Source organism: Vigna unguiculata, chromosome 9 (genome assembly GCF_037176805.1).
Source record: "Vigna unguiculata cultivar grain cowpea cultivar isolate G323 ecotype 2 chromosome 9, ASM3717680v1, whole genome shotgun sequence".
Classification (NCBI taxonomy): Eukaryota; Viridiplantae; Streptophyta; class Magnoliopsida; order Fabales; family Fabaceae; genus Vigna; species Vigna unguiculata.
The window spans coordinates 5,279,120-5,349,530 of NC_140800.1; the positions used below are offsets into that span (position 1 = coordinate 5,279,120).

Genomic DNA, 70,411 nt, shown 5'->3' on the forward strand with positions numbered 1-70,411 from the left:
ATGAGTTTATGGATCTTCATTCTTATATGGTGTTCAAATTTCTCATTTTCAACGAAAAAAATCAAAGAAACATGTTCCTTCTTTCATCATTCAAGAAAATGATGTTTGTGCATACATAGGTAGCAAGAGAACACCAGAATATGAAGGAGATACTTATTGAGAGATGAAGAAATAGAGAAATGAAAGTAAGAGTTGGTTAGACATAGAGAGATACCTCTAGGGATAAATTCTTGGTATGTTGCACAGAAATATGCCAAGTTCCCTTGGAGGCAAAGGGTGTGCCATTACCACCCCACAGTTCCCATGACTTCATTTGTTCAGCAGATTCTCCACCAACATAATCTATATGAATGACTTTGGAGTTGAATCTGATGTGAGGAATGAGGGAAAAATGTTGAGCATAGGAGTTAAGATAATCTACCATTTGGTTGTGATTTGGATTATCTTCTTTTACCGAAGAAGGCCATGGAAAATCCATGAACTGGTATGCTTGCTTATTGCTCTGGAGCTTGGTGGAGTCCATAGTGTGCCTCCATAGCCCTCCGACGCCATCGTCAGCTTCGAACACAGTTGGGTGAAATCCAAACTCTAGAAGGTATTTGCACGCCACAAGGCCACTGGTTCCTGCCCCAATAATTGCAACTCTTCTTTCCATTTTTGCAATGCTCAAAGATTCAGGGAAATGCTTTACAACTATATTAATCACTTGCTGGGTGAATATATAGATGAACTCAAGCGTTGACTCAATTATACAATTATTTAGACAAATTAAATTGCATTATAATTTCAGTGAAAATAACTTTGATTTAATCGATATTTTACGAATTTACATATTGTTTTTAAGCATATTTTTTAATTTCATGAATTGTAGTTGAATTTAGTGATGATTTTAAAAAGTTCTTCTAAGTTGATCACAATAATAATCATTAATTCTAATTAGCGTAAACAGATGCGCTATCGCGCCTGTGTGTACGCATTTTTTGAATTATATTAATAGTTATTGATATTGTAATGTTATTAAGTTACTGAACAAAATAAAAGTATATTTATAAAAATTAAAGTGAAATGTATGGAGAAAATATGAAAAAAATAATTATCGATGAATAGTAAGAGAAAAAAGAAGAAGGAGATAAGTAAATAGTTTTATAAAAACTTGTAAAAGTAACAGTTAATTTTTTAAAATTTAATAAATAATTAAATTGTAAAAGGTAAAGTTGAAATTATGAAATGTGGACACGGGAATTCCCTTTATGTATAGTAAAAAATATATATAATATTAATATGATATGAGTCAATTCATACATAAAAATTATTTCACATTTGATTAAAAAATTTAAAATAATAAATTTATATTAGAATCAAAATTATATTTAAATCATTTATTTAAAATAATAATAATTTATTTCGGTCTTTTTCTTTAAATTCTTAAGTGATTCATTTTATTACAAATTTAGATCACTTCAATTGTTTTTTACAGCCTTAAACATACTAAAATAGTTTTAAAAAGATAAAAAATACTTGGTAATAATGTTCTTTGCAGAGATGCTTTTGTTATTTTGCTCTTACACTTGTTTATCTAAATAATGCACGAGAAATTATTAGGTGTTCTTACAAAACTATTTCTATCGCCAATCATTACGCAATATTAATTAAATATCCATAGTTTTCTTATCTTCAATTTCAAAACTTAAAAATGAGTCAGATTGGTCCCTTAAAAGTTATGGTGACTAGGGCCCACCAAATAATTTTTCTGTATACTATTTTCAAAAATATTACACCCTATGATTTGAAAATATAAGTATAATAAATTAGAAATAAAGTACAAAAATAATAAAGTCTTACTCGTCTCCTTGACGTAACCGTTACTCTCGAGAGATTAATTTAAAAATATATTAAATGGAAAGAGGGGATTAATTTTAAAAAAAATGTATATATTAAAGATAATTTGGAATAGTAATAAAAATTATGGACAAATTTATCATCATCCACAAAGCTAATTAATTTTCTTAAAATTGCGAATTAATTATAAAGGATAGAGATATGATTATGTTTTTAATATGAAGAGAAATAAATAATGTAGAATATTATTAGAAAATGTAGGGCTATGTAGTTTTTTGATTTTTTTTTGTCTGCTAATTCAATTGCTGAATTATTTTTTATTGCGTGTAGCAAATCTAGCAAATCAAATGAAAAATCTTGTCTCTGGTGTTATTAGTAAAAAAAGTACAACCGGACAAACGAACACAATAATGTAATACAAATAATGCTTCAAGCCCAAAGCATAGTACTATTTCTTACGTGTGTGTTGTATTTTAAATAAGAGTAGGTTACACTTTGGTTCCACGAGGTTTTGATGTATACATTGTTTAAGGTAATATAAACAAATAATGCTTCAAGCCGATGCAAAAAAGCAACAACTTTTCTAGGACATATATATATAGTGGCACTAGATTTTGGCTGGTAAAATATTACTATCAACTACCCATTAAAATTAATGAACATTATGTTTAATATTAAATGCAAACACTCAGAATTTATTTTAATACTAATGCTTCTCTCGATGATTGTCATTCCCCATGTTTTGATGATTTCCTTCTTCCGAGGTCTTATATTGTCGAATTCTTTTCTTTGAAGTGTGAAGCAACTCTTTTCTCTGGTATTTTTTTTTTTTTCTCTATATGCATGATCATAAATTTATGAAGGTGTGCACTTATCCATATTCATCCTCGTATATACGTAGGTCCGTTACTGATACTTATATCGTTTTCGAAGTTTTCACAAATGATAAAAATAATCATAATAAAAGAGGACACCAATAACTTTAATTTGGAAAATTCTCTTAATAAAAATAGAAAATCTCAAGTAGAAATCGTTCAATCAAACTTCCACAAAATCAAGTATGGTTACAGAAAAATCAAATGAAAAGCACAATCATCTAAACTCATTTGGTACCTCAATTCTTTGGTTAAGTTTAATTGGGTCATCATATTTTTTATTTGTTCAATTTAGTATCTCAATTTTTTGGTTAAGTTTAATTGGGTCCCTATATTTTTGATTATTTATGTTAAGTTGGAGTTAACACTATGTCTCTACATGACACGTATCAAATTGTAAAATTTTTTATTTTTTTAATTTTTTTGTAAAAAATTATAAATTATTACGTGTCAGTTTACCATTTTGTCACGTGACAGCTTACAATCACGACATGTGACAGTTGTAATAGTTATTTTTAATTTAGTCCTTTATTTAAATTTTTTGTTCAATTCAGTACTCCAATTCTTTAAAACAATCCAATTTTATCATCTCCAATTTGATATCAGATTAGTACATAAGCTTAATTACAACTTATATATACATGTTACAATAACTTTTTTTCAATATATACATCAAATCATTTCACCTAAATACTTAAATTATTTTACTTTTTATATTTTTTACCTTTGTAATTTTTTACACCTGAAATTTTTTACACTTGTAAAAAATAAAATAATTTCAATATTTAGGTGTAGTGATTTGATGTATAAATTCAAAACAATTATTTTAACTTGTATATATAAATTATAATTAAACTTAGTTACTAATTTGGTCTTAAATTGGAAAGGACAGAGTTTGATCGTTTTAAAGAATTTGGATACTAAACTGAACCAAAATTTTAAATAGAGAACTAAATTGAAAACAACTATTACCAATATCACGTGTCATGATTGTAAGCTGCCACGTGACAACAATAAATTGACATGTGACAGTTTATAAATTTTTACAAAAAAAAAAAAAAAAATTTCACATACGATGTTAATTCCTTAACCGAGATGAATAAATTGAATTTTTAAAAAAAATTGAGATATTAAATTGAACAAACTAAAATATATGGAATCAAATTAAACTTAACAAAAAATTTAGGATACCAAATCAGTAATTATATCTCAAAATAATAATGTTCCCAAATTTAAAAAATAAATAAAATAAATAAAAGTTGAGCAACAATATAAACCGATTTCTTAGTCGGCAGATCTCTTGCATGACCCTAACTATAAAAGTAAAACCATGCGTCCAAAACTTACTATCAAAATTTGATTTGGACTAATCAAACAAAACACAAATTACAATTTTACTACGATGATTTGGTAAATATTAATAAATTTTCTTTTTTTTCTCTTTCAAATGCAACTTTTACCCACTCTTTTGACCTTGACTTAAAACTCTTTTTTTTCTAAGTAAAACAAAACAAAATAAAAGTTAAATTTTAGACACGACTACGTGGAGGTAATCTCCAATCTAGCAAAAAACCATTTTTGGAAAAATAACTTTCAGTTTTGTCATTAATTATTAACCAACTATTATTTTTATATATTTTTTAAAATTTAGATAATCCTTCTTACTGTCCAGGGCGAATTGCTCTTGGTGAGACCCTAGATTCTTCTGCAAAAATATCTTTCCTATTGTTATCATTTTATTATCAAAATAAAGTTAATAATTGATACAAAATTCTACGTAGTATTAATTGAGAAAATAAAGATTGGATAAATGTGGTGCAACACATGACCGCTCATCTTATCTGTTGCAGGCCAAGGTCTTGTCTCATAAAGACAATCATATCACATTTTTTTTTTATCTTATACAGAAATAACTTTATCTCTTAAATTTTGGAGCTTTGGGAAAAAGTTACATGATAGCATTAAACTACTAATAAATGATTTTCAGTGTTTTATTTATGGTTAACGCTTTTGGTGTTTATGTTTATAAAGAGCTTAATTTCTAATTTGATTTTATCTTTTTAAAAGATTGTTAGTTATTGATTTTTTAATTTAGTTTTTTAGTCTTTTAAAATGATCAAATTTAATTCTTTAATTTTTTAAATACATAAAATTAGTTATTAATTTTTTTTTATTTTTATTGTTTACTGGTCCTTTAATTTTCGATCAATCATATGTTATTTCTCTTCTCCATCTATTAGGATGTCAGGTTTATTTTTCTTAGACTACATCATTCATGGTCTTCTCCATCTATTAGTACGTGACTTGCGCACGTTAAGGCATACATTAAAATAATTAATAGCATTTTAATATTTTTTTAAGAGTTTAAAAGTATTTTAGTAATATGATACACTATAACACAACAAATAAAATACCTTTTTTAAAAAGTAATTTAAATTAAATAAAATATTATATATGTAACAGAATTTTAATTCATTAACATATGAGATAAATATTTGAAAAATACGTGCAATGTACAATTTAATAATATATTAAAGATTAGGAAAGGATTATACAAAAGAAATTCTTTCATTCTATCTTTACTATATTCAGTAGTATGATCTTATTGACAAGTACAATGTTATTTTTATTGTTATCAAGATAAAATAAATATGAAAATATTTAAACATTAGTTCATTCTATTTTTACTGTATTTATGTTTTTATGGGCAAAATTATTACAGTTAATGAATGGGGAGCAATGATTTGAGAGAGACAATGATATTCCTTTTCAATGAAAACAAATGCATAAAAGTAATGATTTGTGAGATTATGTTGCATTTTGAATTTTACTGTTTTGAAATGATTTACGATAGAACTTTGTTATGCTATCACTCTATCCCTCCTTATTATATTAGAACATATAAGATCTCTGTTGCTCAAACTGCACTCATGAAATCTTCGATTATGAAAAAGCAATGGAACGGATACATTATACTTGTATCCGATTCTAACTTCTACCTTTTTCTCCACTATCCGGTTCTATTTGTGATATATCTGGTTCTAATGTGCTTGAATTTTTTATTTGGATCCATATTGGGTGTATCAGATTCCTGTGGTTTCTTCATTTTTTATTCTTCTTAGCTTGTGTCAGGAAGTTGATTACAGATTATTCATTTATATTTTACTTTAATGAACAAAATTTAAATATTTTATTTTTGACTTCAAATATATTATAATATTATTTTTTCAATTAATAAATATCATTAATATTTTTATTTACGTAGAACAAAATTTAAAATTAATTATAATTTATCTAACTATCATTTTATATTACATTTAACACCAAAAATAATTTAATAATCTAACTTTTTCATAAATTAAATATTATTTTTTATTAATCATATCATTCAAATCTTACACAAACTTTTACAAAATTTACTTTTAAATTCACTTTATTATCATCTCCAAATCCCTTAAAAACAATAACACAAACTTTATTCTAAAATCCAATCAAATCATTCATTTTACTCTACCGAATCTTTCCACTTATAAGAAGACAACATTTCTTATTGTTTTTGGTATGAAACTTTGTTGAAGGCCAAAACAAATTGAATAAACATTACTACAACGTAGGGATCATGCGTACTAAAATACATAAGTTGATTGTGTTGTGTAGAGATCAACTTCTGCCTAATAAATCATATTATCTTAACTTCAAATTGTTCTATTTATGAGTAAGACCTACATAGTCAGCGTGACCATAAGGTTCAAACAATTCTGCAAAAAAACCATTTTTCCTTCTGGGATTCTGCTTCATGTCTTTGCAGAGTTGATCGTGATACCAAATTCCACAAGTTGCAATGCACGATTTCCAAAAATATGTTCCTCCATATTGCTTCATGTTTTCTTCCCACAGTTTCACATCCTTCTCCATTTCTCTTATATTAGGAAGTTCAATGTTTCCATCCAAGAAATGTGCCACCCACAAGCTTTTGATTTCTGACGAAAAAATGTTTGACAGACTCTCTGCATATCCTATTATTGCCAACTGAGGAATCCGAGGGTGGATTATTTGTCTGAATTCATTGGCAAACATAGGTAAAGGTTAAAATTTTGGTGAAGATAATACTTTTTTACTCCAAATGTAGCATATACTACCACCACACAATATAAATTTAGAACATTGCCTATAAATTGACTGACAGAATGCAGAAGAGAAATAGGGAAAATCAAGAAAAGACTGACCTGTAGAGAGGAACTGTTGAGGAGGTTGGTGGCAGAGCTATCTGATTTTGGAAGAGTGTGGATTTGAACATGTTTCTTATTTTCTGGTCACCTTTGTATCCGGTGGCAAAAATGACTATATCTGTCTCTAGAGGCTTAGCTTCTCCTTCAATGATTACACCTTCACTGCAGAAGCTAAAGCTTTGTGATTTCTTTATGGTGATGGATCCTTCTTTGAGTCTGTCAAAGAAGTTATCAGGAAACACTGCAATCAGACATGTGGAGAGGTCTTGAAAAAAGCTGTGGTTTGGTATCAACCCATACTTCTTCAATGGCAACTTCCATTTTAGAGTAGTTTCAACAACTTTACAGATTCCCCATCTCTGAAAATTAACAGTGGAACTTTGTATCAAAACACTGTGCTATAAAAATTGAAAATGATTTTCAATGGAGTATTCACCAAAGTTGAAAATGGTTTTAACGGAGTATTCACAAAAGTTCCGCATCTAATATTATAGCAATAAAGAGTTATTTTTGAAGTTATCACCGGATAGATCTATACTCGATCTATGGGAACTTAGGGAAACTTAATTAGTTGTAGGCTTGGTCTTGTTAATCTATGAAATTTCTACCGTCTATTTTTTTTTTTTTGTTGCAGTAGAGATATTGTGAAGAACTGTATAAAGAGAATGTCATTGAATGTTACCAATGGTGAGAGTAAAGTGGCCAGAAGGCCAAGAAAAAATGGCTCTCCTGGCTTGTGAACTGAAAGCTCTGCAAAACGATTTAAGAATAAGAATCCAGCAATAACTCCCCAGATGTTAAAATCTGGAAGAAACCAGTGCGCGTTCCTCTGGATAATTGTGCAGGGGTATTTGACTCCTATCAAAGTTATTAGAGAAGAGAAATATCAGAAGGGAAAATTTCAGAAGGAAATTCAACTAAGTATTAGCTGGTGATGTAGGATAAAGTCAAATAAATCATACTACTACAGGTTGAGTAGAAAACTTTGCAACCAAAACAATTTCTCACCATTTACTTTTGCACATTCAGCTGCAAGATCCATAGCAGATTTTTGAGAGCCTATTATTGCGACTCTTTTTCCTTTGATCAATTCAGCAGCAGTGTCATTGTCCATATCGGAGTAGTCCATGGAGTGCAATACTTTGCCATTAAAAACTTCAGGTCCTTGTCCCGGTGGGAATTCTGGAATATTTGGAAGACCACTGTATTTTCCAATGCAGAGAACAACAAACTCAGCCTCGTGTACCTGTTCATACAAATGTTCAATTTAGTATTTAACAAACTATAAAAACAAAATCACACGTGATTAAAAAAATCAACTTTATGCAAAAGCAGACAATGATGCCAGTCACTAAATTTTTGTAATTCAAAAACAGAATACTAAGAAACCAGGAGATATTTTTCGACAGAACAATGAATAAATAAAGGAAAGTGAAACTTCCTCAGACTAAACAAACCAGAAACACAAACCTCTGCAGATAAAGTCTTAGTATTTTGCACAGTGACATGCCAAGTTCCCTTGTGGCCAAAGGGTGTGCCATTACCACCCCACTGTTCCCATGACTTAATTTCTTCACTAGACTCTCCTCCAACATAATCTACATGAATGACTTTGGAGTTGAATCTGATGTGAGGAATGAGGGAAAAATGTTGAGCATAGGAGTTAAGATAATCTAGCACTTGGTTGTGATTTGGATTATCTTCTTTTACTGAAGAAGGCCATGGAAAATCCATGAACTGGTACATTTGTTTATTGTTTTGGAGCTTGGTGGAGTTCATAGTATGCCTCCATACCCCTCCAACGCCATCATCAGCTTCAAACACAGTTGGGTGAAATCCAAACTCTAGAAGGTATTTGCAGGCAGCAAGGCCACTGGTTCCTGCACCGATCACTATAACCCTTCTTTCCATTTCAACTGGGAAGAAGCAATTTCAGGGCTTTAATGTTTTGAAGCGAATGCTTGGAACTATATTAATAGTAAAATCTTACGAATGTTATGCAGAGACGTGTGGTCTTCTTTCTATGTAGTATTGACTTGTTTATTATCTAAATATTTGTAAGGCAGGGAAAATTGTGTATTATTTTTCTTCACTGCTATAACAGTAACTTTGATTCCTTTTTCTAAAATTTGCAATGATGATATCTGAAATATTTGTTTGTTTCTGAAATTTTAGTTCCTCACACTTGAATTATCTGTAAGAAAAAAAAATTGACAAATTTTCTCTTAATAGAATTAAAATAGATTATTTTTTTATTTTTTAACTAAAATAATAATTTTTTATCCAAATTGGTAATTTATCAAAATTTATTAAAAAAAAACTATTAATTTATCATTTTTCTTATCTATAACTTCGTACAAATCTATTATGGTTCACGTGTTTGTTGTCTTCTTTTCATATGGCTCTGACGGTTGATCTACAATGACATAGGGAGATGAAGAGAACGTGCATATTACAAAAACTGGTTTTTTTTTTCCAAATTGGTGCAATTTAATTATGTATTTCTCGAAATGGTGTAAATTTTTTTTAAATTTCAGTGAAGGATAAGTCGTGTCAAGGTGATGCGACTTTAGTATGAAGAAGTCGTGCCAAAATGAGGTGATGTTAATTAAATTGAATTGAAGTCGTGCCAACATGGAGAGATTTCTATGTTATGAAGAAGTCGTGCCATATTCAGAGGACTTTAATTAACATTTTAAGCAAAGTCGTGCCAATATGGAAAGACTTCAGTGTTGTATTGATAATGAAGAAGTCGTACCATATTGGGACGACTTTAGTTCGAATAAAAATTAAATATTTTGTAGTCATATTAATTAGTTAAAGATAATGATGATGTTGTTGTCTTTGGTTTATATTTCGTTATATCATCCAAAGATAATGATGATGACGATCCAGTTCAGAGCCCTCAATTAAGACCTAGACCTCCTTGTGACACAGGCTCTCATAGATAACTTTCATGCCCTATTATAACAAACCAAAACATCATGAAATTTTTAATTACTTATATGCATTATAAACCAAAGACAACAACAAAAACTTCATGTTGTTGTCTTTGGTTTATATTTCGTTATATCAACCAAAGATAATGTTGATGACGATCCAATTCAGAGCCCTCAATTAAGACCTAGACGACACCGAAGAAGACCTCCTTGTGGCACAGGCTCTCATAGATAACTTTCATGCCCTATTATAACAAACCAAAACATCATGAAATTTTTAATTACTTATATGCATTATTATTTAACTAATTAATATGACTAAAAAATATTTAATTTTTATTCGAACTAAAGTCGTTCCAATATGGTACGACTTCTTCATTATCAATACAACACTGAAGTCTCTCCAATACGGGACGACTTATTCATTAACAATTGAAGTCTTCCCATATTGGCACGACTTTGCTTAAAATGTTAATTAAGTCTGAATATGACACGACTTCTTCATAACATAGAAGTCTCTCCATGTTGGCACAACTTCAACTCATTTTAATTAATATCGCCTCATTTTGGCACGACTTCTTCATACTGAAATCGCACCACCTTGGCACGACTTACCCTTCGCTGTAATTTAAAAAAAAATTACACCATTTCGGAAAATACATAATTAAATTGCACCAGTTTGAGAAAAAAACCACAAAAACTAGGTATCTCATCGTGATTCCATATACTTTTTAAATGTTGAATAAAGATATAAATAATTAAAAGGTAAGAGAAAATTATGTAAAACTAAATTCAAGAAGAAACTTGGAAATAATTAAAAATGAAGGGATGAAAATTGTAAAAAATATAATCATGCATTTTTGTAATATATAGATAAAGCTATAATTACAATTAGGATTATGTATGTTTTTAATTAAAATTTACTTTTGTGTCAAATTTTAGAATATTTTGATTTTCAAATTTTAAAAATAAATTAATTAATTTTCTTAATCAAATAACATTTTCTTTTACAGCTTAGATAATATTGTATATTAATATTTGTGTTGAAATGTGTTAAATGGTATAAATAATTTAAATAAGTTTAAAATATTAGTGTCAAAAATTAACACAATTATATTAAGATGATTATATCTTTTCATTTTTAAAGTTTAAGTCAAAACATGTCAAATAATATAAACCATTCGAACAACAACTTGAAATGTCATTTAATATGTAAAAAGAATTTAACATACTTAGGAGAATTATATTTTTTTCATTTTCATTTTTAAAATTGAGAATCAGACCATAACAAAGATTGAAAAGAAAAATTCTAATTTTACATAATAAGTTCCGGACTTAAGAATACATTTTACCCTTATCATTAAACCTTTTTAAATAAAAAAAAATGGAAAACCATATACTCGCGAGATGGAGAAGAGTAGTGTAGATTTAAATGTTTTTTTCATATGTAATTTAGTACTTTTATTTAAGTATACTTCCTATTCAATGTTTTTTTTTTCAATTGTTTCTATTTATTTTCATTATATTATAACTTTTTTTTTTGTTAAGTGATAATATAAATAAAATGTTTAAATAAGTAATTGATTCAGTAATTCTTTTATACATTAAGTACTTAATTGAACTTTCTTATGATTTTGATTAATAAAAAGTATTAGTTTAAATATTAAAATGAGAGATAGTATCACTTTTAGATTTGGTCTCTATAGTATCCATATCTTGAGGATGGACGATACATTTGACTGGTTAAGAAATAACAATCTGAACTAAACAATGTGACAATTTTATATAGTAAAATTTGACAATTTTATCAAATATTAGATCAGGTTTCGTATTGAGACCAACCGTATAAATATTTATATATTTTTTTGTTAACTATCTTTAAATTAAATAAAGTTTTAGGAAACTAAGTTTTCAGAGTTTTTTTCTGACAGGTTTTGAGAATTTACCTTTACTTTTGATTATATCTTTGGTTTTGAAAAAGTCAAACATTTATCTATTGGAGAAGAGTATTTAATTTATTTGATTAAAACTAGTTGAACTTCTCTTCTTATTTTCAATTTTGTTATACACTAATGGTCAATAAAAATAATAGAAAATAATTCACAGTGATTATTGGAGAATTCATAGTGATTATTGCTTCTAGCCAAAAGCCAAATCCTATTTCTCAAGTGTAGGTGGTGCTGTATACTAATTTATCAAGTAAAATAGTTCTATTTTGTTGACAAAATGAGAACAGGAGAAGGTAAACACGTAACTAATAAAATTCTGGAGTGAAATGAAACATATGATGCAATTCTTGTAGTGAATTGAATTGACCGAGTAAAACCCTTTTGGACTAGACCCATTGTCGTTCTTCTTTCCTATTCTGTAGGTGACATGATGACAAATATGTTAGAGGAAGAGGTGATATTTAGAAGAGAGAACTCAAATTTCTATGATGGAAAATGCCAAGTATAACAATGTATTTATAGGAGCTAATGGAGATATCTAGACTCATTTCTAGGAGTTTCTCTAATTAATGCTCCACTGTGGAATTTTCTACATCCTTCATTAATTAGGATATTCTAGAATTTCTAGATCTTACTTAGGGAAACTAAGAGACTTCTAGATAATTCTTTATTTCAAATTACAATAACATTTCTCCCCCTTAATTTGAAATCTTCTTTTGCACACCAATCTTTGCTCTTAGCCTTTGAAAATCTTCAAACTTTAATGGCTTCGTGAAGATATCTGCAACTTGATCTTGAATCTTGACATACTTGAGCTCCACCTCTTTTCTAGAAATACATTCTCTTATGAAATGATACCTTGTGTCTATATGCTTGCTTCGATCATGAAACATCGGATTCTTTGCTAGTGCTTATGCAGACTTGTTATCTACGCATATCTCCGTAGCTTCCACTTGTGGTAAATGAAGTTCTTTCAATAATCTCCTTAGCCAAATCGCATGACAAGTGCATGAAGTTGCTGCCACATATTCTGACTCACATGTTGAAAGTGTGACAATGGGTTGTTTCTTTGAACTCCATGAGAAAGCACATCCTCCCATGAAGAATATAAAGCCACTAGTGCTCTTTCTATCATCGATATCTCCGGCATAATCACTATCACAAAATCCATGGAGTTTGAAATCATTAGAAAATGAATAAAATAACCCATAGTTAATAGTACCTTTTAGATAACGGAGTATCCTCTTAGCAACTTTCATATGAGTAGAAGTGGGAGTCTCCATGAATCGACTCACTACTCCAACCGCATACAACATATCGGGCCTTGTACATGTTAAGTATCTCAAACTTCCCACGAGGCTTTTGAATAGAGTGGGATTCTCCTTTTCTCCCTCTTCAAACTTGGATAGCTTCATCCCACTTTCCATGGGTGTATTCACTGGATTGCAATCAAACATTTTAAATTTCTTCAAGACCTCCTTTGCATAGCATTCTTGAGAAATGAAGATACCTTCCTCCAATTGCTTAACCTCTAGGCCCAAATAGTATGACATGAGCCCTAGGTCTGTCATCTCAAACTCATATGACATCTCCTTCTTGAATTCTTCAAACAAGCTTGGATTGCTACCAGTGAATATGAGATCATCCACATAGAGACAAACAATCAAAATATCTTCATTATCAAAAGTTTTGATATAGAGAGCATACTCGTTAAGACATCGAACAAAGCCATTATCTTGGAAGTACTTGTCAATGCGACTGTTCTATGCCCTTGGTGCTTGCTTTAATCCATACAAAGATCTCTTCAATTTTAGAACCTTATCTTCATGTCCTTCAACCACAAAGCCTGAAGGTTGCTCAATATAGACTTCTTCTTCTAGATAACCATTAGGAACGCAGACTTCACATCAAGTTGATAAAACTTCCACTTCATTTGGGCCGCCAAAGAAATCAACAAACGGATCGTATCCATGCGAGCGACGGGTGCATAAACTTCATCATAGTTTACTCCATGCTTTTGCTTGTAGCCTTTTACAACTAGTCGTGCTTTGTATCTTTCCACCTCTCCACTAGCATTCTTCTTAGTCTTGTACACCCATTTCACTCCAATTGCTTCATGACCTTTGGGAATAGTTGTTAATTCCTAAGTGTCATTTTTCTCGATTGATTTGATCTCCTCTTCCATGGCATGTCTCCACCTTTTATCTTTCACAGCTTCCTCAAAATTCAATGGCTCACAATCTATTTGAAGGCAATATAATTCTTCAAGATTACACGTGACTTCATCAGACCTCTCATAGATGTCACGTATGTCTCTTGTCTTCCTTGGCCCTTCGCTTGTACTTTCTTCTTCTGCATGAGATGTAACAGATGGAGGGGGCGAATGAGGAGGAGTGACATCTTAAATTGCAGTTTCTTGATCTTCCTCTTCTTCAAGATATGGAAGAAAATCGTATGTCTTATCTTCTTGAGCCTCCCAATTCCACACAACTTTTTCATCAAATTCAACGTCATGACTTACTACCACTTTGCCATCGCTTGGATTGTATAATTTGTAGCCTTTAGATTGAGCATCATAGCCAACAAAGACATATTTGGCACTTCGATCGTCGAGCTTGGATCTTTCTTATTTTGGTACATGGGTGTAAGTTATACTCCCAAAGACACACAAATGATTAACACTAGGCTTCCTTCCACTCCACGCTTTTTGAGGTGTTTGATCTTTTAGATTGGACGTTGGGGAGCGGTTAGATAAATAGACCGCACAAGAAACAGCTTCAGCCCAAAACTCCTTGGGCATATTTCTAGCTTTCAGCATGCTTCTGGCAATGTTGAGAATGGTTCTGTTCTTCCTCTCGACTACTCCATTTTGCTGTGGCGATCTAGGAATAGTCAATGGACGACGAATTCCATGAGTTGCACAAAATTCATTGAACTCCCTTGAAATGAATTCTCCTCCATGATCAGATCTCAAAGCTTTGATTTCAAAGCCACTTTCTTTTTCAACAAGAGCTTTGAAATTCTTGAAAGAAGAAAATACTTCTGACTTTTGTCTGAGAAAATACACCCACGTTTTTCTACTGAAATCATCAATGAAGAGTAAGAAATATTTATTCTTACTGAATGATGGTGGATCGATTGGACCACACACATCGGCATATACAAGTTGAAGAGGCTTGGTTGCTCTTGAAGCAGCTACTTTCAGAAAGCTTTTCCTCGCATGCTTTCCAAGAAGACACGCTTCACACAGTTGGTTAGGATTGTTGATTGCAGGCATCCCTTTCACCATCTCCTTTTCTCCCAAACTTTTAAGAGCTACAAAGTTTAGGTGTCCAAACCTCATGTGCCAACACCATGCTTTATCTTGCACGCTTACCTTCAAACACTTTGCTTCAATGGTTTTTAGATTCAAGATAAACATTCTATTTCTTGACATAAGCACCTTAGCAATCAAATTTTCATTTTGATCTTTAAGCCACAAACATTTATCTTTCATAAGGATCTCATATCCTTTTTCAATAAGTTGGCCTAAACTCAAAATATTGCTTTTTAATTTAGGCACATAATAAACATCATTGATCATCTTATGACTGCCATCTTTGGAAGAGATTAAGATTGTACCTTTTCCTTCAATTCAAACTTTGGACGAGTCTCCAAAGGGCACATTTCCACTCACATTCTCATTAAGCTCCACAAACTTCTCCTTGTAGCCACACATGTGGTTGCTAGCACCATTGTCCAAGTACCACGAACAATTGATATCTTTATCTTCACCTTTTAGGGTTAGCAACAAGGTTGACTCTTCTACTTCATTAATAAGATTAGCTTTTTCCTCCATTTCATTAAGACGACATTCCCAAGAGAAATGACCAAGCTTATGACAATTGTAACATTCAACTTTAGATTTTTCATACCTTCTTTCGTTTTGAGAATAGCCGCGGCCTCTTCCTCTTGCTCTTCCACGGGCTCTTGATGATAAGAAACTCCTTTCTTCATTGTTTGAAGCATTGTTACCATTTCCTCTTCCTCCATATGCATGAACATGTTCTCTTTCTCCACGACCATGACCTCTTCCTCGTCCACGTCCTCGTTGACTCCTAAATCCTCCATTATTCTTCAAAGAAGCTTGAGCTTTAAGGGCTTGCTCCAATGGCTCTTCTTGTCTCCTATTCATTCTTTCTTCATGAGCTTGTAGAGAACCTTCCAACTCTTCAAGACTCATGGAGTCAAGATCTTTAGATTCCTCAATCACACATACCACATAGTCGAACTTTGGAGTCAAGGAATGAAGGATCTTTTCCATCACACGAACATCTTCTATTTTATCTCCATATCTCTTCAATTGATTGACAATTGCCTTTACTCTTGAGCAATAATCCGATATTGATTCAGATTCCTTCATCTTCAAAGCTTCAAAGTCACTCCTTAGTGATTGAAGCCTTATCTTCTTCACTTTGTCGACGCCTTGGAGAGATTTTTCCAAGATCTCCCAAGCTTCCTTCGACGTAGTAGCATAGGCAACTTTTTCGAATATGTGGTCATCCAAACATTGATGGATGAGAGTAAGGGCTTGTTGATCCTTCTTCCTTGTCTTCAACAAATTCTCCATCTCTTCTTGAGATAAGCTTCCTTCATCTTGAGGCTCTTCATAGCCTTTTTGTACAATATCCCATGCACCTTGAAAGCCTAATAACACTTTCATGCGAAGACACCATTTTTCATAATTCTCATTTGTAAGACGAGGAAATTGGAAGGTAGTATACCCCTTGCTTGCCATCTCTCAACTCTCTCTCTCTTTTTCTTTTCTCTCAACACTCTTTTTTTCCCTCTCTCAACTCTTTAGATCAAACCTAGCTCTTGATACCACTTTGTTAGAGGAAGAGGTGATATTTAGAATAGAGAACTCAAATTTCCTTAATGGAAAATGCCAAGTACAACGAGGTATTTATAGGAGCTAATAGAGAGATCTAGACTCATTTCTAGGAGCTTCTCTAATTAATGCTCCACTATGTAATTTTCTACATCCTTCATTAATTAGGACATTCTAGAATTTCTAAACCTTACTTGGGGAAACTAAGAGACTTCTAGATAATTCTTTATTTCAAATTACAATAACAAAATATAAAAAATAGAAAAAAATTAAGGATGACAAAACGAGTTAACTCTGTTCGTTTTGGTTCGTTCTGTGTTTTAGTCGATAAAGTATTTGTCTCACAGTTCAAAAATTGATTTATCTTTTTGGTCCGTTCATCCTGCAAACTGAAATTTTGGCCTGTATTTGTGATGAGTAAAATAATTTTTTTTCATAATAATTGATATTCATTTCCTATCAATAATTTCAATTAGTCTTGTTAATCAAAGACAAGAAACAATAGCAACAAAGATTATAACTAAAGTGCAATAGCAAGATCTCACCTTACAAGACATGTACAAATTTGTTAACCTAAAAATGTATAAAAAAATATTTCATATTCGATGACTAGAATCATTATCCTATATACAATGGTTATACATAATAATAATAATAATAATAATAATAATATTATTATTATTATTATTATTATTAATATTAATGATAACAATAATAATGAAAGGAACTTACATAAACAACGCGATAAATGATGTTGGGATTGAAAGAGAAGAATATTTAATTTTGTAAATGGGTTAGTGGGTCAGCCCATCCTATAACTATTTAGAGATGTTGGGATTGAAAGAGAATATTATTTAGAGACGAATTATAATCTTTTATTCATAATAGTAACTATTTTAGTAACCAATAATTTTATTTTATAAATTGGTACCCAAAGTGGTAAGTATAATAACTAATTTTTGTCACTAAAATTAGTTGTTAATGAGACTTTTTCTTGTAGTGTATAACCTTTAAATTTACGTTATGATGGAAAATAATTTATTATGCAAAATAAGATTGCACACAACCTTAAATTAGTTTTGCAGCATGCATCTAAGACATCCACTCATGTTTCTCACAACAATTTCAAATTGCTCAGAAGATGATTAAATACAAAAACTAGACATTTATGTCAAATAAGTAAATGTGCAACGTAAATGTCAACTTTTACTTTGTGAATCACCGTTTCATCTAGAGTAAATCATAAACGTAGCTATCCTTTAGCAAAATATATGTATATGGCAAGGAATTGATAGCTATTTAATGTAAAAGAGTCAATGATATATAATATAAGTACTTAATACCAATTATGTCAATAATTGAACAGTGTTACCCTTTTCCTCACTATTATACCTAGCTAGTTAGAAGTGAAAAACGTTGTGCGACAAGTTAGGCTGTCAAGGAGTTTAGACTTGAGTAAATCAATAATATTGTCTTGTAGAGGCGACATATTGTCTAAAAGGACCAAAGAAAGTAAACATAGGAAAAAAAAAAAAAACCTTGCTTACCTCAAAAGTGAATCTCAACGCTCGTATCAGGGAGGGCTGCACACATCGAAGCCTACATTTTTTAAAAAACAAGGAAAAACAATAGTAAAACATGGAAACTATAACATTACATAGTGTTCTTAAAACTCTTCCCAAACTAAATGTTTTTTTTTTTTTTTTATATTTAGAACCCTAACACTTCATCTTTCCTTTTTGCTGTTCTACACTAACTCAACGTTGTGAGTATATTTTATTGACCAAACTAGCCCTCATTTGTTAATATTAATTATTTTTTTCTGTCGTTCAAAGTATTGTTAACACCTAGACTGCACTTAAATGATTGGGAATATCGAATTATTTATATATAACTTCGTCCGACAAGGGTAGAAGACAACAATGAAAAGAAAAAAGGAAATTTAGAAAAATACCCCTCCCAGTTTAAGTTGATGAACTTCAATGTAAAGTGTGGACCCCTAGGCTACACCCTACTCATTCATAGATATATAAATATAAGTATCCATAGATCCCAAAGGCCATAATATATATCACTCACAAGTCACATGTTTCAATTCATGATTAATTTTCAGCTCTTCAATCTCAACAACTGATTCTCCTGCATAATTTCAACAGGAAGAAAGACCTCAAATTTCCACCTTATACTGGTTCTACCCTGCAATTTTCTTCAAATGAAGCCTTCTTTTGTAATTTACCTTCTGCTTTTGTCTCTCTTTCTCATCCAGGCTCGAGGTAATTTTGAGAACTATGGTTTCATAAGAACTTCATTTAGACCTTCTGTGTGTGATAATTCTCATGTTTGCTTTTGTTGTTCAGGGATTCGCTTGGAGAAAGGGTCTCAGCAACATAAACAACACGTTAGTGTTATCATTGCTTGGATATTTCTTTCTCTATGAATCTCAACCTTCTGTTATAACTTCCACAAACATTTTTCCAATGTTAATAAACAGCAGAAACGAATCTTCTGATTGCAGGATGAAGAAAACAATTTGTTGAAAAGAATTGACAGTGCTGCTAAGAAGGAAGCTACTCTCTGCGAAGATGAACAATATTCCGCAGGTACCCTAAGGAAGAGAGCCTCTAGAGTATCCAGAAAACCAAACAACTTACCTCGTATTCATGAAGATTATAGTGGACCAAGACATCATAGACCTAGACACCATTAATGTTTTACACCAGAAATTCATTTTTCTGTTATTTTTGTTACAACACAATCATTCTTTCCGAATCTTATACCAAGACCTTGTATTTCTTGCTTCTGATTCCGAATCTTATCTAATCTTGTTATAATTTAGAAAGAAAAATGAAAGGAATTATTCCCGTTATATATTGTTGTTCTGAACTAAACCTTTACAATGTATTTTGTATGAAGCAACATGCAAGGAAATTTAGTCCTAACATCCACCATATAATTAAGATCCTGGCTGTTCTTACGTTGCTGCAGGAAAAAGAAAGTGTAGGAAACTTGTTACTTCATCAATTTCCACAAACCAAGATATTTCAAAGGTTGGTTTATATATACATACACACACATATGTAGTTAAAGTGTGAACTCAGAAGAAACCTTGGAATTTTATGTTTTCCTGATTATGATTTATATAATACTCCATGGACAGAATGTGAAGAATGAAGGGAATGAAACTGAGGCCCCAGAAACATACAAGAGTAGAAATTATAAAGTGAATTGGGAAGGAAAGGAAATATTTGTAAATAAGCAAGAAGAGGTTTCTGATGAGAAGTATATGGAGCTTGTGGAGATTGCTGGCATGGACTATTCTCCAGCTAAGAAGAACCCTCCCATACACAACTAACTCTTGGGATGATCAAAGAAAAATGCTGCAGTGTTTTAGGTGTAAGAATGATTTGTAAATTTTGTTATTCTGTGTGTTTTAAGTCCTTTGATACTAATCAATAATTTTATGAGCGACGGAGCATGTTGTTCCTTATTTGAGAAATTTAATTTACACTCTTTATTTTGTTTATATATATGAATTGTGGATGAATGCTTAGTCGATATCGCAACTTGAATGCATAAGTTTACCAATTATACTTTTGTTTTAATTGAAAAAAACATTTGCGATTATAGCTAATTATGTATATTATGGTTAGTGATTTTACACACATATCATTTAATATGTGTTGATAACCTCTGGAAAGTGATGGAGAACCCATAGAAATAAAACATTTTAGACCTCTAATTACTAGGTTCATAGCTAAGATAATCAAAGACTATAGTTGTTTTAAAGAGTAGAATATTATTATTATTATTCTTATTCTTAGCTTTGTAAATATTTCTATAGATTTCTATAGATGTACAAATTGTTTATATTTTTTTTAGGAGACTTACAAATAAATTTGGGTTTCAAAGTTGACTAACTATGAGTCTCAATTTGGGCTAATAAAAGGCCGACAATATACAACATGAACATGAAATAAGAGTTTTATGAAAAAGTTAAAAAATATATCTTATCATTTGTTTAGATATCGCAAAATATTATTTTGTTTCAAGGAACCATAATAATCATTATCTTCATGTAGAATGCATTTGTTGTTGTTGGGACTAATGTAAAGAATTATGAAAATCATTTTCGAAGTTACTTAAGATTATTAAATTATAAAATTATAAAATCATAAATTATAAATTATAAATTATAAATTATAAATTATAAGATCAAAGATTATAACATTATAAAATCATACTATTATAAAATTACAAAATATAATTTTATAATTTTAAGTAACTCTAAAAATCATGTCCATGAGTCTTTACGTTCGGTCTTAACTATAAACTTAGACGAAATAACATGTGCCGATAAACAAGTAAGTTAACTGAGCAAGATAATTGTCATCCAATTAATAAAAAAATTAAATTATAACAATTGATGAGTTTCTTTTTTTTTTTGAGTATTTTCAATCCAAAAACCTCGAAACATTGATTTTATAAGTATTATTATAAGAAAATTCTTGATTAATTATCAAATTTAGTGACAAAAAATAATTAGTCACTATAATAACCAATTTAGATACCAATTTATTAACTAAATATTATTGGTAACAATAATAGTTTCAAAAAATTATAATTAATCTTTAAAGTTTTAACTAAAATAGTTTCTATTATGAATTTATCTCTAAATTGGTTACTAACATTAACAACCAAGGTTTTAGCTACCAAAATAATTGATCTCTAAATTAGTCTCTAATTAGGAAATTAGTTACTAAATTGGTCTCTAAACATATTTTTTCGTTATAAAATTAGTCATTATTTAATAGTTTTCTTGTAGTGTATTTCTTTTTATATGATGTTTAATTTTGTCATTTCTACTCCATGCGAGACTTTGATCTATACTTGGATTATTCTCAATAGAAATTTATAAAATTGTTTAATAGATTATACAAATTTAATAAAAACTAAATTAAAATTCTCAAATTAATCATAAACTTAAAACTTTATTATATACATTATCATTGATTTTTTAATTAATTATGTGTATATTATTTTTTCTTTGTGTAAGGTATGAATACATGAGAAAATAAATCTAAACTTATTATTACAATTTTGAAAAGATGAAATAATTGGGAAGTTTGGATTGAGTTCAATATGGATTAAAATAGAATGTAAAAAAAAAAAAAAATCAAACTTGACTCGAATTTCGGAAGAAATAAAGTGAAATAAAGAAAAGGTTTAGCTCATTTTGCATCTCATGCACGTAGAATATGGAAAGAATAATGGAGCGTATTTGCAGTGTGTGGTGAAACAGTGTTTTATTCCATCCTTATATTTGTAGGTAACCCTTTTCAATTTTACCTACTTATGATTGCTCATTCTTGCACCACCCTTCACATGTTATGTCATTTTGGAGCTATCAAGGTTGCGGTTGAGAAGGAGAAGCTAATAACATTTACAACTTTTTCACACCCATCAACCAACTCTCATATATCAGGAACATCAATTCACTACTAATTACTATCTGCCATCAATTCAAAAGTCATTTTTCATGTAACTAAATTATATATTGTTTAAATTAACTCAACTGCATTAAAGACTCAATAAATTTAACAGCGCATCGTATTTTGTTTTAAAGCGCAGTCACCTATTTAATAAGTTATACTTTAGATTAGGAATAATTAAGATAACCATTTAATCCTTTCTAAAGTTAGTGGACATGAACATTTATTGTTTGTAAGAGGATAGTTTTTCACTTACATTATATCATTTGAGACACTACTTTTGTTAACCAATAAGCCAAAATTAAGGTGTTAAATAACAAGTCTAATATGAATAACGCATTTTGTGTTCTTTTACTCCATCGGATAAGTAAAACCAATGATATACGGCATAGTGAAGTTAACGTTTCACAAAATTCTTTGTAAGCTTGTTTTAGTAGTAGGAAATGTTTTCATATTCACATCTATTAAGAAGATCTCGTAAAACTTTTCGCCAACATCAAAGATTCTTGAGCCATTCGCTAAAGTAATTTTACATCAACACACATCTCTTAACACATCATATGTTACTTTGGAAATGCTAACTATCATATATGATTATGTGTTTTACTCTAGTTTGGGTAAAAGTTCCTCTCACAATAAGTTATATTAACTACTTGCTTAAAGAAGAGATACCATTTAAAATTACATGATGCGTATTTAATGTATCTTTTTATTGTTGTGTGGATAGATGAAAGCTTGAAGACGAAGACTTTAAGTGAAGCTTCTAAACACAATGACTTTTTTCTTAACTCCTTATACAAAGTAGTATTCCAAGTTAAAAGAACAAAAATGAGTGATTAGAAGGTCAAAACACGGTTAATTTTGTTATTCAAAGCTTTTTTTTGTGTGCCTTTTGCCTCAAAAACATTGTTTGTGTTCGTCTAGAAAACTAGAATAATGTTTTAACCTTATAAGATGTGTCTAATTAGCAAAAACCCATCCTTTAGTTCATCCTCTCTCTGTAAAACTCATTAGTTAAGAATGACTATGTTCCAAAAAATACTAAAGTCTTATATAAGAATGGGAGTGTTCCAAACAATAGATACAAAGTTTAATTACTCCGTTCATCACAAGTTTCATTGAAAAGTTTTAGGTCGATCCTCACTTTAATTTTTGTTTCAATCAAGTCACATTTTTTAAAAATTAATTCAATTAAGTTATTTTTGTTAGCGTCTTGTCAACGAAGTTAAATATGTGTTAACATCTCCACTTCTATTTTTTAAAATAATTATTTTTTTTTTCAATTTTTAAATTTGTTGTCCATGTGTCAAATGTGTGGCGTGGTGTGTAACTGTGTCACATGTCAATATTAGTGTCATGTGTGAGTCTCTTGTGTCATTGTCTTGTATTCAATCCACTTCATATATATATATTCTGTAACGTCCCATTTAATTTAAATTAGCAATTAAAGAAAACGCCACGCATAAGATAGTACAGCAACGCAGTCCTGGGGTTCTTAACACCACCCCTACAAAACTAGGCACACCACAATGTCAACCAAAAACAGGATAACGGTTTGACTAAAAGTTTACAAATCCAAGAACATCGAAATATAGGGGCCATAGCCCTAAAGAAAAGTCCAAAGGAAACTATAGTCCAATCCACGCGGACTAGGCAGCAGAATCTCCATTCCCTTGTTGACCACGAGAACCTCGTCCATCTGCTCCCATCAATTACATTGACGATCATCGCAAGAAAGAACAGCCACAAACAATACAACCATGCAACAAAACGGGTAAGCTAGAGCCAACAACATATTCATCATGCAGTCAATATATTTTCATCATCCCATATCCATATATCAACCAAGCATGTTATGACTCTTCATTCAATACACTACGACTCGACTCGACTCATCTGGATACGTATAACTTAGCCAGATTCAGCGGATGCTTGCACTTGTGGTGGATACCTTTGCTCACCCCCGAGCTGCTCACTCCCGAGCTATGTGTTACAAGTGTTACGATGGATCAATTTTCCCTCACCACAAGGTTAACCCTTAATGAATTTCAGGCCTCCTGCTATTCTCACCACATGAGTCAGTCCGCTCTAAGTGAGACTAATTGGCTCCTTAGAGTGTCAGGATGCAACCTTAACTTGAATCCTTACCTAGTTATACAGATGGGGCACTACCATGGACACCCACTAACAGGGGCCATGAAATTACGTCCGGACCACTGAAGCGCAACCCTGAAAGTCTCACCTAGAGACCCCAAGGAATTATGCACTGACACTGACAAAATACCATCATACAATCAGATACTATTCACTATGTAAAGATACCCTCATTATATCAACCTTCAAAGTCGTTACCTTTCAATTTCCAGATCTAACCCATTCCAACTTATCATAATCCATTCATGTACATAAAGTCCAACTCATCTCATTATCATGCCACTTTAACAACACCAATCTCATTTAGTTCACATGTCAATATGCATACCAAACCCATCATTTATAACTCATGAATCATGTTACGCATACATCGCACTCCATTATATACATGTCCTTCCTCATAGCATTCATGCCCAACCAAAACAGATCATTCAAAAATAAACACACATCCAAACAAAGCGTTGTCTCGCTCAACACCTCGCTTAGGCTGAGGGGTTTTCGCTCAGGCGAGACGTGCTCGCTCAGGCGAGCTCCCCTTTCGCCTAGGCGAGGGCTCGAGAAGGGAGCAGAAGCACTCGCGGGATCTTGCTTAGGCGATACCCCTCTCGCTTGGGCGAGATGCTCACTCGCTCAGAATCACAGTGGGTCGCCTGGGCGACCATTCGTGGAAAAAGGGCTTAGGCCAGTCTCTGTTAATCTCGCCTAGGCGAGACCAGCTCGCTTGGGCGAGTTTATCAGTGCCCGCCACTATTTTCACCTGCATCAGATGCGAAGACATACTACAAGCAACAATCCCACCGTATCATACATCCATATCAACAAGCAAACACAAAAGAATCACCAACCACGTAAAATAGCAGACTCGCACCAAACAAACAGAGGGTTCTAGCTTCCCTTACCTAGAAGTAGCTAGAAGGTGCCTCGACTCTAACCAACGGAGCACGGCCACTCAAAGGAGGAACTTGCGAGCTGAAAAAGACAGTGGAGCAGAGTTAGGAACTGAGCTCACGGTGAAACCCTACTGTACAAACTGACAGATGCTCATGGTGAAGAAGTGTGAGCTGAGAGATAACTTACGTGGGGTAAGAATTGGGTTTGAGTTAGCTCGAAGAATGGCTTGGGGAGGAACCCTAGCAGAGCGTCCTATGAGAGCCGTGGGGGATGACGACTGGTTTCTGAAAGAGTGAAAATGTACGCATTAGGACAGACTAGGGTCAGTTTTATCTTTTGGGCCAGCTCTTAGGCCCATTAGATTTGGGGCAGCCCTACAAGTTAGAGGCATAAGAGAACAAGGCCTTACATATTCAATCCAATCCCAATTTTTTTAAAACTAGAACAATGTTGTCCCTCTCCAAATTGAAATTAAATTTATAATTTACACAAATATTATAGTCTTATTTTTATTAAAATTGATTTTTTAACATATCAAAATTAAAATAATTAAAGTAGTTACATATTAAATTACTTTATTGATATAATAATAATAATAATATTAAAATACAATTTGTAGATATTATTTATTTATATTGTCTACTTTTATTTTTTAATTATATAATAAAAATTGTTTTTGTAAATTATTTTCATTTTAATTTTAAATTTTTTAAAGTCAGACAAATATTTATTCTATATTTTATTTTATTAAAGTCAGGCAATACTCTGTTATTTATCATATACATATTATTATATTTGATAAATAAATTTAAGTTGAAAAGAATAAGTATCCAGAACTACTGTATTATCAATCCATATATTTTTATAAAAATAAAAGCAATTTATTTAAATAGAATCAAATAATATCATTAGAGAAAGGTTTAATAATTTAAAAAATATTTAATAAAAAAATCAATTTTAATATAAATATAAGTATAACATTTATATAAATAATAAATTTGAACATAATTTGAAGAGAGATAACATTGTTCCATTTTTAAAAAAATTGGGACTGAAGTAAATGGTAAAGACAAATGTAAGGATTGAATCGAATATAAGACAATGACATTTGATTTTGATACACGTGACTAGGAATGTAAAAAAAAATTCATATCCGAAAGTATCCATAGATAAAACTTGTAATGGGTAGGAAATGAATATTGTAGATAGATACTCGCGAATAACAGGTACGAGTATTTTTTTTATATCCGCATGTTAACGGGGCGAGTACAGATGTCATAGTATCAGTACCTGTGTATACCCGTACCCGCTATATTATAATTTAAATTAAAAAAAAACATGATTAAAATATTAATATATTGATTTTGAATGAGTTATTTTTTTATCATTAGTTTTAAAAAAATCATTTCCTTATAAACTGTCATTCAACACTATTTAAATGAGTTATTTGAACTTTATTTGAAATTTATGAATGTTATGTATTTTATTTTATTTGAATTTATGATTAAATTATATTGTTAAATTATTTTTTTTATAAATACCCGCGGGTACCCGTGGATATATGTGGATATTAAAAAATGATATGGATACCCACATAACGGATACTCGACGAATATGAGTACGGATATAGGGCAGCTATTTATCTAGCGAGTAGGGTACATGAAACTATTACTCGTACCTTACATGCCCCATTGACATCCCTACAAGTGACACTAATGTTGACATGTGATACCGTTGATACTTGATACTAAAGTGCAGCGTGACATGTCACATACTTGACACATTAACAACAAAAACTTTTTCAAAAATAAAATTGAAAAAATTAAAAATTAATAAATAAAAAATGAAGATGTCAACACATAATATATATTTAACATCGTTGATAAGGTACTAATTGAGTTAATTTTTCAAAATATTGGACTTAATTGAAATGAAAATTCAAGTGAGGATCAACTTGAAATTTTTTGAACAAACTTGAAAACAATGAGGAGTTAAACTTATATATAATTCAGATGATTTCTAACTAATTCTTTTAAGTCTTATTACAAAATTGAACTAAAATAAACATGCATGCACTAAAAAAAATAGTAAATAATCCAATTAATTATGCTACAAGTTTACATAAAATGTGTTATCACTTTGTCGGTTCAAGTACAATTGCATCTATTGGCTCAACTAACACTCACCCTCTGAACCACTTCAATCTCGGTAGCACTTAAAACTTTGAAACAAATATTGTTAAAGTGGGTCCAATTACATGACCTAACTAAAAATACTTACACTTAACACCGATAAGGCCCACTAACACAAATCAAAGTTAATTTATTGGTTCAATCAAAAATAATGCATTAAAATATGTTTCAAAATTGCACTAACACTTTCATAAATTGGTTATTTGCTAATATGTCCTGATCTTTTATGCAGTGATATTATCGTTTAGTTAAAGCGCGTAATTACAAAAGATGCTGAAGACTGCATCCTTTGGACAATTCTAACAAAGTGCACCAACCATTAATTTTCGAAAAATAGTGTTGTTTGAAAAGTAGAGAAGGAATAAAGAAAGAAAAAAACTCTTTTACCATTAAAATAATCAGCCAGGTTCTTATATTTTTAAAGTGTTAAAGGAGTTTTATGGATGAAAATCTCAGTTCTGTGCCATGGTAACAGTAATGTCATCACTTACTATGATGATTAAATAAGGATGATATAGTTAATGCACAATTCAAATATTATTTTGAAAAATGAAATTTGGGGGTCAATATATGAGTTTCTTCGTCTTTCTAATCTCTTCCCCACATAATGAGAAACACTTTCAATGCAACAACAAAATATGTCAACCTAAAGTGAAATCTATTTTTAAAATTTGTTGGCTCGAGGATAAATTAGAACACAAATTTCAAAAATCCTATTTAAAATGTCCATAAAAAGAAGTTTATGTAATGAAACATGTTAAATTTGATATAAAAAAATGCTAAAACTGTAAAATAAATACCATTAAACAAAATCTCACTCCAAATGAAAGAAGAATTTTACTGTCCATTTTCCATATCTAACTTTTCTATTATAAAAATCCAATCATAAATTCATTTGTGTGCTTCTTACTTCTGGCTTAGGTGATGATCATAAGCCTCCAAGGAATGATTTTGGGCTAGCCCATCTAACGAAGTCCACAGGTACAAAGACGAAGAAAGAAAAGGTGTTATTAAAATTGTTTCTCTGCACCTTGTTAGGGTTTCTGTGTTGAAGCTCTTACTCCGTGGATGCAAACTTCGCGATTGAAACAGAGTCCTAGCCATGGCTGAACGGGTTAGTTACTCTGTGGGATTGCATTAATTTAGTATTGATATATATTTATATTTTTTTTAATTTTGGTTTTGCAGACAGAGAAGGGTTTTCTGAAGCAACTGAAAGTGTTTCCAAGGTGTGCTGATTCACAAAATAATATATCATTTTATTTTCTTATTTGATTTAGGTTATTTATGTTTTCATTTTGTTGGTGTTTGTGTTAATCGATTTTGAAGCTCTAAGAAAGGTGGGAAGGGAAAGAGGTCAGGGAGAGCCGAGAATTGTTTTCGGAAGTCAATTGGGCTTGGACTCAAGACTCCCAAAGATGCCATTGAAGGTATGTTCAGTTTAACTTGAGGTTAGTAAGATTTTTGTACTTTGATCTTATAGGATTCGTGTTCTTGTTATGGCTTATGAATATCTGTATCATTATTTCAATAATTTTGAAATCAACCCTAAATACTAAAATTTTAGAATGTGGGCTGCTGGTAAATTCTATTCTAGAGATATCAGACATTTCCGGATGACCGATGAGGCGTCATATGTGTTACTCTGCTTCACTTTCATTATTAGTACGAGATAATTCATTTATTTTGGTGCTTTATGTTGCACGAGAAACAGTCCATTTGGTTAAATTTGGTATGAAACTTGTACAAATCTTAATTCTTAGATTACGGTATGAGATGGGGTGATATATTCCTTAGTATTTGACTCTTGGTAAATTGGAGTTTAATGATTTATTCCATAGTTACCGAATTAAGCTTGCTTCGGAGAGAAGATTGTTGCTAAGTCTATGATAATGTGATTGACGAAATGTCATGAGGACTTAAAATTGGTCTGTGCAAACGACACAGGTTGTTGTTGTTGTTCGTGTTGGAATTTTAGTATTCTTACCAGATACTTAATGAGGTGGAATAGAGGTCTAGCTATGGATTATGTTGGGGAAAGAGTTCTTCTTGTGAGGTATTAGTGAGAAATGAAAGGAAGTCCACCCGTAGATGGTGTTTCAACATACTCCTTATGATGGAGACTGGAGACCAGTAAATTAATGTAGACGAAGGAATATGAATTTTGATCATACTCCTTGCGATGGAGACGCTATTTTATAGGCTTTACAAGCTTTTCCTTGTAGGATAAAACATGAGCAACCATAAAAAATTGAGCAACCGTACAAAATTATGCCTTGGCGTAGTTGTTTTGATTAGTCTTATATTGGAGATACCACAAAAGATAAGATTAGAGAACTCGGTTGTAAGGTTTATTCATGATATGAGTTATATTTTCAGCATCTTAGTTGTGGATAGAGAATTTTTCACGAAATTTCCCGGGAATAGCATAATGGGCCCATTTATTTCCCTAGCAAATATTTACCAAAATAGCACATTTTTTGGTCAAAATTCGATTCCCGAAGAGTCCAATTCTAACCTTCATTTGGTCCCAATTGCTCCGGAAAACCAACTGGAATTCAATTTTTGGAGAATCGATAACTGAGATTACTTTTCCTTCTATATTTTGCTTTTTTTAAAGAAAAAAAACAGGAGAGGAAGAAATTAGAAAAAAAAAACATTATTTGATAAAAATTACGGAAATAATATTTTCTAATTTTGATTTATTGATGTAAAATTAAAATTGACAAATATATTTTTATTTAGTAATAATAGTTTTCTAAAAAATAAGTCATGAGTAGAAAATGAGAAAAATAATTAGTTGAAGAATTTTTTTATTAATTTTAATATATTTAGAAGTAATTATGTTAATCTTTTAAAATCATAATATGAGTAGGTGTATGTTTATAAATAAAAAATTATATTGGTTTAATTACAATATCTTTTGAAAAAAAAGGAAAAAATTGAAAATTACTTGTTATCATAATTATTAAAAGGGGAAAGTTATTTAAATTTTGGAAACTAATTCTAAATAAGAAACTTATATAAAATAAAATATTTTGATAAATATTTTTTTCGTATTTAATTAATTAAATGTAGAGAGAAATTTTCTTTCTAGATAGTTATATGTATATATATACACACACTAGTAATGCATTGTAGTAAAATTTAGAAATAAGTAAAGTAGGAGTGTTGTTAGAATGCACATGAAAATATTTTAATATTTATTTAAATAGGAATTGAAAATTAACATAAATAGATGTAAAAAAAATATAAATAATTGGATAAATGTTAATAAAAATGGAATCAAACAAATAAATGATTATCAAATTTTAGATTTTCTAATGTCGTGACAGTCCGACTGATTTTGAAGTCACAAAGGAATTCCTCTAGGATTAGTGGTCATAAAGCTTTTCTTTGTATGAATAGTTCATGATGTCTTGTGTTCAGTTGCACTATTGGATGTAGAAGTTGAGTTTTTTTTTTTTTCTTTTTCCAACATTTGACCATTGGTACAATATTAGTATCATATTTGATTTCATTTGATTCGTGCACAACTTAATTATTAACCACTCCTACTGGACAATGTTGTTGATTTACGCGACGTGTTTGTGGTCTCTAGACAGAAAAAGTTGGGTTATGTTTTTGTAATTTTTGATTAAAAGTCCATTTGGATGTGTTACATCTATAGGTAAAATCAAAACCATTTGGGCTTTCCATTATGCTGGTCATTTAGGTTGGTCCTCCAAAATAAACTATTGCTTGTGTGGAAGGGATGCAATTTGAGTTTTTGGAGTCAAAATTTCAATAAATGACATTTGTTTAGTGACTTTTGTTTCCAGGGTCCTATATTAACATGAAGTGCCCTTTCTCGGGCAATGTTTCCATCTGGTTCCTATCTTAGTTGGGACATCTCCCAGTGCTAAGATGACAAGAACCATCGTTGTTAGGAGGAACTATCTCCATTTTATTAAGAAATACAAGAGGTATTCTCTCTTCATACCTTTAGAGGAAGCTTTTCATTGTATTTTCTTACTGGACAGACAAACTTAACTAACTATTTACTTGCTTCTTCTATTTAGATATGAAAAATGACATTCAAATATTTCTGCACATATATCTCCTTGTTTTCATGTTAAAGGAGATCATGTTATTGTAGGCCAATGTGGGTTAGGTATTTGTAAGAGAAACCTTTTCTTGGGATATGAATGCAAGAACTTATTTATATTTAACCATTACAAGAATGTATGGAATTAGCTGCCATATAAAAGCGTCGAGCATGAAAACAGTGCTAGTAGCATCGGTAAAACAATGGGGTGGAAAGAAAATAAAGGAGTTAGATTCTGTTTAACCCACACTAGCGCCACAATACTAAATTATGAAATTTTAAATATAAAAATAAGTTAAAAGGATCAACTTTGAAGACACAAAACTGGACACACTTGATTTTTACATTAAAAAGTTAAAAAATAGTGTTAGCTAGGTCGACACTGAGATTTAATAAATTATGACAGTAAATAAAGCTACCAACGTCGATCATTGGGACACTAAAGTGGAAACTAGAGTTAATTTTTATATTAAAAATTAGGTTTACTTAGTAATTTAATCCAACATTTATATGAAGGGAGATGTAAAGCGATTAGTGGCTAATTTGGCAAGGGTAGAAAGATAAAAATATGTTTCAACTTACACCATGAGATAATGTATTTTTGTTCACATTCTTTCAAAATTGTACACTTGTTGTCAACTACAAGTTTGAGAAATGATCCTCAAACTATTTCAAATGAGGGGACCACTCCATGTTAGTTTTGAACGAATCTGAATGTCCTAGTGGTTCGTGCAAAGATTATTGATTAAGTGATGATGGATTTTTGTTTGTCCTTGTTCATATGCGTATCGGTTGCAGTGAGGCCAATGGATACTTCAATAAGTTAGATATACCATAATTTGTATTCATAATTATCAACTACTATGATCAATTACGTTTTTATTTGAAGATTGTTCTTACAAGTTAACTCTAACGAAGAAGTCTCCACTACTGTACATAAGTATTTTCTAGAATGGTTCAAGGTCTATGTAAGTGCACTAGTTACTTACTAGTTGTACGATGTATACCTTATTTATGTTTATCACTAATGCATAGGTTGATGATGAAAGGAATAGAATAGTAGACTCAAACATGAGGGTGCTAGCTTGGAAACCTAATCCAAAGGCAATCTCGTGGAATATGTATTTTGTTAATGATTATAAGTTTCATGTAAGGGTTAAGTATGATTTTAGTCCCTGCACTTTGATTCAAAATTGGAATTCATCCCTATCCGAAACTTCGATACATTTTGGTCCCTAAACTTTAAAAATGAATAAATATAGTCCTTTTAACCCAATTTCGTTATTTTTTTTTACGGATCGAATGCGTTTCATGTTAATATTCTAGTTGTTTATATTATTTGACATATTCTCGGTTCAATATCTACGAAAAAATGCATTCTAAACCTAAAAAAATGTTAACATAATTTTGTTAAAAAGACTATATTCATTCATTTTTAAAGTTTAGGGACTAAAATGTATCGAAGTTTCAGACAGGGATGAATTCTAATTTTTGGTCAAAATTCAGAGACTAAAAACATATTTAACCCTTTCATGTAAAGATATGAAGATTTTTTTTTTTAATTATGAATGGTTTGATCCAAGAATTGATGTTGGCACGAGAGTTCATTGATTCATATTATATCTTTATGATCCATGCATCCTTATATGAAGATATGTATTATATGAAGATATTTAGGAACTTTTGTGGCTGTCTGTCACAACAAAACCTTGAGGTCATGTTGAAGTTGACGACATTCAAGATGAATTAACATAACAAACTCATGAAAGGCATAGTGTCTTGTCATTGACAAGAATTGAACAAGTTCAAGGCTTGGCTGACACATCTGTTCTTCAATTACTTAATGATGATGTTATTGAACTAATGCTTGATGAGTGCCATGAAAATTTGGATCAGTCAAACGAAGATAATGAAGAAAATGAATATGATGACGATGATGATTGAGACTTTGATAACTCTAACAAATAATGTATTTTATTTTGTGCATATTATGGCATAACCAACATAAAATTAATGCAAAATTGAACGGCTCAAATGTTTTTTTTTTTTTGGCAGAAAAAATGGTCAGGACTAGAGGAAGACACGGTAAACTTGTCCGACGTGATCAACGTAAGCGTGGGGTTCCCATATCTATGCATGGTGATTTAGCAGTAGAGCTTGGAAATATCTCTTATGGTAATGTGTTATCCAGGCATACTGCTAGTAGTGGCCAGCATCCACCCCATCTTCCTCATTCCTCCATTCCCTCTTCGTCCACCCCCTCTCCGTCCACTCCCTCCTCATCCACCCCTTCTCCACCAACTTCCTCTTCAAATACCCCTTCACAACTCACTCCCTCTTCATCTACCCCCTCTTTCTCTACTGATCAAAGACATGTTTTTCAATCGTCTTTGCGTTCTATGCCATTGCCTCATCATACATCTACGTCAGTACTTCATCACACCACTTATCCACCACTACATCCCACTACTTATCCACCACTACATCCCAATTTTCCCCAAACAGTACCGCCAGTACTGCCCTCTTCTGCCCCGAAAGTCCACGACACTCGTCGTACCATAGTCCAATCCTTTTCTCCTACAGTCCAGTTCCCCTTTCATCCCTTAGTCCAAGTTCCCTCTACTCCCTTAGGCCAAACCTCCTTTGCTCTCCCAGTCGAGCCCCCCCATGATGATGTAGTCCAGCACACCCCAGCTACTTCAAACCACCATGTCCTTCCTGAGGAGGTGCCTCGTGATGCTAGTGGGAGGGTTATCATAAGACCCGTGGGTAAAGGGTAAGTTTACTATGTTTTTGATATTTTATTTCACTCTCTAAATTTAATGCTTAACATTATGGTTTGTATGTTTTGTAGTTGGACACCTAACCGTTATGCAGTTGAGGCCCTTGGTCATGCAATTAGGTCACAATTCGGAGGTCCCTACCACCATTATGAGGCTATGCCTGAGGACGCCCAACTTAAATGGTGGACTAAATTTAAGGTGACTGTAATTACTAATTTCAATGAATAACAATTTTACCATTCTTCAATACTATCAAATTAGTTCAATTTGTTCTTTACTTTTATAGGCTAGAGTGACTTGGGCCCCTCAAGATGAGTGGCAAATTAGAAAAGTCTATGAGTCAAAAGTTAGAAAACGCCTCTCTGATATGTTGACTAAAGCAAGGGTGAGAGGGAACAAACCTAGCTGGATTGGAGAACAAGCATGGAGTGCACTTTTGAACTATTGGGATTCTGAGAAGTTCAAAGAAAGATCATCCCGAAACAAAATCAATCGGTCTTCAGCTAGAGGTGGAGCGTTGCACTCGACGGGTCGAAAATCACACTTGGACATAGCATTGGCTCTAGTAAGTATTATTCATTAATGATGTTATTAAATTCATTTATCCAAGATATGTTTATTTTAACTATACAACTTCCAGGAACGTAAATATGGTCGACCTGTAGAGCCGGATGAATTATTTCTAGCTACTCACACCAAGAAGAATGGGGGTTGGGTAGATGGTCGTGCCCGGGAGACTTATGTAAGTTGTTTTAAATTTTGTTACTTATTTCTTTAACATAAATTTTTTAATAATTGCAACTTCCAATACTCCTTTAGGAAACCTACCATGAGCGGTTGAGGGTCATCCAAGCAGAAAGTTTTGAAAGATCAACATCCGACCCCAAACAAATAAGTGCAGTAATAAAGATTCAATGTTGGAAGGATGTTGCTGGAGGCAAGAGTAAAGGTAGAGTTTATGGTACAGCAGATTTGGCTGCCAACATTCGTCACGGAGTCTCATCCCTCACTCAGCCATCCTTGTTAGCTGCTGCCACCAATCACATTGACCTCTCTGCTACCGATCACATTGACTATTCTGCTGAGAATGAACAACTTCGTCGACAAGTCACACAAGCAAACATAACTGCTCGTGAAGCAATGGAAAAGTGTGCAAAGTTGGAGGACACTATGCAGTTGCTTAAACAACAAATGGCGATGATGATGGAACGACGGGTTGAAGACATGTCAACAAGTATAACTTAGGTTCACACTCACTATGGCGTGATGATCAACCACTTGAGTTCATCTGCACCGTAAGAGAGATTTATTTTTTAATTATTTTTTCATGTACTAAATATTTGAATAAACATACATATGATAGAAATATTGACGAGGTTGGGTAACAATTTCTGATCTACATTTTGATTTCCTCCAATTGATTAATATAATTAGATAATTTACTTTTCAGACGTTACCATATCTATGATCAAATTCAAAACTAGATTTTGTAACAATGTATCGTTCTATCCTTTCTAATTATTTTCATTGTTGTCATAGGTACTTCAACTCATCATCCGCTATGATTTTGTACTCACCTGGACCTATCTTTCAAATGGAACAAATTTGTGTTTCTAATTTCATGTAATATCTGGATTTGGATTTAGAATCAAATTATAATTCCAGGTTTGATGTATATGTGAAATTGGAATTGAAATTGCACATTGGAATTGGATTACTATGGTAACTTGTTGTATATACTGTAATTGGTTTTAATTACAATTCTATTTGGATCTAGAACTAAATTGCAAAAGTTGGAAGTGTAATTGTCATTAGATTCGGATGTATACATATTAGCAGTTGAGTTTGTATTTGTATTTCAATTGCCAGGTTCTGCAATTCAAAATATTGCTATTGGTTAAAAATATTAATCAAGTGAAAGCAGGTATTTTCAGCCATTCGAGTGAGCAAATGAGCTAATTGGCATGGGTTTTTCTCCGTTTGTGTGGATATTTTTTGACATTATTTAGACTTTTTGTTGTAGTGAATATCCTGAATGCATTATTTGTGCCATATGTGAAGGCCACTATCAAAGACAATGAGGTTTAATGTGTTGAAAGTTATTCCAACTGCATCCTCTAGATGCGCAAAGAAGGCATTTACTGGAATTTGAGATTTAAATTGTGTTAACAGAATAGCTTTACCTTAGGGTCAATTTTTTTTATGGAAAATGATATTTTAATTCATTTTTTTTTTATCTATTTGTAATTTATTGTTTCAATCATTATTAGATCATATTTTTTTTTTCTTTTTAATGATGTGATGTAATGATCTAATAGTGATTAAAGTGGTGGATTAAAAATGGATAAAAAAAGCAAGTTAAAGTATCGTTGTCTTTTTTTATCTTTAAGGCTTCTTGATTTGAGTGGTTGTATGTTAAGGGTTTTTATACACGTTATTAAATAGCAGCTATGACTATTTTTATGTTTTCAGATTAAGCCTCGGTTGTTATTTGACTTAGAATTAGATGAACGGGTCACAGGTTGTAACTAACCTTCTGTGATTAAGTTGGAGCATTTTAGTTTTGTGTTCAAAATACTTTCTCTTTTACCATGACTAGTCACTGTAACATCATTTTATTTTGAAAGTTTAAAGAGAATTCAATTGTGGAATATATATATATATATATATATATATATATATATATATATATATATATATATATATATATATATATATATATATAATACTCCATAAATTAAACAAATAATTTAGAATATTAGGGAAAGTATTTTATATTAGATAAGATATTATATGATGTCATAGAATCTAAAAATTAGATAACAGAAAGTGTTTTATCTAAAAATGTTGAATGTAGTTCACTAAAATTTAATTTTTAAGAAATAACATTCTTAGTTTGTTAACAAAATTTTATTTATGTTAGAAACATTATAATAATAAAATTAGAAAATTAGAAAAAGTTATAATAAAAATTAGATTTAAAATTTGATTAATTATATAACTTTTGGAAATCATTTATTCGATCTTAGTTGTTTGATTAAATATATATATAACTTTTGGAAATCATTAAGTTATAATAAAAATTATATTTAACAGTTGATTAAATATATAACTTTTCAAAATCATTTATTCTATTTTAGTTGTTAGTTGTTTTTATTAAATATTATCAAAAAAACTGGTAGAACAAGAATTTGTTTTTGTACAAGATTATCTGACTTCGAGTGGTAGTTTAACTAATATTTCATTTTTTTAATGCTAAAAAAATAATATAATAAATAACAAAAATTACAGCTTTAATTAATCCATCGATTCTTATTTTTATCAAGAAGTTTGAAGTTAGTTTTCCATTTTTTTTTCTTTTACTCAATTTGATCTTAAATATTTAATTAATTCAACTTGGTCATGATTTTCTTAAAAGTGGTTTAATTTGGTATTTGTGGTTATTATTTTTTATTTTTACTTTATTTCTTGGTAATTTTATTTTTTAACATGTATCGCTGCAATGTTGTATCATGTGACACAATCAGTGTGAGGTGACAATAACAATGTGATGTGATAGTGTCACGTGGACTGAGCTTCAATTTGATTTTTATATTTGTTTTTATAGTTTCAAATTAGTACTAATTTTTTTAAAAATGAAACAATATTATTTCTATTTAAAATACTCAATTTATTTGTTGTATAAATCTTATGTTGATATTTTTAGTGAAAACATTTTTATTCAATATTTTTAAATTAGCTTTAAAATTTTTACAAAATATATGTTTGAAATCATGTTAGTTAGAGTTTGATTGTGATTATTAAATCTAATGTGAATGGAACACAAATCATGCAATAAAAAAATATGTAAACAAATTAATTTTAGTAAGTTAATAGTATAATTTCTTAACATTCAAGTATTAACTCCATATTAATTCATCCAGATGTCATATGTCCTAAATATTTTGTATAAATTTTAAAGTTAGTTTAAAAATATTTCTAAAAATATTTAATACAAATATCAATTTTAATAAGATTTATACAAAAAAATAAATTGAGTTTCAATTTAAAGAAGGACAATACTGCTTTTTTTTTTTTTTACAAAAATTATAACTAAATTGAAATTAAAAACAAATGTAATGATCAAATTGAGATTGTGTCTATGTGGCACTATTACATCACATTGTTACTGTCACGTCACACTGAACGTGCCATGTGATACAACAGTGAAGTGATAGGTGTCAACAAAAAATTGAAAAAAATTATTAAAAAAAACATATATTGACACATAGAGGTGAGCGACGGTCGGGTTGGATCGGGTTCGGGTTCAATATGCTTAATCCAGCATAACTCAAATTTAATATTTTAAAATCCAATCGGACCATTTTAGTTGTCGAGTTATTTGGATATGGATATATCGGTTACGGTTAAATACGGTCGGGTTGTTCGGATTTAATTTTAATTTGAATAAATAAATAAAAATATTGAATTTAAATAAATATATTGACTGAATTTATAAAATTTAATAGTTTCTATAAGTATATCAACCATTGATGGAATAATGAATCTACAATTACAAAAGAAAGAAGATACATGCTTGTAAGTATACCCTTGCCTATTAACTGAGATGGAAACTAGAGAGTTCATTTGTGATTCCTCTTTTAATATTTGTAACCACTGATAGTGCCTCCCAGTGGCGGATGATTTTGGGGCAGGGAGGGGCCCTGGCCCCCCTAAATTTTGAATTTTTTTTAATTATATATATATATATATATATATATATATATATATATAATTTTTTGGAAATTTATTAAAACTTTTAATTGTAAGTATTATATTTTAAGATTTGATCAAAATTAAATTGTGTATTTTTTATTTATTTTATAAAGCACAACATTTAATTTTAATAGATAATAAAGAATAAAAATATTTAGGTTTAATTTCTCTTTTGATTCTTGTTTTTGTCAAAAAATTGACACTAGAATTATATTAATTACATCATAAAGCAAATCATCCATATTAAAAGTTTCAATTTTAATGAAAGAATCATTAATCCGTTTTAAGAGATTTAAAGAAATTAATCGTAAAAGACCAAATTGCGTTAGTTTTTTAAAAAATCAAGACAAAATTGAGACTAAAAAAAAAACTGGAGGACCAACTTAACATTTTTAAACAAAAATCATGAATCAAAAGAGTAATTAAACCAAATATTTATTAAGATAATTTTTATTTTCATTCTTATTGTGTTTTTAATTTTTTCACAAATTGTAATCATCTCTCACTCTCATATGTTTTCTCTTTTTTTTTTTCTTGAAAAAAAAAGTTAGACACAAACTCTTTTTTTTGCTTTCATTTCTCATTTATGTTCTTCTTTCCTTGTCTCTTGTCTCACTTGATAATGAAAACATTATTTTTTATCTCATCAGCTTTTTGTTCACTTTTGTATGAATATAGAAAAAAAAATGTATCACGTGTTTTTTCATAATCGATTTTTAATTGTAACTTAATTATAATATATTTTTCTTTTAATAACTACGTGTCTCAATTGTTTATTAAACTATGATAAATTATTTTTAATATTATTTACAAAAGAAGTATATTGATAAAGAATAAAAGAATAAATTCGTCGTTTAAAAGTAATAAAAAAGAAACTATTAATGAAAATAATATAGATTCTACTTCTTCACATATTTTGAAGCATTATACTAATGATCAAATTGTTTAGTAGAGAAGTCATTCTTTGAAGCATTATACTAATGGTCAAATTCAATGATCTCAAAATTATATTATTTTGGCCCCTCTAATATTTTTTGTCAAGATCCGCCACTAGTGCCTCCCAATCTCGAAAACATAAATGATAAGAAATTACCACATGCATAGTCAATAAGAGAAGATAGAACATACTACCTTAGTGATTCTAATTATGACAGGCACTCCAGATGGGTGATATACTTACTAATACTATACAAATATCAAACTTAAATACCAATTCTTAATAGCTTAATTTAATGCACTTTCTTCCTAGAACATAATAGGTTTCCACTTGGTACATTATAACAGAGAAACATTCACATACAGCTAATAATATTGAAATATATTTTGTGACTTGTTCTATAAAAGCCAATGGACCTTCATTATCTAAATCATTTCAATTTTTCTAAGACTAATATTAACATAAAAAAATATGAATAATAAGTCATTCAATTAAAGATAGACACATTTAGTTGTTAGTTATGGTCCTCTCCAAAAACTAATTAATTAAATTGTATGAAGAGATCATTATTACTACAAAATGTATGACAAAATCAAAAACCCCATAACTACTATTAATTACAAATAGAAATCATACAACCATTTCAGCCTCAAAATTAAAAAAACCCATTACTATACTATTAATTAGAAGATAAAATATGATACCTTAGTGATTGTAATTATGACAGGGACTCCAGATATTTCACATTCCAGCCTCACACTTCATCAATATTTAGAGTTTTGCTGCCAATTCCAAAACCTAAAAAGCATCTAATTATCATATTTTTTGAGTATGGTTTCCTTGCAATTTGTCTTTAATCCATGAAAAAGTAACTTCTTCAAGCCAAAACAAGATGTAGCTCTAGGTCCTATAGACAGAGGAAGATGATCAAAACATGTCACCAAACTAAATCTTTCTCTTTTGTATATAATATCTCACCTTTAGAGTTTTCTTCACTGTTAATGCTATTTTAATCCAAAAAAAGTAACTTCTTCAAGCCACAAAATATAATTCCTACAAGCAGAGGAAAATGATCAGAACATGTCACCATACTAAATCTTTCTCTTTCATATATAATAACTCATCTTTAGAGTTTTCTTCACTGATAATGCTATTTCTTATAGCAGTTAAGAGTCATAACATTGGTTGTTGTGAGATGATGAACCAACTTCGCTTCCTTCCATTGTGTTACCATTAAATTCAGAAATTAATTGAAACAAAATATTATTAATATACACAACAACATAATTACAAAGGAAGTTTAGAGAACAAATAAATGAAACTTGTACCTGTGAAAACCCTCTCAGAAAGCTCAAACTCTTCGTTGACATTGATACCATCAAATTGAGTTATAGTGGTCCTCAACCAATTTTGAGCATAGATAAGTACCCCAGCCATTGGTGGATTTAAAGAGCTTCTAAAAGTATCCAAAACCATACCTCTAGTACTAAATGCACTCTCAGAGGCAACTGTAGAAATAGGGGTGGCCAACACATCTCTAACCATTCTTGATAGAATGGGAAACCGTGAAGAGTTTATTTTCCACCAAACCAAAATATCAAGTTGGTCATCACCATCAACAACAGATTCATTTAAATATCTCTCTGACTCATTCTTTCTATCTATGGTGTCCTTTTCTCTCAAATGCTTCTTAAAAGCATCAGCCCTTGCCAAATATATAGGAATTTCAGGAATGGTTGATGCATCAGATTGATGTTCAAGTGGTTGCTCAAGTCTATGTTGTTTATCATGAATTGATTTGTACCAATCATACATTTTCTTCAAACTGTCTTTTACATAGTTAGTTAATTCAACAACTTTGTTTGAATCATGTTTGTACATTTCTTGAAAATTCCAAATGACATACTCAATCTTGTATCGAGGATAAAAAATGACACCAAAATATAACAAGTGATTGATGTTGTCAACATTATCCCAATATTTGTGATACTTCAACCTCATGTCACAACTAGTAAGTCGCTATTATACTATTCAGATTCATAGTTGTCTTGTCAAGTGAAAAATGAATAGTAGCCATATGGTGAAACGCAACGTGTATACTCACATGCAATGATGTTGAGAAAGATTTAGTGGCTTCATAGAAAATTTTTAGAAACTTCACAAAATCTTGGGCATGTTTCGAATCACTGGGAGATGGGGGACCTTCATCACCAAAAAAATCCATATAGCTAGAGTCTTCATTGTCAAGTTTTTCAAATGCAACTTGAAATTCGATTGTTGTATCTAACATCATATATGTGGAATTCCACCTTGTGGGAACATCAAGACACAACAATTTTTTGCATTCAATTTTTGAAAACTCTATGCACTCTCTAAACTTAGCCAATCTTTATGGTGAAGACCTTGCAAATCTTATAGCATTCCTAATACTTGTGATTGAATTGTGCAACTCTTTTAAGTCATCACTCACAACCAAGTTTAATATATGAGCACAACACCTCATATGGAAAAATTGTACATCCATTATAATCCACCCATATTCTTCATCCTTTTTTTAAATATGTAACAGCCACATCATTAGATGATGCCTTATCAACACTGAGTGTTGACACATTCCTAATTCCCCATTCCCTTAAAATTTCTTCAACTTTGCTTCCAATGGTTTCTCCTTTATGATTAGGTATGGCTGAAAAAATGATTATCATTTTTTGATACCTCCAATCATTGTATGAAATGTGCAGTGAGTGTTAGGTAGCCTAAGTTCTGAATTGATGTCCAACAATCGGTAGTGAGTGCTACTCTAACACAATTTGACTTAAAGAACTCCTTTAACCTAACTTTTTCATCCATATATAACTGAAAACAATCTCTAGCTATGGTGAATCTTGATGGGACAACAAAGGTTGTAATTGTTTGCACAAGATCTTAAAACCCTCATCCTCTACCACCTTGAATGGTTGTTCATCCACAATAGCAAACATAGCAATTGCCTTTCGACAAGCTTCAACATTATACTTTTGGTGTGTTGCAAGGAGATTGTTATTATCACCACTTTTAAAGGTGAGAGTTGTTTGGTTGGGGTCATTAATGACAACAAATGTATATTTAGGACACAACCTTTTAAGGTGATTAAGAAGGTTAGATGTTCAATGTATCTTTGGATCACATTTAAATTGCTTACCACAATGATTGCATGTTGCAATTGAATATGTGGATTTAAGAGATCTTGTGAAGTGGTCCCAAACAACAGAGGTTGTTTTCTTACCACTAGCATTTGGTTTTCTCTTTTTTGTATTTTGGGAATGAGGAACATCCTGTTCCCCTCCTACAGCTCCTACAGGTTCAATTATAGGGTTTGGCGGGTCAAATTGTTGTGAACTTGGAGGTAATTCTTGGCTATGTCTCTCCATTACAACTATAAAGAAAAAAATCATAATCAATAACTACCAATCATATATGTGTAATTTATTTTAGGGGACACATATCAATTAGCAAAATAGAAAACACCACAAAAGTAACATGCTCTTTTTATTCAGAAAAAAAAATTATATTCAATCAATCATAAGAAATATAATAAAGAAAATATTTGATATTGTAAAGGAAACGAAAAAACCATTTAAAAACAGTAATGCATAACATTAAAACTTCTTAAAATACATAATAACATTACATTAATTCCTAAAAATATTATTATTAAATATATCTAAACTTTCTTTTAAAACTGCATACTTTTCACAATGATATTATCATGCAAGTTATAATTTATTAAATAGAGATTTAAACTTTCTTAAATAAATAACTTTTAACATTATATTATCATTCAAGCTATACTTTATTAAATATGATCTAAACTCTTCACGGTGATAACTATAATTTTTTATAATTTAACAAAAGATTTTAGCTTTAAAATAGAATTTTAGGATTAAAGTAATAATATAGTTGTTTAAAATAGAATTTTAAGATTGAAGTAATAATATAGTTGAAGAAATGAGTGAGATTGATACCGTGAAAAAGCTGAAATGATGGACACAATTGAGGAACTGCAGAGTGGATACTAACAATATTATAGAATTGCAAGATATGAAAGTGAGAAAATGAATGAAAGTAATGTATAATTTACTAACCTGAAACCCTCAGCTTTTCCAAATATTGCAATTTTGTAGAGTAAGCCAAAAGCAAAAAACCCACCAAACCAAGCAAACAAACAGGGGTTCTTTCTTCACTATGTGAAATAGGGAATAAAAAAGTTACTTTTTTTGAACATGAAATGGGAACCATGAGTGAAGAAGGGGAGGGGTCGTGGTATGTTGTAGCATGAAGGTTTAGCAAAGGTGCAACAATAGTGTGCAGTAAAGTGAGGATGGTGTGTGGTAACATGAGACACAGTGCAATAAATGAGTCAGTAGTAGAATTGGATTGGGCTTTTTACTTTTAACATAGAAGTATAACATATTTAATAGTCGGGTCGGGTATCTTTTAAAAAATAAATCTATACCCGAACCTGACCATATATACCCGTTGAACCCGTTTTTTTTATCCATTTTAATTTGTATTCATTAAAATCCGACCCATGTCCAATTTTTATTTTTCAGGTTTTTCGATTTCGGTCGGTCTCTCACATTTTGCTCACCCCTACATGTAACACTAATTTTAACACTATTTATGAAAAACTAAATGCAAACACCAAATTGAATTACTTTTACAAAAATTAGAATCAAATTGAATCAGATTAAAAAGGTCAGGACCAAATTTAGAAAAAAAAAATATAGAATCGACTGGACACTATTGACAAAAAAAAGGATTAATGAAGTAATTAAACCAAAATAATAATAATAAAATTACATTTAAACTTTTATTAATTATGTAGCTTGTTGTAACAAATTAACTTATTGTATCTAAGATTATTAGTTTTTATTATCTATAACAATATATAAAGAGATTCCCTCTTTCGTGTCTACATTTTCAAATACCAATTTTACCCTTTAAAATATAATTATTTATTAAATTTTTGAAAATTGGCTGTTATTTTTATAAATTTTTTTAAAAAACCGTCTTTTTTTGCTTTTTCTCTTTTTCTCTATTTATCAACAGTTATTCTCTCATTTTCTGATACATTTCATTTTATTTTTAATAAATATAATTTTATTTTATATATTAACTTAAAAATATTACATTATCATCATCTACTGATATAGTATCATGCATATTTAAAAAATACAGATAAATCATAATGACAAAGATAAATATTAAAAAAACCTTATCGGACCCATGTTTTATTAATTAAATATTTTTACACCAAAGTATTAAAACATAAATTTTTCTTTATATTAGATAATGAGATATGCAAGTGCTTGGATGACTTTCAACCAAAGGCATCTCTGTGTGTATGATCGGTTTCTTGTTAGTTTTATTATAAATAATAACTTGTTAGTTTTATTATAAATAGTAATTTGTTAGTTTTATTATAAATAATAATGATAAAGATAATGTTATGGAAAAAAAATTCTTAAACTTAATTTATTTTGATTAAATATTTTTACAATAAAATATTGAAACATAAATTTATTTGATATAAAGTTAGGAAAACACCACAATAAAATAATAATAATAAAAAATGTAATAAATTACTACAAAAATTATATTTGTATTTTTATTAATTATATAACTTTTTAAAAATAATTTATTCCACTGAACACACTTGTGTACATATGTACAAATTAATTGTTAATTTTACTATAAATAATAATAATAATAATAAAGATAATGTTAAAAAATATTAATCAGACCCTAAGTTGTTTTGGTAAAAAAAAATGTAAAAATTATAAAATAAATGTCATTAAACAAAAATCACCAAAATTGAATAAAAAACTTTATTGTCCATTTTTCTTGATTAATTTTAAATTATATAATCCATTTATAAATTAATTTTTATGTAAAAAATATTTATAATCATTTAAATAATTTATATTTACGTCAAACATAAGTGAGGCTATTTTATTTTGCACTCTCCTTTGTACTTATCCTACCTAGTTTCCCCTTACACCTACATGAGGAATATGTAAAAGACAAATTTGTGCCTTGTTATCTTCACTTATCGTTACGAACCTGCAGAACTGTAATAAAGAGTATAAGACATGTTGAAGACCAACCCAACCCAACCCTCTTAATGTCATCGTCAACCTTATTCAAGTTGTATTGTACACCTGTAAAAGAAATGTCTTTGAATTTTAGTAAAAAAAACTTTTCAAATTGTTAAATTCAAAATTAAAAATAAATTTTAAATTCTGTTCTGAATTTAATAAGTTGGTATACCTTTTTAGGTTCTCAATTACACAATTTAGGAAAATCTTTAAACAAATAATGATTTTACTATTTATATGGTGCAAAAAGAAACACACCGAAAGGATTATGATGGACCTCAAAAGTATTTTTGGGCTAGCCCATCTAACAAAGTCCAGACGTACAAAGATCAACAATTAAGAGGTGTTATAAAAATAGTTTCAGTGCACCTCATTAGGGTTTCAGTGTTGAAGCTCTTATTCTCCGCGGCTGCACGCTTCTGCAGTTTGAAACAGAGCCCTAGTCATGGCTGAACAGGTTATTTACTTTCCTTCATTACAATGCCTCTATGGTGGCATTGCGTTAATTCACTAATCATATTTCTTTTTTTAATTTTATTTGCAGACAGAGAAGGCTTTTCTGAAGCAACCGAAGGTGTTTCTATGGTACGCTCATTCACAGAATAATGCATCTTTTTATTTTTTTTATTTGATTTAGTTTATTGTGTTGATCCAATTTGAAGCTCTAAGAAAGGTGGGAAGGGAAAGAGGCCAGGGAAAGGTGGGAATCGTTTTTGGAAGTCAATTGGACTTGGATTCAAGACTCCCAGAGATGCCATTGAAGGTATGTTCTGTTTAACTTTATGTTTGTGAAATCTTTGTACATTGTTCTTATATATATAATATATGATTAATGTTCTTGTTATGGCTTGTCAACATTTGTATCATCATTTTAATAGTTTTGGCACTCAAGTTTCTTTCACACATTTTATTGCTCTGATTTTCGAAGTGATGCAATGACTAGGATTTTATTTTGTGACATGAAAATAGTTGAATGACATAATGTACAAACCTAACTATTAATATTTGACATTGTGGGATTCTGGTAAAGTCTGATTTAAAGACCTCGGACACATTCCGATGACCGATGAGGGGTAATATCTGTTACTCTGATTTCCTTTTCTCATTATTTCGAGATAATGCATCTATGTTGGTGTCCTAGATTGTGTCCTAGATTGCATGAGAAACAGTGCATTCTTGATCAATTGGAGTTTATAATGATTTATTTCATTGTGTTGCCAAAACAAGTTTGCTGAGAGGTGAGACTGCTGTTAAGTATGTAATAATGTGATTGATGATGTGACATATGAATTTAAAATTGGTATCTGTGAACGTGCACAGGATGTTGTTTCTATTGGAATTTGAATGTTTCTTGGAATCTTTGGGTTTATTGGTCAAGTTATGAACTTTATCGAGGAATCAGTTTTTCTAGTGTGGTGTGAGTGGAAAATGAAAGGATAATGGAGTATGAATTTGGATCATCCCCTTGTGATGGAGATATTATTTTATAAGCTTTACAAGCTTTCCTTTCCAGTTTCAGGATAAAAGGTAGGTAAGCAACCATAAAATAATTATGTGCGAGAGTGGTTGTTATTAACCTTACATTGGAGATACAACAAAAGATAAGATAACCGAGTTGTAAGGTTTATTTATAATATGAGTTATATTTTCAGTATATCAGATGCTGATAGATACAGTTGCTATATACTAGGTTGTCATGTCATTTAAGAATTGTTGGAAAGTGGCTTTAATCTTTAAAGCTAAATCTTAAACATGAATCAATTTTTTTGTGTATTTTTATCTATGATCTCAAATTGTAGCAAGCAAGAAGATATTGATTCTTTTTTGTGTATTTTAAGTTTCATTGTTTGATTGCTCAATTCTTTACCACATTAGGCTATTCCTCCTTGTATCTGTTTGGGGACTTTTGTTTTTAAATGAAGTCCCTTTTTTTCCTTACAGGGACCTACATTGACAAGAAGTGCCCTTTCACGGGCAATGTTTCCATCCGGGGTCGTATCTTAGCTGGTACATGTCACAGCGCTAAGATGACAAGGACCATCATTGTTAGGAGGAACTATCTTCATTTTATTAAGAAATACCAGAGGTATTCTCCCTTCATACCTTCGGAGGAATTTTTTCATTTGATTTGTTTACTGGGACAGACATATCTAACTGTTTATCTGCATGTTTAGATATGAAAAGCGTCATTCAAATATTCCTGCACATATATCTCCTTGTTTCCGCGTTAAAGAAGGAGATCACGTTATTATAGGCCAATGCAGGTCAGATATTTGAAAGAAAAACCTTTCTTTAGGTTATGAATGTGGGAACTTATTGTTGTCTTCTAGATTTACACACCTGAATGCTTTTATTTTTTCCATGTGTAGGCCAATATCAAAGACAGTGAGGTTCAATGTGTTGAAAGTAATTCCAGCTGGATCCTCTAGCGGTGCAAAGAAGGCATTTACTGGAATGTGAGATTTCCATTTTGTCTATATTAAGTAGTAGAAACACCTTGCGGAGAAATACTGTTCAAATTCTTCAAGGTTGAGTTAAATCGAGTCAAATTTTGTGATCTTTTCAAAGCTTCTTGAGTTAAGTGATTGTATGTTAAGGTTTTTGATGCACATTATGATTCTTAAACAATAGTTACGATTGTTTCTGTTTCTCAGATTATGTTTACACATCTTGTCTTCACTTATTTTTCTACTTTAGAATCCAAACAAGCCATAATAAATGTGTGTTAATCACATGAAAGTAATATACGTTTCACTTCAGCGAATGTATGTTGACTTAGAAGAACGTGGTCAGGGTTGTAACTCCATCTATCGTGATTATGCTGAAGCTTTTAGGCCTTGTGTTGAAAATACATTTTTCAACTTTATTTTCGCAACATTTAACATCCGTTAGTGTGGATGTGTAAAAAGTGCGTTTGTCAATGAAAATCACATTTAAATTTAAATAATTATCTTTGATGATATTTGATTAATTTTTGGCCTCTCAAACTGGTAATGATATGTTAAATATTTGCACAATCTGGTTTAGGTTAATTTGATTGGAATATGTTGTAGGCCAGTTACATTCTTTTAAGAAAAATTTTAATGTCTCAACTCAACTGTTTAACATCAGAAAGTTGTACAATACAATCTTTTTAGAGAGAGGAGAAAGGAAACTTAGGTTACTTTATTAGGAGGTAAATAGAGGAGATATCTATATCTATATATATATATATATATAATTATTTTTTTATCTGTTGTATAATATAAACTTGAAATTAAGTTATCAGTGTAACTTTTCATAATTATTTGTTATTTTTTTTAAGTTTAAATTAACTTGTAATTGAAGATTTTGTCTCAGATTTAAATGAGTAAGTTTTATTATTTAAAATGAGATGTTTTTGATTTATTATGGTAAAATTTTGCTCTATTGATTCATTCTTACACTATGATCTTGGAAAGATTTGTCCATTAAAATTTCACAAAAGAAAGCGTTAAAGCTCCTTCCACACCAACAATCCATTCTAAAAAAATTGTATGTGAACTTTGCAAATACCATTAACTTTGTATGGCATGTTTTTCACTCCAATTTGGATAAAAGTGATCTGACATAAGCTTAACAAGTCATGTTATACATATTATATGCAATTAAAGTTGTAAGAAAAAAATTTAGTGGAACTCTAATTCTTTTTGTAGACAAACATAACTTAAAGAATAACTTCACCTACATTCACAATAACTAGAAAATAATTCTCAATAATGTTTCTTTCTTCTTATTTGTTGAATATTTCTTAAAGAAGAAAAGTTGACAAAATAATGATAATGTTTTAAAGTTCTTGCAATCCTTATAATCCTTACTCTTCCTAGTTGTGAAAAAGAACATTATTTATGTTCCTTAGCTAATTTAGCTAATTTAGGAGAGTTGACTTCATTTGTATTTATTTTAAGACATTACCTCTCTTTAAGAAAGAGAACCAATAATATTTTAAATCACTTTTAATATAATTAATTGTTTAATTAGGAATAATTGTGATCTCCTGATTTTAAGAAGATTTATTATATTCCAAATAACATAGTCTTAAGTAAAAGTAATTTTAATTCAAATAATTTTCATCAAGAGTGGTTAAAATCCAAAACATACTTACCTTTCATTTTACAACACTAGTCTACATAGTAAAATTTGATCGTATATATTTATAACTAGATGATAATATATACTTTTTAAAATAAAAAACGTGTATGTATTCCAGTCAACTAAATATCTATAATGACTTAAAAACTTGAAAACCTAATTTAAATTCATATTATTTTAAATAAAAATTGTTACAAATAGATAAAGAATACAAAGGAAGTTAAAAAAATTGTGATGACTCTTAGATTGCCCTGTATCACCGACCAGAGATGTGGATAATGGCAATGAGGAGTTTGAACATCAGATATAAAGTTTATAATATAATAGTTTCTCCCTCACCCACCTAATTTGTGGTTGTTTTTAGTACACAAAAATAATACACAAAACGTGTCTCAATATAGAACATTATTTCTAGTTTTTCATTATTGTGAAAGCTAAGTGTGAATGCTTGGAATTATTGAAGTTCTTTGCTGTGCCCCTTACACCTACCACCACTCAAAATAAATTCATTTATTTACTTATCAATTAAGTCAATGGATTAATCTCCCAATTTGGAACATCAAAGGTTATAGGTGTCACCATATTATAGAATTCCATATCATTTATAATTTTGTTTTCTTACTCTATTATACATTTTTTTTAAATAATAAAACTATCTCGAATGTACTAGTCAATTCTATTAATGGTATCTCAACAAATTTTGAAAACAAAATTATAAACAATTTTTCTGTATAGTAAAAATAATATGATAACACATATTATCATAGAACATAAAAAGGATTTTTTTTAAAAAAAATCAGTTTTAAGAAAAGAATGGTTGATCATAAAAAGTAAAAATAAATTATTCAAATAAATATAAAAAAGTTATATTATTCAAACTAAAAGAAGGATTATGAATCCTCATCTTTGAAAAAAAAAAGTTATCATATACGAATTCCAAAATAGTTACTACCGAAACCTTTCACGAAAAAAGTCTCAACCACTGAAGAAAATTTCAGATTTGAAAATGAAATTCGTTCTGCTACCATAATCAATAAGATTAAATAACATTATTTCCTCACGTGAAGAAAATAATATAGAAAATGAAAAGAAACTTGATCCATGTGTTCTTTTTTTTTTTTTTGGCAAATCATGTTACTTCTTTATTGTTATATCCTTTCTTTTTTCTTTTTCTAATTTTTATATTAAAAATACTAAAAGAACTTTTTGCTTCAAAATTAAATATGTTTTTCTTAATCATTTTCTGTTATGACTCATTTTTCCTAATCTTTTCTTAATATTTTTAAAAAATATTCAATTTAATTCCCATCAAAATTATACATACAATATATTGACACGTTGACATTTGCTTACAATCTTTTGTTAGAAAGTCGACTTCAATCAATAATATGTGAATGATTATTAGTACAATTATTGTAACATAATTATAATTAATTTGATATAAGTGACTATATTAACTTATTTTATTTAAAATAAATAAATTAATTAAATTAACAATAACAAGACAAGACAAAATGTGTTGCTGATATAAGTTATTATGATGATGTGTGATTAATATAAACTATTATTCTCATGAATTTCAGGAAAATAAGTATATTATATTATTTATTTTGGTGTATGAGAAGGGAATGATGATGGCATTGAGTACGTAGGCGTAGAGAAGGACATTTCCCATTCCAACAATGTGAGAAATATTTTGATAGGAAGATGCGTAATAAAAGCAGCAACCATGTAACTCCATTTTTAGCCACGCTTTCACAGAAATTTCTGGACTTTACCCATAACCATAGCCTTCTCTTTCTTCTTTCTCTTCTTCATACTCAAACTAATAACTAACAACTCTCTCTGTAATCTCATTTCACTTTCAACATATCCTCAAAAAATCTTCCTTCACCATTGCTGGTGCCACCATGTGTGTGCAGGATGCAGAGAAAGATATGGATAACGCCTCAACAAATTCATGGCCTTTGCATTGTCACCTTTTGCTCGCCACCCACATGGACAAAAAAGGATCTTTTTTCAGAACTTCAACTCCTGACACCACAGATACCACTGTCCAAACTTCCTTTCCTGTGAGTATTATTGCTTTTCTATGTCAATCTTCTCCTTTGTTTCTTTTTCTTTATCTGTGATAGATAACTCTTTTAGTCAAGTTCAGTTGCGTTTTACATGGCATGAAAGTTGTTTTTAATCTCCTTTCACCAATATTCTTTTGTTTTTTTACTGTCCTTTTTGGAAGACATGGGTTTTCTGAATTTGACATTGGCTTGTATCTCATGCCTTTCATCAATATGTTTTTAGCGCTTTCTTGGTGGAAGAGAATCTCCTAGCAAATGAAGAATGACTATGATACGTGGTGTGTGTCTAATCAAGTAATATTTGTTTGGATCCCACAAAAATTTCACAGTAAATGTATGCTCTCTTTTTTTCTTCTCAACAGCCATTTTTTCCCTTTTGATGGAGACTTGGAGCAATGATCTAATCTCGGGGTTGTGAAATTTTGAATTTTTTTTTCTCTCTCACGTGATTTTGAAGGGCTTGGATACACTGTAGCTTATTTGTTAAATAATTGATTGTGTTGCCGACTGAATCAGTTTGCATCGCTGGCTATTAAATTGCATTCTTTTATGGTTGTGTTCCTTTTCCACTTGATTGTTGTCCACAGAAGTTGTCAGTGTTTTCCGTGAGCATAACTTTTTTGAGATGACTTGAAATAACTTCAGGAATAAGCCCAAAAACAAAGCTGTTTCGGGCTCAATGTTTTGTTGTGTTGTGTGTATATATTAGGAGTTTCTCTTGCTTTTTTATTGAGTTCTTGAGTTTACTTAGCAGATTGAATTCCCTAACTTATCCACTGTTTTTGTTTCCATCATCTTGATTCCCTTTTTCTTCTGTGGTGCGTGTAGCTAGAAAGCATTTATGAGGACCAGGTGATTGCAGACAAGAAACAAAATCAGATGAATTTGGCTACGGCTCTTCGGTCTGGAGAGTGGTCTGACATAGGAGAACGCCCTTACATGGAGGACACTCACATATGCATTGGAGATTTGGCAAAGAAATTTAATTATAATGCACCTTCTGGGGAAGCTGTTTCCTTTTATGGTGTAAGCTACTTACACCATTATGCTGATTGCTTCTTGTCACGAATTTCAAATTAATGTTTCAATTCTTCAGCAACTATTTTGCCTTTGTTGATATTACATGGATAATTTAAACATTCTTGATCTATCACACTGTCTAGGCTAGCTAGCAAGCAAGTTTTGAGTGGTTCATTGCATCCACTGATGAATAAATTAAAATAAGAAAATCTCTTATAGATGATCAAATAGCAAAACATATTATATGCTGCTGTTAGGTTTTTTTTCTTCTTTCATTTAATTTGCATCTTTTAATGAATAATGCTTACAGTAGGTCACAAGATTCTGTGTTGAGAAAGTCTTCATGTAAAATATTTAATGTTGAGATCTGATCTGACATATTATGTATTGTATTACCATTCCCTTCCCTCTCTTTCCCAGTTTTAGTTGCATAATCATTTCAAAATCTGACAACAAAATGTGGGAAAGTGATCTGAGAGGACATGGGAAAATAGTCATTTGGTGAAGGAAGATATACAATCTTTCAGTGTTTGACATGTGAAAGGAAAATGGTCCAATGTGCAGGTATTTGATGGACATGGAGGGAAGAGTGCTGCACAATTTGTACGTGATAATCTGCCAAGATTTATTGTTGAGGATGTTAACTTTCCTTTGGAGCTTGAGAAAGTGGTCAAAAGGTCATTTTTGGAGACTGACACTGCATTTCTAAAATCATCTTCTCAGGAACCTTCCCTTTCTTCTGGTACAACTGCTTTAACTGCAATTATATTTGGAAGGTAAGCACTAGTCTACACTGTTGTTTAGTTCTTCAGAACCATGGCATATATTTTCCTTCCCACAAATCTAGTGACATTGTCATAGAATAAGTGTACTAGCTCTGAAAATGGCACATTGACATTCAGGTCAAAGGAGATGCCTCATATCAACATCATCTCTTATGATTTATACTTGATCTATCTATCTGTGCCTCTTTTTGTCTCCTTCTTTGTTGCTCATGTAATAGCCATTTTCATTCATTTGTGCAGGTCTTTACTTGTGGCTAATGTGGGAGACTGTCGAGCTGTCTTGTCCCGCCATGGAAGGGCCATAGAAATGTCTAAAGATCATAGGCCAAACTGTGTGAATGAAAGGACACGGGTTGAGTCTCTAGGTGGCTTCATTGACGATGGTTACCTGAATGGGCAGTTAGGTATAACTCGCGCTATTGGAGACTGGCACCTGGAAGGAATGAAGGGAACGAGTGAAAGAGAAGGGCCATTGAGTGCTGAACCTGAACTTAAATTGATGACATTGACCAAAGAAGATGAATTCTTGATAATTGCTAGTGACGGAATATGGGATGTTTTTAGTAGCCAAAATGCTGTGGATTTTGCTAGGAGGAGGCTACAAGAGCACAATGATGAGAAACTATGCTGCAAGGAAATAGTGCAGGAAGCAATCAAGAGAGAATCAACTGATAACTTGACAGTTGTGATGGTATGTTTCAACTCAGATCCTCCAACACCTGTGGTTGTGGAAAGAACACGAGTAAGAAGAAGCATATCTGCAGAAGGACTTCAGAATCTACGATCCCTGCTAAAAGAATAAAGCATTTTTGTATGCAAATAAACAGTTAAGCTGATTTTTTAGAGATCTCACTCTGTACAGATATATTCATCCACCACACAAAATTATCACGAGATTGACCTAGTCCTTGCCCTCTCCGATGAAGAAAGAACAAGGCATGGAATAAGTTTACATCATTACAATTATTTTTTTCCAATGTGTTTGGAGGAGAAAAATAATGTAATATGGGACGACATGATTAAATAATGTAACATTTTACTTTTATTTTTCATCGACTTAATGTAAATAATTGACAACTTATTACGAGGGTCTAGCTTCTCATTTCAGTCGTCCTTCACACGGGTGTAAGTATAACAAGATAAGAAAATACTGCATTTGCATTAAATCTTTTGCATATGTTGTTGCTCTTATGATTATTGATCAAACGTTGAATGAGAATAACAACTATTACTGGGATAGAAGGCAGTGGTAACTGATATATGTTAAGAGAACCTATCAAACAATATATCGGAAGACTTTCAGAGCGTAAAAGACCAATATGCAATTGCTGGTTCAAAGTTAAATCAGATAAACCATTATTTAAGTGCTCTATTCTGAAACAACTTAATGGACAAGAAGACTAAAAATGATCTATCGTTACATCAGCCAGTTCCAAACATCTGATGAAGATAATGTAGAGACAGAGCGTGTACCGTCATCCATGACACCAACTTCGAATGTTTAAAACCAAATTCAGGAATATCCACAAAAAATCAAGACTAAAGACTGCATGAACAATAAAATATCGAAAAGTTGAATTATTTCACCTTAAACATTCTTATACATTTGCTATTTTTTTACAATCAGTGAATCAAGAATGAGTATATATAATACAAACATTGAATGAAGCCTTTCAGCAGTTTCTCAATCAATTGCTAATTCCTGTGTGGTAAAAGGTACCATCAAATGGACCTGACTAAAGTAATCAAACGTGGGTATTTCTAAAAAATATTCAAAATCACTTTCCTGAAAACTTCTCACTTATCTCAGTTCTTGCAATACGAATCAAGAATAAACCAGCAAAGAAAATAGACAGAATGAGCATAAAAAAGACACTGTTCCATCCCCTGGTCGAAATATATCCAGCCAAAAGTGGTCCAAGAGCAGCCCCAACAGAACCGGTGCCATCTATAATTGCAGTAACAGTAGCCAGTGCTCGGGAATTCCGATCATTCGAGCTTTGCGTACCAAGATCAGCAGCCACTGCAGTTGTGATGAGCGAATATGGACCATTCACCAAAAACCCAGAAAGAAACATTAAACTGATGTTCATCAACATGGAGAGGCTCCCAAATATGCGATACAAAGCAAGTGCTGGAATTGATAGAAACAGGAATAGAATTGAAGTAATAGCCCGTGCTTCAATCAAGTCAGAAATGAAACCAGCTGTGATTCCTCCTAGGACTCCCCCAATGTCAAATATCGTTGATAGCAACCCAGCAGTTTTGTGTGAGATATGCACACCGGCAACAGCTGCAATGAACACCAAACTTGCAAATAAGATCATGAAAAGAGATAGTGGCCAATGTGAGACGTTAGTTTGCACAAAAAACTGGATTAAACCAGAATTGTAGAACAAAAAACATAATACACAAGCCTTAGCCCAAAAATTCTCTCTCTCTCTCTCTCAAATACACAAAAAGCCAAAAATTACAAACTACAGAAACTGCCATGACAAATATGATTGGTTCAATTTATTTAGGAGAAATAATCACCTAATTTTGTCAGCTTGCTGAGATTAGAAAAATAAATAAGTATTTCTCTAGATTTAAATTGCACCGAACATGCGGATAAAACACCCTACAAGTACCTGTCACGCAACTTCATAACTGCCTAAAGACACATCACATAACAGTTATATCAAACAAGCACTCCAATTTCCTAGTAGCAAACCCGGACACAATTTCCAAGGAAGATGGAGACACTAGAAATAAATATTTGGATATGAGTAACGTATTGATGCCAGATAAAAGCCAATAGTTTCTATCTATTATCATATAGCTTTGTATTAAATAACAATTACCAGTGTGCTTTATGTAGTAGGGCAGCCAATACAGAAAGGTATAAGCCACTAGCTTGGAGAAAAAGAGACAGAAAGCAAACGGAGCCACTCCTGGTAACTTCCATGCCTCCAAAAACCCAATTGCAGAAGAAGAATCTGAATTATCAGACTCGATAAGCTTAGTTTCCTCTGATTCCCCTTTCTGCAGATTCTCTACATTTTTGGTGTCAACACTCATTTCGATGTCCATTCCAGGATGCACAAATCCCATACTCTCGGGGTTCACAACAAGAAACAAAAATACCAAAATCCCCACCAAAATTATAAGGAGTCCAGGCACCACAAAGGACCAACCCCAGCCAAACTCCAAAACCCCTGAAGCCACCACTGAACCAATGATATTCCCCACCGAGGTATGCGAATTCCATACTCCCATTATCAAGCCCCTCTTCGATTCCCCTAGCCAATTCCCCACAACTGCAACCACACAAGGCCACCCAATTGACTGAAACACTCCACAAACAATCTGAACACCAACAAAAAACCCCAACACATGAACATCTAACCAATAACCTAACCCAAACAGTATGGTAAAAAAGCCACTACCCATCATCCCAAATACAAGAAACAACCTCAAATCAATCCTATCCCCAACGTGACCAGCGAAATACATGCCAATGGAGTAAGAAGTAAGGAATGCGAGATCAAGCTCGCCCAGTCTGTGAGTACCTTCGGTTCCATTGAAAGGGGGCCACCCAGTATCATAGGAGCTCAAGTTGGAAACTTGAGTTGCATTCGATGGCACTGAGGGTCCCAGAACACTCTTGACAATGCTGGGGGGCTTCCTAGAGGCATGGAAGGAAGCATATGCAAGAAATGTGATAACAAGAACACATATTTGGTGGAATAGTAGGGTTTTGTGAGGAGGTTTCAGGCCAGGAAAGAGCGTCATAGCTGGAGTCTGGCTCAAACTCTCGGATTGCATTCTAATTCATAAGGATTCTATTCTACACAATGAATCTAATATAATCTAACGTAGCACAAATACGAAAAGATCAAATATTTCTCCTCTTTCTTCAAAACTGCATACAATATTAGAATCTATGATCTGAATAATGCAAAAGAGGGATCGGAGATTGGTGACTGGAATTGAATACCGAAGGATCAAAAAGGCTTCCTGTATCAACCGCTTCGAAGACACGGTTGTTGGCGTGAAATCTTAATGGTGTTAGTACAAGTTTTAGCAGTGGCTAAATGACAGGGAAGGAAGGTGTGAAAAGTGCAGCTAAAAAGCAGTGACATAAGATAATAGATTTAGGGAACGTGTTAACCTTGTTGGAGTTGCAGAACGATGCAAGAAGGTAGAAACTGCTAAGATTTTGAATCCAGGAATTGCAGGTCAAATACGTGTTCCCCATAGTTGTGTCCGGATCAGACCGTAACTTCTCCAAAATGCCCCCGGAAAGTTGAATCTTCTACCTCAAAATATCTTATTCTTATTATTTCTATTTCTATAACTGTATAAAAATACACAGTAGTTATGTTGAAAATTCTTCAACATAAAAACTATTTATTATTATAAATAATTATTAATAACATTATTTGTTAAGGTAATAATGTAGGGGAATCATTAAGAAATATCTACTTTTCTAATGTGTACTAATATAATAATTATTCACTAGATTGTTTTAAAGTTTGTAAGGAATAACGAAGACTATTTTTTATGGTGACATAAATTCAACTCTAATAATCGAAAGTTTTGTCATATTAACGAAAATGTAACGAATGTAATAGATTATGAAAACATTTATCTATAAATCTTTTTATTTACTCATTTTGAATTATCATATTAGTTTTCAAGTTTGAAATTCAAAAATTATTTATGTCATTGTATAATTAAATTCAACATTAAAATCATGTTATTAATTGATATATTACTTGAATTTGATTAATACGTTATAACAAAGTTTATACAATCTTAATGAATGATGATTTGAAGTGTGTATCGTTTAAGCGAGAATCCTTCACTTCGGCTTATTGAGCGAGAAACATTTATTTAAGTTGTTTGAACAATTAATATTTGTTTAAGTTAACATGTGTTTCGCTTAGACAAATGTCTTAGTTTTAATTTTAAGCAAATATTTTTTTTCTTAAAAATTAAGAAAATATAAAATAGTTATAAAGTATTAAAAATTAAATTTGAGTTAGAAACTACTAAAATACATCATAAAAACACTTATAAGTGTTCAAATATAAGTTTAAAATAAGATTCAAAAAATTCTAATTTAGCTCTTGCAAGTAGCTAAAAAATATTTAACCTTTTTTTTAGGATAATGAATCTTCAAGTGAATTTGTTCTTTACGATAATTATAGATGACTCTAGGGTTGACAATGCATTTCAGAACATCAACAATCATTTCAAAGATTAATACAATAATCTTTATCTAGTATCCAAAAAATATTTTCAAGAACAATATCATATGCATCATTTATATCATGCCAAATTGATGATGATTTAAATAACATATATTTCTTATAGTTAGACTTAAAATCCCTTATTTTGACATAGTAAGATTATACTCTGTTGTTAATTTGGCATAATAAAGAATAATAGGTACTCACTAACTTTCCTTCTTTTATTATCCGTTTATATGATTTTTCTTCTTTAATGGTTAATGAGGATGAGGATGTACTTAATTAGATTTTGGATGATACTTGTATGTTTTCTCAAAAAAGTTGCAAAAAAATTTTACTCTTTCGATATGAAATGTGTGGATTGGGAAAACTTGATTTGGTTGGATGAGGTACTACCAACTAAAACTTTAATTTTCTTGAAGTTGTTATATGTCCATTTAACTATTAAGTTGATTTTATAAAGAAAAATGATGATTTTATGCCGTGTTCCTTGGATAATAATATTAAATCTTTCTTTCATTTTTTTTTTATTATTCTATTGTTATCTAGTTATCTAGTTATGGATAACGTGGAAGAAAGTTTTTTCAGAATTTACAATTTTCTTTAAATTTAATTGTAAAATTTGTGAAATCTTCTTATAATCATTTGTTTTAAAATAATTAAAATAATTGTCATTGATGCAGTTAATGGATTGAGTTTAGTTATTTGATTATTTCTCATTTGAGAATTTGAAGTAGGTTGACATGATAGTCATAAGGGGTTCCCAAAACGGCATTTTTCGTGAATATCTTTTATTATCAATTTGTAGACATCAAAATCTTTCTTATTGAACCGTGGGAACTATGTTAAACAATAAAATATATTATTTTATTATTATTTATGTTGTTATATACTCTAACAACTATAAAGAGAACACACGATATCATATAGAAATCAAACAATAAAATATATTATTTTATTATTATTTACGTGTCTTATAAAATCTCTATAAATAAAATAGGAATCCAACTCGATATGATAATTTCTTTTTGATGATTTTTAATAAATGAAATAAATTAACTTTACTCGGAAAGAAATAAAATTTAATGGATTTTTTTTTTCTATTTAAACTATTAGTCAAATTTAATTTTTAGTTTAAATATGCTGAACTAAACTTTAAAAATAAAAAAAAAAATTGATTTTTCCGAAAATACTTTAATGATGATTTATCTATCTTTAAAATGCATGAAACATAAAATTACATATTTCATTAAAATGAGAGGAGTTTGAAAAAACAAGATAAGGACGCGATTCATTAATTTAAAAAAGGATTTTAAGAAAAAAAATAACAAAAGTAAAGCTGAATGGTAAGTTGTAAATGACTTAATAGTATATTGTGAAACATGAATTAAACAAGAACTTGTAATCAATTACTGGAAAGAATGAGACAAGAAATAAGAACTAAATATTGAAAAGTAATAGCAGAAGTATAAATCATATAGAAGACTTTGTATGTGATTTTCAAAGTAGAAAACAGAACCAATGATTTCCAAAACATTGAAATAAAATCACATACAAGACTTTTGTAGAGTCACAGTAAAGGTTATCAACTTTTCTTCTATTATACAACAAAAATAAACTCTGTTGAGAGAAAGTTCCATAATTGTTTAGTATTTGGATTTGAGTCTCCCAGCATGAATTTTGGGTAAAAAACTAAACTTTTAAAACTTTGAATCAATTGAGTGATTTTCTATTAATATAGGAGGGTAAATTTATATTTTCCTCTGTAAAAATGTAAATATTGTTTAGGAGAGACCACATCATGATATAAATATAAACACAGATATTATACAAATAATTCAAACAGTAACCACTTTTTCTGGTCCTGGAGAGATGATCCACTTACTCTAACCATGAAGAAGAAATGGATTGTTGCTAAGGCTTCGCAATGATTTATCATGGTCAACAAAAAGATTTGGGTGAAGGTTTTCCTCGTCTTCAAATGTTGTCCACCCCATCGAGTTTTCATGTTTCACTTCTGCATCATTGTGCCTATTTTCCATTTGAACAACACTGTTTTTCAATTGTTTCTTCACCTCTTCTTCACTATGCCAGTCACACCTTGGTCTACAACGCAGTAAAAAAAGGAAACTTTGTTAGCAACACTTTCAACCTTGGGGGTGGATAATAGTAGTTCTACTGTTATAATGAAAAAATGTATGTTTAAACTACAGAGCTGGTTCCTATAGTTTGATCCAACCACGTTTTAGGTCCAATAGTTTGCTAGAATTTGTTGTGTCTGTTGTTGTCCAAAATTAACTTATTTTCTTGTTTCTGATCACTTCTGTTTTATACAATAAAAATCAACAATTGCATTTCTAAGAAATAGTTACTAATAATTATGCAGAAAGGATATCAAAGAAGGAAAATGAAATAATTGAGAAATGACATACGAGAAGTTGAGATTTGTGTTTGTGCTCCTCATTTCTGTTGGAATTCTTGACAGCTCCTTCTTTACATTATCCCCCAATACCTATTTATTCATAAAGAAATTTAGCTCAATGTTGAATTCTCTGTAGGAATTTTGCTTTCTTTCAAAAAGCAAATGTGATTTGCAGTTTGATAAACAAAAGAAAGTGTTTCAATTCTCAAACCTTATCATCCACAGAAAAAGCAGATGGTGATTGATGAGGCTGCAACTTGTTCATCAGAGACACCTCACCATGAATTCTTGAAAAATGCTGACAGGAAGGCGAGTAGGCCTCACTATCAGACCTCTCATTTAGAGACAAAGGAACTGTGTCATCATCTGTGTCACTTTTCTTGCCTTTCCTCAATCCATCAAACCCCCATTGTTTTTTTGCTGATTTCTCTGTCTCAAGACCATGATGATCTCCACCACTACCATGTCCCTCTTTCTTATTTTTATCCCTATGAAATAGAGCTCTAAACGGCTTCCTCTTCATCTTCTCTGATCCATCCCTGAAGGGTTTGTTTTCCTTAGGATGCGTCAATTCACTTTGGGTAAAGATAGAGGGAGAAGAGACTTTTGATTGTGCTGAGTGCATGTGTAAAGTAGGTGAATTGAATATGCTCTTCTCCATAGAGTTTTTCCCAGCTTTGAAAGGAGATCCAAAGCTTAAAACCGATGTTGCTCCTTTCATAACCTGCTTCCTTGTCTGATTTGATGTCTTCTTGGAACTTGACTTCTCTTTGTTCATCAAAGACTGATCATCCTTCAAGTCAATATCCGACCATTCTTCCTCTGGATTTTCTTTGGTGTCTGTCAGTCCTGCAATCTCACCTCCTTGAACTGCCAATCTCACAAGCAAAGGCCTTCTTGAAGATTGATATTCTCCTTCAGAAATGCATTTCGCATGAAGAAGTTCCTGGCACCAACCAATAATTTAGCAATGTTACATTTCATTCAAACTTAGTAACTCAAAAGTAGAACTTCTTATCAATATTCTGTACAAAATTGCAAGCATAACTGGAATTCAAAATCTTATTTGTGATCTCAGGCACAATTCAATAGCTTCAGAGTCTATCCACATCATCACTACCACACTTGAGACCAATGAGAAACAATTTCTGTACTTTTCAGCAACATAAAGATAAGATGCAACAAAACCCTAAACATAAACGTAACTGGGGTCAATGCCCTATCAACTCCTTTATCTAAAATTTTCGATAACATAAAGACTGCAATTTAGAACTTTAATTCTATCAATCCGAATAAAGTACTAGGACATCTGTTAAAGATAACCAGAGAAAAGGATTTGTTAAAAAAAAGAAGAAGATATTTACTAGGAAAAGATTGTTACTTTTAAGTGGTTAAAAGCATTTATTTAGAAACATCATAGGGTTCTTCAAATTATCAACATACAAATCACTCTAGGCACCATAATCTCAAATTGGGTCATCGCCAAATGAACAAGAATGTTGGCAAAAGTGAGATTCATCCTAGATGAAAACTAGTCCTACTCACCTGTAAGAACATAAGCTTGTCTTTGATGATGGAGGCATGATCCTGTTCAGGAGGGGGAGAAGCAAGAAGGGTATCAAGCAAATGGACCCTGAAAGCAGACACCTCATCTTCAGAGAGGATGTCATCTCTGTGTAGCGCCAACAAGTTGAGAATCTGATGGAGAGAGTCTTGCTGCCATTTGAGGTTGTCGGATTGAAGTTTCCACAGTCTGTGTTCTGCGGAAACCAAACACCGTTTCTTGAGGCCCAACGGAAGAATGGTCTTGCATAGAGAGGTGATTGAATCGTGCAGAGTGGAGTAGTACGCCCCGGGTGCATTTGAGTACCCCATTTTTTCATACAAAGAACAAGAATGAAAATGAAAATGGTGTCTTGTAGAAATGGTGGAAGAAGCAAACCAGAAGAAACAACAATGATGTATTTTGAATCTTGGGTGGTGAGCTGAACGGTCACTTGATGATGATGATGATGATAATGTGGGAACTAGCCGTTGTTCAATGGGTAAGGTGTCAAATGCAAACGTTTCTTTCTTTTTCAAATAAATATTTTAATTTTCAGTTTTCTGTCTGTGATTTAGATTCTTTTTTTGGCTGTTTTAATTTTGATATTTTAAAAAGTTTATATTTTTTATCACTTAACTCTAGCCTAACAAAGTCTATATTAATTTAAGATATTATAAAAAATGATTTAACTAACTGAAATATACAAATAAATATATACAAAATTATGTATTGGACTAAATTGTGACTTTAAGAAATATAAAACTAAAACAGTAGAAATATAATAATTAAATGAAAATTTCAATAAAAATTAGAATTAAAATTTAAAAAGAATTCAAATAAACTGGAGAGTTGACGATAGTTCACAAAATAAAAAAAATAGAATATCTTGTATGCTCTTAAGTTAAACCTGTACTTTTTATTTATGGTTTATTTCCTTGGATATTTAGACTTTGATATTTATATTTGTTTATTATATACCATTTGTCTATTAAAGGTAACCCATTATACATTATTAATTAATGGGTTAATTATATTTTTCGTCCTTCAAGTATAGGTAATTTTTGGTTTTAGTCTCCCACGTAACGTTTTGTCATATTCAGTCCTCCACGTTTTAAATCTAATGAAATTGGTCCCCAATTTTAAACTCCGTTAATTTTAATTCACACGTGTCTAACGGATGGCCACATAAGGATCCCGTTTTCAGCTGAGAGGAAGTTTTTTGCACGTTTTAGTTACTCATTAATAAGGCACATGTCATTAATGTGATTAAAAGAACTTAGCTGAGGTTTTTGTTAGCATTAAAATGTCATTAACTTCACTAAACCAACTTAGCTGTTGAATGGGGGTTATGTTAGAAAGTGATTAAGCTGTATTCATTTGTAAAAAATCTCAACTGAGGAGATTTGGAAGAACCCTAGGCACAACGAAGAAGACAGTCCCTAGGCACGACGAAGCAAGCTTTGAACGACGAAGAAGGTGGTGGTAACTGCTCGCATTTGGTGGACGAAGAAGTGAGGTTAGTCGTTATGCATTTTGAATTTCTTTGGTTTAATGTTCACTTTTCTCTTCACCGTTTATGTGGTTAAATGTTGGATTGGGTTGGTTTGTGATGCGATTTCAAATGTAGGGCTAGAAATGGGGTTCGCAGTTGCGTTCCATCACATGGGTAGGTTTGAACGGAATATGGGATTGAAGTATGTGGGGGGTGAAATCCATGTGGTATCGGGTATCGATCCAAATTTCTGGTCATTCTTTGAAGCATTAGGCATCGTGAAGGAGTTCAAATACGCTGGAGATGTTAGACTTTGGTGGAAGGGCTTGAAGGAAACATTGTTGAACAACCTAAGATTGTTGAGTGACGATAAGGAGGCATTGGCGTTGGCTAAGTATGCGGAGGATAGGAATGAAGAAGTAGATATATATGTCCAGCACATTCCTTGTCAGCCTGAGGTGGTTCATTTTATTACTGGTCCTGGAATGGATGAAGAAGTTGGTCAGGAAGAAGTTGGGGTTGAGGCACAGAGGTGTGAGACAGAAATAGGAGTTGATGGTGGTCCGGTTGGTGAGACAGACATAGGAGTACATGGTGATCAAGAGGTTCAGGTAGAAGAAGGGGTTGAGGCACAAAGATGTGAGACAGAAATAGGAGTTGATGGTGGTCCGGTTGGTGGGACAGACATAAGAGTTGAGGGTGATCAAGAGGTTCATGTAGAACAAGAGGAGGTTGAGGTAGAACAAGGGGTTGAGGCAGAAGATGGTGAGCCAGAACAGAGGGTTGAGGCACAACAAGGGGTTGAGGCAGAACAAGAGGTTGAGGCAGCACAAGTGAGGGGTGATGAGGATGTGGTAGTTGAGGATGTGTCTGATAAGGATGAAGGTTCTGCTGTAGATAAACTAGATGAGAGTGAAGAAGAAAGGGTGGCAGATGATGATGATGGTTTTGGGATGCACACTGAGTCTGAGGTCAGAAAAATTGGGCCTGTTTTGGATAGGTGGAGAGCAATGAAACGAAATCCAAGCACTGTGAGGAGTAAAAAAGATGTGGGACCTGGTTCATTTGTGACTAATGAGGAAGTTGGACAACATGACATCAGTGATGAATATGATACTGATGAGTTGGATTCAGATGTTGATAGTGAGGATGGTGTTCGTCGTGATGGGCCAAAATTTTCCAGATATAGGGCTGAAGATATGACAAAGGACTTCAAGTTCAATACTGGTTAATTGGCATACCTAGAAGCTCATGGTCTAAGCATGCATTCAGCATATATCCTAGATGTGATGTTTTAATGAATAACCTGTCTGAGTCATTCAATAGTACTATCTTATTAGCTAGGGATAAACCAATTATTAGTATGATGGAATGGATTAGGTCATACACAATGAGTAGATTTGCAACACTAAGAGAAAAATTAAATGCATATCCTGGTAATGTTATGCCTAAGCCACAGAAAAGGCTTGATAGGGAAGTGGAGAAAAGTGGCAATTGGCTTCCAGTGTGGGCAGGGGGTGCAAAGTTTGAAGTAACACAAGGGTTCACCATGGAGAAGTTTGTGGTAGATCTGAGTAACCATACTTGCACGTGTTATTTTTGGGATTTGATAGGCATACCTTGTAGACATGCTGTAGCAGCAATTAATTATAAGGTGGAAAACCCTGAAGCTTATGTGCATCCATATTACAAAAAAGCTGCATATGAGGCATGCTATAGCCCAAAAATAACCCCAATCAATGGACAACAATTGTGGCCTAAAAGCACTCAACCTGAACTACTCCCACCAGTTTATAAAACACCACCTGGGAGACCCAAAAAACTGAGAAGAAGGGAAGTTGATGAACATGTCAGTCATTCCAAGCTATCAAAGAAAAATCTTATCATGAAGTGCAGCAAGTGTAAGCAGATGGGACACAACATTAGGAGCTGTAGAAGGGGAATCAGGCACAGAAAGGTAAGAACACAAACTGGACCTCTGATCAATTTTTTTTCATTCAAACGAACAAAATCTGGAGCTATAAAACATACCCAATTCACAGGCACAATCACAAGGAACTCCAAGTGTTAGTGCACCTAGCAGCGCTGCAGGACCATCTACCCAAAGCTGCAGTAGTAGAAGAAGATCCAGACTGAGAGTTGCTGCAAACGTGAACCAGGGAGAAAGACCACCAACAACCCAAACCAGAAGCATGGCTGCACAAGTGATAGGGTCTCAAGCAAGTACTGCAACCTCTGCTCAACCCACGTGAAATACAATGAGGAATCAAACTGTTTTGGTTGGTTTTAATAGTGGACCACTTTTTGTAGCAGTGGGCAATATCATAGTGGACAACTTTTTGGATTAAAGCAATATTTTATTCAGATGTATGGACCACATGTCTGGTGTCCAATACTTTATTGAATGTAGTTAAACTTATTTTATTCAGATTTATGGACCACATGTCTGGTGTCCATTAAAACTTGTGTATGAATTACTTGTGTTTTGTGAATGAAGTAAAACTTTGTGTATGGATTATTTGTGTTATGTGATAATGCAGTAAAACTTCGTGTATGGATTAATTTGATGAAATCAATTAAATGTATATCCTGTTAACATCAAAGGAAACCTTACAGGATAAAAGTCACAGCAAATAACCACTGCTATTTAACAATGAATTAAATTACAACACAGTTCTTAAGTAAAAATTATCTCATAAATTACAGCAGACTTGTTTCTATGCATGAACTTGTCAGTTTAAAACACAACCATGTAAAACACAATTGAACTTCTCATTTCATTCATTACTGCAATATTACCAATACAAAACACTTCCCCAACAGAAGTTACCTCAAACTTACTTAACCATTAAAGTTCCATACATAACTAATCACAGCTAAATAATAGTTACTAAAAAACTAGTTGCAATTGAACTTGAACAGCAACATAAAAACAAAGACAACTATTAATGTCCACGACAAAAGGAAAAAAACTTGCATGAATCTCCCAAACTTTTTCTCTTCTTGCAATTTCGCCTTCAATTTCTCATTTTTCTTAATCAACTCCACTATAACTTTCTCCTTCTCCAAACACACTTCATCTTCTTCAGTTCGTGTTCTACCACTGTCTTGAAAGTCCGGTGTGTTCCCTTCATATTTAGAATCCTCTTCATTAAACCATTCAAAGAAATTGCAATGAGAATTGGACTGCATAAATAAAACAAAACCATTAAGACATCAAACGAAATCAAGTTCACCCAATAAATACCAAATTTCTCACTTACAGCCCAGTTTCTACATCTCCAAAATAATCTCCCCTTGTTCTTCACAGTTGTTGCCTTTAGGAGCAGTAATCTTTCCCCACACCTACACAGTTTGGATGTCATATCCGACGACGATGAACAGGTCTGCGAAATTTTTGAACCACTACTCCTCTGCGTACAATGAATCCCTTTGCTCCCACTTTTCATCACCCTAAAACGATCTTCAAACTTCAATTTTGGCTGCCAATGAATTTAATACGATACCCCCCAAACCAAAACGAACACTACAAATTTAGGGTTTCAGAAAGACCCCAAATCCCTCTTTTAAAACGGTCCTAAAATATCAAGACCACGTGTTGTTCATCAATTCCTCTCAGCTGAAAACGGGATCCTTACGTGGCCATCCGTTAGACACGTGTGAATTAAAATTAACGGAGTTTAAAATTGGGGACCAATTCCATTAGATTTAAAACGTGGAGGACTGAATATGACCAAACGTTACGTGGGGACTAAAACCAAAAATTACCCAACATAATTAACCCTTAATTAATAAACTCATGTAAATTTTAGTTGAGAGAAATAGAGTGATAAGTTCTAGATTGTTAAAAATATTAAACATAATTATTGAACTGAATTGAATTAGAAAGAAAAAAGTATTTATTTGAGTAATAATTGCACGGAATGATTTCATTCATTTGATTTTTAAAAATAAAATTATTCTTAAATATTATTTCTTAAATTAGATTGAATTAACTTGTGCAATTAGAAAATATACTTTAAAATAGAGGATATCTATATAATTATTCAAATAATTTGTGTTAATTTAAAAATTTTAAATAACTCAATTTAGTTTATTTTCTTCAAACCATAAATTATGTTTTATTTAAAGAATTATACAATACAATTAATTGTTTCAGATAAATTTTAAGTTTACTTTGTTTCAGTTCAATTAGTAGATTTTTACTTGCTTATTTTTCTTTCAACATCTATCTGTTTGTTGAGAAAAAAAAAATGATTAATGAAAAGTTATGTTTATTAGGGAATTAATTTTCAATTTAGTTTTGGTTGAACAAGAAAATATAGTTTAATAATGATAGTATTAAAAAAACTATAACAGTCAGTTTACCTTTTAATACAAGTAGTTAATTAAACTTGTAAATAATTTAGTTTAATTCACTATTAAAATTAACTAGTTTAGTTTAATTCTGTATAACTACATCACAGTTTAACTTAGATTTTCCTTTTAAGCTAATGTATGACTAATTCAAAGTGACATTATGGTCAAATGCATTAAGAGTTTTAAGTAAAATTAGAGTGAGTATTGTTTCAAACATATTCATTGAGACAGTACCACGGCTCAATAGTTTAGTTCAGAAAAAGTTTTCTCATCTTATTAAATTATTAGTAAGTGTAATGTATTACTTGATTGATCTTCAAATGTGCTAGATTAGATACATATAATGACTTTGAAGTTAAAATCTTGAAACAAGTGACTTCATGTTTTATACAATTGAAGACAGAGAAGAGTTAAATGGAGAGGGAAAGAATGGTTGTTCTGCAACATGGACAATGAGAATTATTTTCCAACCATGGTTTCAAGCATCTGTCATGAAACTTATGTGCACAAGGAAGATGGATCAGTGTCTCTCCAACCCTGAATGATTCCAAGCACACGGCACAATCCTCTTGTTCAGAGGCCTTCCAGCTCCATCTACTCCAACTGAATTTCCTTCCACCACTTTTCTTTGACCCATAAACCTCTGTGTGCAACTCTGTTATGCTTGTTCTTCCACCCTCCACACATGTTGTACTCTTCTGCCTGTTCATTAACTAACCATAAGTTTTCAAACAAAACACACACAATATCACTCACCTACATGTCATTATTATTCTTCTAGGTGTCATGAACCAACAATTCCAAAAACTTACATGAATTATTTCAGCAAATGTGTAGTAGGATCATATATCTGATATGCTGAAATTCAACTTAGTCATGAACCAACTATTCCAAAAACTAAAAACAAGAGCTATTTGAGCCTGAAGAAAGCTATTTGAACCATACCATGACATAAAACACCAATTTATGAAACACAAACACTTGGACAAAGACACAGATATAGAATCAAAAAGCATTGAGTAGTGTATGATAAGTTGATTGAAAGACTACTTTAGAAATCCTACCGTTGATTGACATTATAGAAAATTTTACACTAGTTGCAATAGACATGAGGGACAGTTACTAAATCTGTTGTGGGTGTTATTCTCCATAGACAATTTTTTTTCTGCATAGTTTCTGGTCTTGTGAATGCACTTTTATGCAGAATGTCTAGTTCTTCATCTCTCTAGACAT

The 70,411-nt window shown here is 31.3% G+C and overlaps 11 protein-coding genes across 14 annotated transcripts in view; 5 read left to right on the forward strand and 6 right to left on the reverse strand.

Moving 5' to 3' along the window:
* The window catches only part of LOC114196201 (putative flavin-containing monooxygenase 1), a 2,472-nt gene extending 1,774 nt beyond the window's left edge, over positions 1-698 (reverse strand). The window contains exon 1 of the mRNA XM_028086766.1: positions 215-698. Within this exon, the coding sequence (XP_027942567.1) occupies positions 215-655 (441 nt within the window). The 5' untranslated portion in view covers positions 656-698. The remainder of the gene's footprint in view (positions 1-214) is intronic.
* Positions 699-6,168: 5,470 nt separating this feature from the next.
* Positions 6,169-8,949, reverse strand: LOC114162497 (putative flavin-containing monooxygenase 1). The gene is made up of 5 exons (XM_028046411.2): positions 8,414-8,949; positions 7,952-8,189; positions 7,626-7,801; positions 6,941-7,302; positions 6,169-6,771 (listed from the first exon to the last, which is right to left on the reverse strand). Exons 1-5 carry the CDS (start codon positions 8,852-8,854, stop codon positions 6,420-6,422), a joined length of 1,569 nt encoding a protein of 522 aa, XP_027902212.1. The 5' UTR covers positions 8,855-8,949; the 3' UTR covers positions 6,169-6,419.
* A 6,516-nt stretch (positions 8,950-15,465) lies between these two features.
* Positions 15,466-16,608, reverse strand: LOC146883474 (uncharacterized). Its single transcript, XM_085666359.1, has one exon. The coding sequence runs from the start codon at positions 16,606-16,608 to the stop codon at positions 15,466-15,468; it is 1,143 nt and encodes a 380-aa protein (XP_085522485.1).
* A 2,149-nt stretch (positions 16,609-18,757) lies between these two features.
* Positions 18,758-20,239, forward strand: LOC114164789 (uncharacterized). The gene is made up of 5 exons (XM_028049552.2): positions 18,758-18,974; positions 19,059-19,099; positions 19,217-19,301; positions 19,687-19,748; positions 19,859-20,239. Exons 1-5 carry the CDS (start codon positions 18,914-18,916, stop codon positions 20,051-20,053), a joined length of 444 nt encoding a protein of 147 aa, XP_027905353.1. The 5' UTR covers positions 18,758-18,913; the 3' UTR covers positions 20,054-20,239.
* Positions 20,240-28,323: 8,084 nt separating this feature from the next.
* On the forward strand, positions 28,324-36,151 carry LOC114164025 (uncharacterized). Its single transcript, XM_028048483.2, has 9 exons — positions 28,324-28,541; positions 28,616-28,656; positions 28,757-28,857; positions 33,570-34,290; positions 34,369-34,495; positions 34,584-34,862; positions 34,938-35,039; positions 35,117-35,592; positions 35,837-36,151. Exons 1-8 carry the CDS (start codon positions 28,530-28,532, stop codon positions 35,540-35,542), a joined length of 1,809 nt encoding a protein of 602 aa, XP_027904284.2. The 5' UTR covers positions 28,324-28,529; the 3' UTR covers positions 35,543-35,592; positions 35,837-36,151.
* A 10,292-nt stretch (positions 36,152-46,443) lies between these two features.
* Positions 46,444-48,782, forward strand: LOC114162172 (small ribosomal subunit protein uS17-like). The gene is made up of 6 exons (XM_028045967.2): positions 46,444-46,586; positions 46,674-46,714; positions 46,792-46,892; positions 48,071-48,215; positions 48,304-48,393; positions 48,499-48,782. Exons 1-6 carry the CDS (start codon positions 46,575-46,577, stop codon positions 48,587-48,589), a joined length of 480 nt encoding a protein of 159 aa, XP_027901768.1. The 5' UTR covers positions 46,444-46,574; the 3' UTR covers positions 48,590-48,782.
* Positions 48,783-51,931: 3,149 nt separating this feature from the next.
* LOC114196021 (putative protein phosphatase 2C 27) lies at positions 51,932-55,203 on the forward strand. Of its 4 annotated transcripts, XM_085666510.1 has the most exons (5): positions 51,932-52,050; positions 52,125-52,311; positions 53,146-53,343; positions 53,902-54,113; positions 54,363-55,203. In XM_085666510.1, the coding sequence occupies exons 1-5, from the start codon at positions 51,947-51,949 to the stop codon at positions 54,922-54,924; spliced, it is 1,263 nt and encodes a 420-aa protein (XP_085522636.1). In that variant the 5' UTR covers positions 51,932-51,946; the 3' UTR covers positions 54,925-55,203. The 4 variants fall into 4 exon arrangements, with proteins under 4 accessions (XP_085522636.1, XP_027942310.2, XP_085522635.1 ...); XM_028086509.2 differs by having other exon boundaries at positions 51,979-52,311; XM_085666509.1 differs by lacking the exons at positions 51,932-52,050; positions 52,125-52,311 and adding an exon at positions 52,411-52,651.
* A 472-nt stretch (positions 55,204-55,675) lies between these two features.
* On the reverse strand, positions 55,676-58,403 carry G3PP5 (Major facilitator superfamily protein). Its single transcript, XM_028047788.2, has 2 exons — positions 56,966-58,403; positions 55,676-56,415 (listed from the first exon to the last, which is right to left on the reverse strand). The coding sequence occupies exons 1-2, from the start codon at positions 57,927-57,929 to the stop codon at positions 55,901-55,903; spliced, it is 1,479 nt and encodes a 492-aa protein (XP_027903589.1). The 5' UTR covers positions 57,930-58,403; the 3' UTR covers positions 55,676-55,900.
* Positions 58,404-61,066: 2,663 nt separating this feature from the next.
* Positions 61,067-63,798, reverse strand: LOC114162649 (uncharacterized). The gene is made up of 4 exons (XM_028046606.2): positions 63,327-63,798; positions 61,993-62,727; positions 61,792-61,871; positions 61,067-61,465 (listed from the first exon to the last, which is right to left on the reverse strand). The coding sequence occupies exons 1-4, from the start codon at positions 63,654-63,656 to the stop codon at positions 61,246-61,248; spliced, it is 1,365 nt and encodes a 454-aa protein (XP_027902407.1). The 5' UTR covers positions 63,657-63,798; the 3' UTR covers positions 61,067-61,245.
* Positions 63,799-66,027: 2,229 nt separating this feature from the next.
* On the forward strand, positions 66,028-67,071 carry LOC146883475 (uncharacterized). The gene is made up of 2 exons (XM_085666360.1): positions 66,028-66,776; positions 66,862-67,071. The coding sequence occupies exons 1-2, from the start codon at positions 66,117-66,119 to the stop codon at positions 67,069-67,071; spliced, it is 870 nt and encodes a 289-aa protein (XP_085522486.1). The 5' UTR covers positions 66,028-66,116.
* Positions 67,072-69,487: 2,416 nt separating this feature from the next.
* LOC114162353 (RING/U-box superfamily protein) overlaps positions 69,488-70,411 on the reverse strand; it is a 1,600-nt gene continuing 676 nt past the window's right edge. Inside the window, exon 3 of the mRNA XM_028046210.2 lies at positions 69,488-69,880. Coding sequence (XP_027902011.1) covers positions 69,589-69,880 — 292 coding nt within the window. The 3' untranslated portion in view covers positions 69,488-69,588. The remainder of the gene's footprint in view (positions 69,881-70,411) is intronic.

Excerpts from the sequence above, each read along its gene's own strand:
- LOC114162497 (XM_028046411.2), bottom strand. The coding sequence starts at position 8,854 with ATGGAAAGAAGGGTTATAGTGATCGGTGCAGGAACCAGTGGCCTTGCT. Across the intron at positions 7,802-7,951 it reads TGAATGTGCAAAAGTAAATG|GAGTCAAATACCCCTGCACA; the intron begins GTGAGAAATTGT and ends TAACTTTGATAG. Across the intron at positions 6,772-6,940 it reads TCAACAGTTCCTCTCTACAG|ACAAATAATCCACCCTCGGA; the intron begins GTCAGTCTTTTC and ends CAATGAATTCAG.
- LOC146883474 (XM_085666359.1), bottom strand. The coding sequence starts at position 16,608 with ATGGCAAGCAAGGGGTATACTACCTTCCAATTTCCTCGTCTTACAAAT.
- LOC114164789 (XM_028049552.2), top strand. The coding sequence starts at position 18,914 with ATGAAGCCTTCTTTTGTAATTTACCTTCTGCTTTTGTCTCTCTTTCTC. Across the intron at positions 18,975-19,058 it reads CTTTCTCATCCAGGCTCGAG|GGATTCGCTTGGAGAAAGGG; the intron begins GTAATTTTGAGA and ends TTTGTTGTTCAG. Across the intron at positions 19,302-19,686 it reads AGATGAACAATATTCCGCAG|GAAAAAGAAAGTGTAGGAAA; the intron begins GTACCCTAAGGA and ends ACGTTGCTGCAG.
- LOC114164025 (XM_028048483.2), top strand. Across the intron at positions 34,496-34,583 it reads AATGGTGGACTAAATTTAAG|GCTAGAGTGACTTGGGCCCC; the intron begins GTGACTGTAATT and ends TTACTTTTATAG. Across the intron at positions 34,863-34,937 it reads TGGACATAGCATTGGCTCTA|GAACGTAAATATGGTCGACC; the intron begins GTAAGTATTATT and ends TACAACTTCCAG.
- LOC114162172 (XM_028045967.2), top strand. Across the intron at positions 48,216-48,303 it reads TTTATTAAGAAATACCAGAG|ATATGAAAAGCGTCATTCAA; the intron begins GTATTCTCCCTT and ends CTGCATGTTTAG. Across the intron at positions 48,394-48,498 it reads GTTATTATAGGCCAATGCAG|GCCAATATCAAAGACAGTGA; the intron begins GTCAGATATTTG and ends TTCCATGTGTAG.
- LOC114196021 (XM_085666510.1), top strand. The coding sequence starts at position 51,947 with ATGCGTAATAAAAGCAGCAACCATGTAACTCCATTTTTAGCCACGCTT. Across the intron at positions 52,312-53,145 it reads CTGTCCAAACTTCCTTTCCT|CTAGAAAGCATTTATGAGGA; the intron begins GTGAGTATTATT and ends TGGTGCGTGTAG. Across the intron at positions 54,114-54,362 it reads ACTGCAATTATATTTGGAAG|GTCTTTACTTGTGGCTAATG; the intron begins GTAAGCACTAGT and ends TCATTTGTGCAG.
- G3PP5 (XM_028047788.2), bottom strand. The coding sequence starts at position 57,929 with ATGCAATCCGAGAGTTTGAGCCAGACTCCAGCTATGACGCTCTTTCCT. Across the intron at positions 56,416-56,965 it reads CTACTACATAAAGCACACTG|CTGTTGCCGGTGTGCATATC; the intron begins GTAATTGTTATT and ends TGTTCATTGCAG.
- LOC114162649 (XM_028046606.2), bottom strand. The coding sequence starts at position 63,656 with ATGGGGTACTCAAATGCACCCGGGGCGTACTACTCCACTCTGCACGAT. Across the intron at positions 62,728-63,326 it reads ACAAGCTTATGTTCTTACAG|GAACTTCTTCATGCGAAATG; the intron begins GTGAGTAGGACT and ends GGTTGGTGCCAG. Across the intron at positions 61,872-61,992 it reads CTTTTTCTGTGGATGATAAG|GTATTGGGGGATAATGTAAA; the intron begins GTTTGAGAATTG and ends ATGAATAAATAG.
- LOC146883475 (XM_085666360.1), top strand. The coding sequence starts at position 66,117 with ATGAATAACCTGTCTGAGTCATTCAATAGTACTATCTTATTAGCTAGG. Across the intron at positions 66,777-66,861 it reads GGGGAATCAGGCACAGAAAG|GCACAATCACAAGGAACTCC; the intron begins GTAAGAACACAA and ends CCCAATTCACAG.